We start from the raw sequence: 56,805 nt of genomic DNA on the forward strand, positions 1-56,805 counted from the left end.
AAAATCTATGTCTCATCTTCTCCCCTGCTGCCCACTCACTTCTCCTCTCAGCTATCTGCCATGCACACCATGCTTCAAGATAAGCTCCCAGTGTCCAGTGAAGCAGAACTGGGTGCTGTTCAGAAGAAAGAGAAGCAGGGTAATGCTTCCCAAACAACCTGCACCACCATACTGGCTGCACACATACACACAGAATCAATAAGCAGTTTTTCATACACAAGCTATGGTAAACCTCTAGCATGGCACCACTGCTAAGAGGGTACAAGGAAAGAACTAAAGAAGCAGCCCAAAACAGAAATGTCATCCAGGCTCTACATGACACTTCTCTTTCTTTGATAGTCTCCCTGGCATCTGCAAGCTGCTGCAAAAAAAAGTGACAGGAATATTAGTTAAAGCTCTGTCACACCTTGTCCATGTGCAGCAACTTAAATTTACCCAGGCATCATATATTCACTCTTCAATCACTGGCAGTATAAACCTGGGCACAGTGCTTGGGTTTGGGCTCTGAAACTCCCATTCCAACTCAGCTGGTAACATCTCAGAAAGCACGGCCCAGAGAACACAGTGCTGTTTCTCCTCATCCCTTGCACTACAAGGAAGAACTAGGAGGAGTTTAGGGTCAGAAGCACAGAGAATACATTTATTGTGCGTTTAAGCTGTGTTGCTGAAGATGCTTTGCTCTACTTTTCATGTCTGTTCTGGATCATTCCTTGTGTTAAAAAAAAAATGAAAAAAAAGGGCACACTTAAAGTCTACTTTACAAAATCTCAGCAAATTAACACTGATCTTTTCCAGACAATTCTTCAAATGAATGCTCTGCAAATGCCTCCTCACAGCATGCAAAGATACGCTGGAACTCACTCTGCAAAGGATGCTGTCCAACAAGAGGAATTTAAGAACTCATACCAGTTTAATAGTGGCTTTTTGATTTTAATATAAAAAGAAATATTTTCTGCAAAGAAAGATTCAGCTTTCATCACTAGAAACCTAGTGCAGACTTTGCAGGCTAAACCAATTCACAGATAAGTATGTAAACATATGTATTTCTTGGCTTACAGATTGTGCAGAATGAAAGAATAGGCTGTGCTGACATCTGGTGGTTTTTTTCTGCAGGCAAAGACAGTCCGTGACAAGAGGTAGCTCTTCACTGCTTTTTACATTCCTGATATAACTCCTTGCTTCCTTTCCAGATACAAATTATTATGGTAAAAACATTTTCGTTTCCACTGACCAGTGGACAGTGCTATCCTATGCAAGTCCTCCTGTAAATCAACAAAAGATCCTTTGTTGTGCACTACTAGGGTAGTATAGATCCCCTCTGTTTCAAAGCATACTTCTTCATGAATACAAAAAATAAAAATGTACATTCACCACCACTGGAAATGCTGCGATTGCATATCAGATGAGGTACAAACCTAACCATTAAAGCAGCACTGCAGATAGCAGAGGTGGCAGCAAGAAGGAAAGGGAAGTGGCTGGGAAAACATGCAAAAGTGTTTCTCTAACTCAATAGGAAAGTAAGTAGTAGGGAAAAGTCAATGCCCTGATAATATGAAAAGTAGCACAGTTGTCTACTGGGCGTCCTTGCTTGAGTTGTTAATCTTCTGCAAATCTGTGCCAACTAATGCTACAAAAAGAAAGCTGTGGAAGGAGGACTAGGTGCCAGCCAGGAAGACAGACCCCAGTTCAAACTGCTTAGTAAGCAAAAGTGTGCACTTGCATCAAGCATTCATAATGCCTCCAGCCAGCTGCCATTACTCTGAGGCCAGGATGCCACCAGTCATATGAGACCAAGCATGAGTGTTGCATGTTCTGGCTTTTCATTCTTGATCTCTGGACACTGAGGATTTCTGTGGCTATTAATTTCCAAGGACAGAACCCACAGGTGTCCTGTCATGGCTGTAGTAACTCTTGGAATGTTACTTGCTAAATTTTAAGTAAATGAACTGTCAAGGGATGTGCTGAATACTCCCAGAGTCTGAAAGAGAAACACAACAGCTTAGAGCACATCTCTGGATCACCTTTAAGACAGAATGTTTACATCAGATAAAGCAGTTCCCCAACAGTGGTGCATATCAGACCTTTGAGGACTTCTTTTTGCCATTGATAACTGTCAGCATTGAACTCTGCTATCCACATCAAGCAGTTTTCTTAGCTTTCTTCAAGAGCCAACACAACTACCTCTGGACAGAAAAATATACAAAATCTGTTTCAAGCAGAAAGTACAATGTGACAAGATCAGAAAAAAATACAAGATGCCTATTCCAACAGTTTAGGAGTTCAATGCCAAAAATCATTAAAACATACAATTTCCATACATTTAGTGCTGTACAAAGCAGTACTACTCCATTATTTCTGTGCCAAGAGCGTTCTTTTTTGTGTGCTTATTCAGTTACACTATTAGCTCTTCTTCAGAATTCCTTTCCTAATTTCCTGTCTTCTCCTTTAGTAGCTATTCTTTCATACCTCCAAAACTCCAGTCTCTCTGAAGTGATTTTTCTCCAAGAAACACCCAAGACCCACACGCCACTACCCCTACCCCCTCCCCACCTCCCAGCTTCCAGTTTGACTGCTTTTCCCTGCTACAGTGCTATAACCCAGGAGAAGTTATCTTATTAAATCTTAACCATTCTATGATTCTATGTTGTTCATGACCTCTGCCAGGATAACAAACCATGGTACCAACTCTGCAGGTGGTTTCCTTCAATAGAAAGAGGATTTTGTAACAACATGGGTGAAGACATCTCAGTCTTTAGTAATTTATTAGCCAGTGTTCACAGATTTCATTCAGTATTCAACAATCCTGGAATAAAACCTATTTTGACACAAGGTTATATACCATATCCCACCAAAAAATGTTGGAACAGCATCTATCTTAACAAATTCTTAGTTATTATCTATAGTTTTGTGGGGTTATTTGAAAGAAGCATTATTAAAAGCTAAATATAATTAAAACAAAACAAAAAACCAAAAACAAAACAAAAAAACCCCCCAAACCAGTAAAAAACACTTCAGGAAGAAAACAGTTTACAAGTATGGCCATTGAGAGCACTACAAAAGGCTCTACTGTGCTGCTGCAGAAAGGAGCCAACAAAGTGCCATTGCCAGGGTGAGCTGAGCTCACAAAGCAGTAGTTTAACTCTTCCCTTGGAAAGATAAGCTAATCTGGAGTCCAGGCACATAATTCTTGAATATTTGCATTAATACATTTACCATTTTGTTGATGCTGTAGAATTGCTCTTTCACTGTGACACGCTCGATGTGGCACTGAACATTTGTAGCTGTACTAGCCCAGAAAGGATAATTTTTAAAATTGGGTGACTCTTTCAAACACAAATGTCTTAGAGAAAAGGGATTGAAAAAACCAATCTAAATCTGTCTGAAAGGGCAGGAGACCAAATTCAAATCCCCAGAACAGGAGAAAAAGAATGACAGTGTTTGCTCAGTCTTAGAGCCTGAGTGTGCTCACAGATGTCACCTAGATGCCTTGACAGGACAATCTGAGACGTCGATCTCTCCAGTATGCCATCTACTTCTTACAAAGTTACCTTCATCATTGTAAATTCAGCAGAACAAGGCTGGTATACTCTGGAGCACAATGAATTAGCTTAAACTGAGTGAAAGCACCTGAGAAGACGAGTACAAACTTGTATTAGCCTAATCAATCTGAAAACATGACAGACTAAGAAGTTGAGTGAGACATGGGCCCATGTATGGGGGCAGGTACAGCAATAGAAAGGCAGCCTGGACAGAAAGAGGAGGCAAGTGGTAAGTTCTCCTCACAAATTCATCAGCGCATGCATAACAGCATCTAAATCCCAAGAGAACAGTGATACATGACTCCTATCACAAGACAGAGATACACTCATCCATTTAATTGCAGATGACAAAGTGGTACACTACTTTCACAACACAATAAAACTCTATTTGAAGCTGTTGTTGGTGAGTAACACTAGCTACCAAAACCAGCCTAAACCAGCAAGTTTTCAGGAAGGATGAAGAAAATTAGGTGGGAACAGTACATAGAGGTTTCTTTAGCCCTACATCTGACGTAAAGAGAACTTTTATGTAGATACCTTGGAAATCACATATCTGCTTTTGCTATCACATGTCAAAAAAAAATAAAGCTCTAGGAAACTGTAAGCTTACTTCTATGGAAAGTCTCTTGTGGAAATGGTGTTGTCAGCTGTCACCCACAGCTGAGTGTAGATGTGGGCATCTAAAGCAATTGTACCTGAGGTCTTGTTTGATCCAGCAGAGCCTATGCCCAAAAAGCCTGCTAAGGCAGAGAGCCAGCATCACTTCTGCTTTGGTGAAGAGAGCCTTAAGGTACAGTGTCCCATCCTGGTACCTTCTAAACCCCAGTTTTATAAGCAGTATCTATCCAAAGGTGCTTTACTGAATGCATGTTTGGTCTCTTTCTTTTTTTTTATTTGGTTAATGTAGTAGGAAAGCCTGGAATTACCAGGAACAGATTTTGGCTCATGGAAAGCAGAAAAGAATCAATTCCAGTCTTCAAGACATGTGGCTCACAGACTGTGCCTCTACTCACAACAGTGCATTCAGCTTCTATTCTTAAAACTGAAACCATGAGATTTCACTCCCTTTGGAAGAATGCCCAGTTCCTGCTTATGTACACTGATGGCTTGGCACTGCTCAGGTTGATACCTCTTACATGAAGGTGTCTCCATGAAGTAAAGTTAGAAACAGGCAAGCTGGTCCTTGAACACAAAAGCCTCCCAACAGTCATTTGTCCCTTTCAGCATGCTAAAGAGGACTGAAAGTATCAAAGAAAGCATTCACCAGTGAAGAGCATGGAACACTTGCCAGTCTGCACTATTTAAACAAAAGAGACCAAACATAAAATGTGAGGAGTAAAGCTCTGACTTGAAACAGGGAGAGTCTCTTCTCAAGCTCTCTAAAACACCCAGTGATTTGGTTGCAAAACGTTTCAATTTTCATTAGATGTCAGTACTGTGATGAAACCTTACTGTGTACTATATAAACTCCATATGTAGCTAACATCTGCTGTAGGATCACAGAAAGAACGTGTCACAGGTCAGAAATTGCACTGCCTGCATCCTGAGGCAAGCAAAGAAAAAAGAAATGTGAGAAAGAAAAAAAGTCCCCCAGTTTTCCTTTTCTCTCAGCATATTGGCAGAAATTAATTTCTATAGGAAGGGAATTGCACTGTTTGCAAAGCAATCCTCTAGGATTTATTGATCTTTAAGAAAAATCTCATTAAGCAGAATAAGGAAAATTTACAACAGGTATGGGAAAACAAAACAATCTCTCGGGATCTTCACCAGGCCAAAACAGGATTAGCTTTGTAGTTTCTGTAATCTTCCTCACAGAAGAATGCTAATTCAGTCTCATTTGCTAGAACAAATAAAAAATAAATATTTAGCACAGCAGTAAATGAATCATCCAGCAACCAGCTATTTAGAACTTTGGAAAACAACTAGAAAAAAAAATTCTAGTCCAAGCCAATTATAAATCACCACACATTTCACCCCCCTTATTTTTGCAAAAAAGATTCTAGTATTAAAGATGTCATTTAATGATGCTGCAAACCAAAGAAAAAAGCAAACAAAGAAAAAAAAACACACACACACCCCCCCCAGAACCTGAATATGTAGAAGTAAACATGTACATAAGCCTCCTCAAGATTTGTTTAACACAGCCTTCACAGAATTGTTTGTAGAAGCATTCAACAAATTAAGTGACTGCATTTCTAACACCTTCAAATGCTAGAAAAATAATGAAGCGTGATTTTATCTTTCTTTTGTGCATTTTTCTGTTAGGAAAGGGAGAAGGAAACTATTTTTTTCTAATAAATTAGCCTGTAGGTATAATAATTTAATACTTAGAGGATCAGTAGAATATTTTACAGATCACTTTACATTCTCCCTCATGACACATCAAAATATGTGTCTGAAGAAGTTAATTTTTTTGCCCTGATGATGATTAATTCATGAGGCTTCAACAATATGCAAAGTGAAAGACACAAATTGGCTTCTCCAGCAATACCTTCAAATACCTCTAATTATTCACCAGGGATATGGTAGAGCTAAAGGACCCACAAAGGTTCAGAGCAGTCACAATTCTTTCAACCCAGTAGGTCAAGGACTTCCTCTTCTAAAACAATAAGTCAGCAACATTACTAATTCAGAACAGAGACAAATCTGATGGAAAGCCTTCACAATTATTAAACATGGAATTCTTTAAGGTGCTGAGCCAATAAGTTCCACATTTGTTTTTTAAATTAAACCTGAAGTTAATGAAGTCTGCCCGTCTTGTAAAAAAAAGGAAAAAAAGAGCAGAAGGGGGTTCAGAATCTCAACTAGAAAACAGACAAGACTGTTTGCAATGAATACTGAACACCTGATTAACATACACCCTGCTTTAAAAAAAAAATAAATCAGGCAAGCATTAACTTTGCTGGCTAGATAATAACTGTAATAATAATCACTACCACAGAGGCTTTCCTGAGGATACTTATCTAATGTCCTCATAATTTATAACTCTCTAGCCCAACCCTTTAAAGTGCCAAGGGCAATCAACCACAGCTTAGAAAAAAATGTTCTCTGTGTCTCAGAATTTCCCAGGTTTTTTAACTGCAATTCTCTGCTTTAGTCTAGGAAATCTTGTCCAGATAAGATATTGGAAAAATGTAATATGTCAAGAGGAGATTTCAAATTTTCTTACTGATTTAAATGAAACCATATAAAATGCAGACTAGAGTAGTATCTGCTATCAGTCTTCATTTCCTTGGTTCCACACTTTTCCACTTCTTGTTGAAGAAAAGTAAAATCTTCAAGATTTTACTATAAAGAACCCAATCCTAACTAAGCTAATTCTTTTGTCAAGATACGCTGGGAAACATCAAAATTCAAAATGGCAAAATGGCACACTGCATTTTACAAAACAAGTGTTTTTCTTTTGTATTACAAATACCCAGTATATACTAATGACTAACTGCTGCTAGTTATTCTGAAAACAGCTTTACATTGTTTTCTGCCCTGAATAAGCCACCACTTTCTTTGTACAGAGACACAGAACAAGCTGGTCTACTCTGATTCCCTTTCACAGTAACATTTATTCTGATGTTTTGACATTTTTTTGAAGATCACATCCAACTGTTTCACTGCTATAGCTTCAAAGGTGGATATATAGACAAATATTTATCGCTACCTTTTTGAAATAAGGCAGCTTGTAGACAATGTAATTTCTAATTCAACATTTAGTACTGTCATCAGTCCCTCTCTTGAACTGCATTGCCCCTTATGCCTTTGGTAGATAAAAATCATGTTTAAATGAATCTTCTGCTAACTAAATTACAAATCTATAAGATTTGAATGCCAGTAATGTTCCTTCCTGAGGAACCTTTTCTATTTTTTCCCTCCAGATAAAAAGACCTAGTTTAGTACAGCCAGAGAATAACTATCATTCATATCATAGGAACACCTAAAGACTTTAGGAAAGGTATATTTAGGCCAGTTGCAGTGCTGCCCAGAATAAAACATTAGAGAGACATCCCAAGTCACTTAAAATCAGAAACTAAATGGGAGAAAACAAAAGAGCCAAGAAACCTATGAGAAAGAAATCCCATTCACTAGCTGGGGAACAATCAGAGGGCACTGGGAGCAGGACGGAACTCTCTCTGTGAAACCCCTGCACTTAGAGCACAGGCACTTATGTGTTCCAGCTAGGCAAATCAGATTCAAATGAGTGAATGTCCATATTGAGGTGGAATGGAACTACATCCCTTAAGTACCCTGCTGCCACAAAGTCATTCAGCCACATTTATTAGAAGCCCAAAGGACATCCAGGGACCATCAATTTTATCATGACAGACATGTCTTTACATTATTACCAAAAGACATGCCCTATATGTAGTCCCCTGTCAAAATGTGAGAAATCAGGTCAAGCTTCAAGTCTTTGCTATGTTCAGCACATTCTCTAAATGATACTGCTTGAGTTTTCCTGAGCAATCTGGCTATCAGGCACTGTATGCTGCACATTAAACAAATCTAATCTTATTTCATTATTCCATGCTGGTTCCACTACTTACATTTCTAACCAAAACATCAGTTTAAATGTTACTGATAAGACTAAGCAGACATGGTACTAATAACCTATCTGTCAATCATTTAAAATTACTCTCAGCAGAATTATAAGCATACCCTCTAAAAATCACAATTTGCATTCTGAACATTTAGAGTGCAGATACCTGCTGCCCTCAGTCCAATGATCTGAATGTACATTATCCCCCCTTCCTCCCTGAATAATTATCAAGTAGTGTAAAGAGCATCAGGAATAGCATTTACTTTTCAGCAGGCTATCCAAACATAATCAGCCAGTTATCAGTTTAATGACAACCACAATGAACAGCACCTTCAGTCAATACAAATGCACTCCTACCTATTCCAGCTGCTTTCAGCGTACTGTCTTCTTTCAAAATCAGTTTGTCATCATCTTCCAAACTCACTACAAGTTCACCAGTCTACAAATCAGAGAACCAGAATACAAAGATAAGAATAAGAATTTGCTGACTGTCTCTGCCCAGTCTTGTTTGACAGTGCAGAGATCTGCCTGCATTAAAGCATGTAAAAGGGGAAGAACACAGCTAATAATCATACCTTAGACTTGTGTGCTTGGTGAATAATCTTCATTGTATCTGAAAGAAAATACATATTCCTAAAATAAGGCTTAATAGGCAGGAAATACTGAAAGTTGTACTTGGGAAAACAGAGACAAACAAAAGGATAAGGTTTGAAATCTTTTATTACTACAGCTTTGTGTATTAAACCTAAAAGAAAACATCTTAATTTCCCAGTGCTGCAGCCAGTCTTAAACCAGTCAATCCAACATTACAGTACCACATCCTACTGGGCTTCTTTCTGCTGGGTGAATTACAACTAACTAATGACCATCCCAATTGCCAGTCAAAACACACCAATTTAAATGCCAGTTAGGGTGTTTTAACCTAACAGGTTTTACACATGCAACTGGGGCAGGACAAACAACATTTATGCACTGTCAACTACAACAGTTAATTTGATAAGGAGCAAGTGATTAAGATGCCGTAACCTGACCAGACCTTTCCTTAAAATTTTCCTCCTCATGAAAAAAGCACCCATGGTAGAAATTTTGTTAAGCAAGTCCATTTTCCATGAACATGTACAGCCTCTCCTCTTCTTAATGCTATACCCTCTTTAATAATATTTACCTCTAATATGTTTGTGCAGTGTGGCACTTTGAGAAATTATGCTGTACAAAAAAAATATATATATTGCTTTCTTCTGGGAATGTGAGCAGGGCTTTGTTAAGGGAAAACCAGGGGGAAATAATGTGGTCACTAAAGCAACCAGCTGAGCTCAAAAATACAGAGGAAATGGAAGTCAGAAGATGCCCATGTAGTGCTAAACAAAAAAAAACAAACAAAAAACCAAAACAAAACCCAAGCAAACAAGAACAACTCCAAACGGACAGACTCCAAAACATCTGTTTGAACAAATTCAGAGTAACACATCAACCCGTTCCCCAGCAATGAAGCAAAAACCTGTTCTGCTTGCCTGCTCATTTTCTGTTCTAGTTTATTAGCTCTGTTTCTAGTTTCTGTTCATTATCTGAACACTATGTGTTGAAATACTCTGGTAAGAAAAGGATTTAAGAAAGTTAAATATAGGCTTAAACAAATTTCAAACTAATGAGAGCTAGTGTTCAGATGTTCAGAACAACAGAGATCACATTCCCCATTCAGAAGTTTGCTTCCATACCACTCGGGCCCACTTTTAGTATTCTATTTAAAACATTAGACAAGGTAAAGATGACTCTGTATTCCCACTGCAGAGGTCACTAAGAAGGCAGGCTTAGCATAGGATCAGAGAATAATTAGAGTTGGAAAGGACCTTAAGATCATCAAGTTCCAATGCCCCCGCCATGGGCAGGAACACCTCACACTAAAACATGTCACCCAAGGCTTTGTCCAACCTGGCGTAATAATTGCAGTATTAGAAGCAAGACACATATTAAATCACAGTTACCAGGGTCAATGTTGCATAGAAGCACTGCAAAAAGACTAAGCAGTCACAGAAACAAAATACTGCAATCATGAAACCTTTCTACCACAGCAAATACAATTCAGCCTTTGCCTGTTAATTTTAAGCTTCTTCACTTACTTTGTCACATTCCCTTTTCTCTAATCTTTGCCCAGTCATTTTCTGAACTATTTTCTCAATTTTACTTGTTCACAAATGCAGCAGTTTACCATGTCTTCATCTGAGCTACTAAATGGCTTCTGTAACTCTGTTACAGAGATGAAGCTGCAGTCTCTTCTCATTCCTAGCTAAAGCCATATGTCCTGTAAACAGCCTTTGTTACTTCATCCCCATTTAGTTCCATTCAGTCATATTCCCAAATTTTCATCATTCCTTTCCTTGTAATAGATCTTCCATGACAACTGATTAAGAAATAGCTTTCTAAATCTGATTCTGTGAACTATCTATCATATTGATCCACATTCACAGAAGGAAAAAAAAATTAAGCAGCCTAGAAGACAAGTTGGCACCCAGGCTGCCACCATCAGTGAAAAGATAGTAATGACATTGTAGGAAGATGAGAAGATTGACTGAGAAGAGTTTGACCAAGGACAAGAATGATGTGTGTAAAGAAATTAAGAGAAATTAAGTCAGAAGCTTTGAGATGTGAGTTCGAACACCAAATAAAGAGGAAAACTGCAATAGTATTAACCATGATGCTGAGATAACAAAATTGTGCTGAATTCTGGAGAAAAGTAAGCTGAAACAGATAAAGTGGGACATAGCGAGGTCCAACTGAGATTTCTGCCACTGCCAAAGTGGAAAGAAAAATCTGATTCTCATTAGCACTATTCATGCAGAATTCTCACTGCCCTTTCATCACCAAAACACAAGATAGACAGTAGACAACAAAAGAGATGGCAAAGACATGAACCTGGATGATGCACAGACTGAAGGGACAGTGAGGAATTCGGCTGTGATTTTTTCCTGTAGGTAAATCTCCACACAGCTAACACTGTCACAGTAAAAGTAGGCCTGCACTAACTGGTGTAACAGGTTTTAAAGTTCTGTTTTTGACACACATTAGTCCTACACATGCAATCAGGTGCTAAGCCACAACATATGCCTTGGGAAAAACTAAACAGAGGCTCTAAGTGATGAAAGAACTAGCAGCAGGGTGAGGCAACAGCAGGAATACAACTGATAACTGCAGTCTAGATAGGATGCCCTCATTTAGCCAAAGCCACAGATACTAGATGGAGGAAGGGTACCTCCAAGTTCAAACTTACAGTTACCTAGATTTATATTTTCAGAACTTAATATATTAAAAGTAATAGTAATGTTCAAATCCTTGCCACTGATATATTATGAATCTTAATCACTAACTCTTTATCTGCCTTCATTTTGCACTGTTTCATCATCAGCAAGAACATAGAATGAAATGCTTGGCTTTTCTTGATTTTGCTTTTTTTTTTTTTAAAGGCAAATAGAGTCTATTACAATTCACAAGTATTAAGTAGTTTCCTCATTAAATTCTTTGAGTCACTGTAGAGGAATGAGTTTGTCAACTCCAAGAACATGGAAGATGGAGGATCACTTGCAGCAAAACTCCAAGGGAACTTTTAGAATTGCCAAGTTTAGGAAAATATAAGTTACTGACATCCAAATTAACAAATTCCCAGAAAGGAAGTAATTTAATCTATTTTGAAAGCATATTCTTTTCCCAAACAGATGAATTGCTTATGTTCATGCCAATCTTCACAGACAGCAAATATACACATAGCTTTACATTAGAGAATAATGTCAGCCTAAATTTCACACTAAGCTATTTCATTCCATCAGCTTGTATTTAAAAAGCTTTCATATCTACATTGAGGACAGTTCCCCTGCTTCTCCTAAATTGTGTAAACTATTTAAGTATACAAGTCCTAAGCATTTTCTATTTTCTGCCTTCGGTTCCTGCTTCACTATCCTTTCTGACTTCACAATTAGTAAATAGAGACTGAAATACATAAGCACATAAAGAACAATTTCAAAGCATCCAAGATCACAAGTTGCTTGCTAGAGTAAAAACAGAGTTAAAAGGCACTTATACATGTAGTTTAAAAGTAATACCAATACCCATTGGTATCAATTAGCAAATAATATACAACATGTAGCCTAATTATAAAATTAATACAGAACTTCAAAATAATAGTGAAGTTTTGTAGACATGATCCCAGTGGCATAATCCCAGCTACAAGAGCTGGACAGAGTTGCAAATGTAGGCAGACACTACCATTGACATGAGTATTCTACAGCAATTATCTTTTAAATTCTATAAACACTGGTACAAAATGTTACATCTGCATTTTACAGAAATCAAAACAAAGGGGGAGAGAAACAACACCTACCATACTTGTAATTTTTAAAAGGAGGAGGAAGACCTGTTCTTGAAGACACATCTGTTAAAATAAAAGCACAAAGTTAACACAAAGTTGTCTTTCTTATTTCCAAGATTTTGTTTCCCATTATTGTGCAATGTATGCATCCTGGACATCTTTTACATCAAAATAAATCTGCAATACATAAGACTTGTTTGAGAATCAAATACTAAAACACAACTTTTGGCTCAGATTCTTTAGTAACTCCATATCTGATTAACTTCACTTAAGCACAAAGTCCCTCTCAACGAAACAGCCCATGAGGACAGTGAGTCAATGCAATTAGGACATCATCACAGGAGTCTGATCCTTCAGAAATCTGCCAGGAACATCCTGTTAATGGTTTGCACAGCATCTCTCTCTACCTTATACAAACAGTGTACAACTGTCATATGTAACTGAACTGTTCAGTAAACACAGCCATTTGAAACAGCTAGGAAAAGAAAGACAAACTGTAGAAAATTAATTCTCTAGCTACATGCAGGACACAGCCCATAAGCAACTGTGAGAACATCAACTCCTTTCTGGGTGCCAGGGTTCCCAGTGACACCCAGGATTTAACCAGGACTTTGGAAGGTCCAGCCACCCATGGGGTGCTTGGCAACAAGGTGGGTGAAACCATAATTTTACCAGTAGTTTAACAATTTATCTTAAACTCTCCCTTCAAAACAGATTATAGTAAGGGAAAGAACATATCTTTTGGACCAGGAACAGCATTATCGATCTGTGGAATGAGGTTCCAAAAAGTCTTGTTCAAGACACTAGCTTTGTCTCAAATAACAGCTAATTGCAGTTCTGCACATATCAAAAGCAAGTTTCTTAGCATTGTTTTTTATTTTCTCCTTCATAACAACAGCTGTACCATATGTTCTGGAAATGCTTGTAGTTTTCTAAAAACACCCCTAGGATCTTGCCATGCCTATCCCTGTCTAGAAGTATGGAAGTGGCTAAAAACACAACACAGCCATGGGGCCCAAGAAAATGTCCTAGGGGTTGCTCAGATGTTACCAGCTATAATAATTCAAGACTTGTTTAATCTGACTTCATGCAAAAAATCAAATTATGTTATTTTGCACCTTCTGAATGTCTCCATTTAGGTGGGTAGTAATACACCTGCAAGACTAGGGCAACATCCTACCTACTGAGTCACTACATGGGCTGGTCTACATTAATCTTTAGATACACTCTCACATTCAACAAGGCTTCTAAAACATAAAGCCCACCGATTAGTAAATCTGCACCACAAAGTCCAAGATAGAAACAGAAACTTAGAGGCAAACATGCACAGTGAGACTTCACAGTGTCAAAAACAATTTTTCAAGATCCATTCTTTTCACAAATAGCAAACAGACTTGCATTCCCACATTCCACATATTGGTGTACTTCCTATGGATCAAAGACTCTCTATATTCTATTAATTTACTCCTGTTAATTTATGAATAGCTGCTTGACAGCACTACTCAAGAAGCCTGAGGCACTGAGCCAAATGCAGCAATGCTCTCCTCTCTTTTTGACTAAGCATGGGGATTTGGGCAGGAAGAGCAGTCTATCCAAATTTAGGCATGGTGCACTGACCATGGAAGCTGTTATTAACTCCAGACTTCTCATCCAAGGGAAGAGAGCACACAAATCTGGCATCTCTACCAATGCTACAGAATTCACATTCATTTGCTCCCCTCCACTTTCTTGTGCAGAGACAGCAACACATGGGACTGAAACGAACCGCCCATTACCATTCCGCACAAAAGTAATGAACTGCTTTACTGTCTGATCCAAGTTAACTCCATGATACACCACAGGTCTGAAATTCCGGTGTTCAAAAGAACGAACAAGACGAACTGTGATGGTTGAGCTTTCTGCTGACATCAGAATTATTTCTGAATAACCTGGAAAACATTAAAGAGAGGGATTATTGCCCTTCCTCTATGTATGACCACAGCTAGAAAACAAGGTGCAGGTGGGCCTCGTGCAAAGGTTAAAACACGGCAAGGAATTCAATAGCTTTATGCCTTTCACGACATCACTTCTATTATTTATACAGAAACAGTAACAGGCTCTCAAAACAAACAGGGTTACCTAAGACATTATTGATACTGCATACCAAATAGTCCTGTATTTGTACCTGTGCTGTGTAATATAGTACTAGACTTCCAATTAAACAACAAAAAACTTACAGTTAAATGCAAGTACATAGTTTGGGGTTTAAGTGACTGAAGACTCTGCTGGGCAAGTAATTTTGCACTATAAAAGAATGTACTAACATGAACAGAACTAAAACCTTTTTAATATGCTTATATTGTAGAGAACATAATACCCTGAAAAATGCCTAAGCTCTTACACAATGTTCATTTTAATTTCCCTACAGGAAGTGGAAAAACCTCCTCCATGTACACATGCAAATAACTCTCATATACTACTACATAGTTAAGGGATTTAATTTAATTTGTAATAGTAGTTCTCTAGAATGGCTCTACAGGGCTTATACTGCTTCAACAGAGAGCAGAATATGTAAGAGAATCCCCTTATCAACCCAAACCCCTCTTCAAACAAGCCAATGTGTGGCTCCATTGGGCTCTCTCTCTCTACAGGAAAACAAGCTATTTCTCATCTCTACAATCTTTTCTATTTTTGGTGCTTGGTATCCCTTAACAACCTCACTTTCTGGTCACAAGCTAAACTGCGGGGGCTGCTGCAGCAATCAGCAAGGACTGCAGGCTTAAGTGCTGCAAAATCAGCCAAGGGTACAGCATAGCCTCTGCATCTCTTATCCCTTAGCAGCCACTTCAGTCACCATTTCCAGTCCTGCAAGGGATTCTCTTACCTATTGATCCCAATATGTTCTTTGTGTGTGTGTGTCTTTCTGTCCCCACCCCACCCTTGTTGCTGTGAGGGGAGATTATTTAAGCTCCACACCATCATACAGGTATCCAAGTACGTTCCAGTCCCTGCTGTATTTATCCTAGCTGTATCCTGACAAAGCAAACCGGCAATACTTTCTTTAAATACTTTCTGCACTGTGGGGACACAGACCTTCCACATCACAGGGCAACTTGCTTTTACATTCCCTTGGTTAATAATTTCCCAAGGTCCAACTCCATTTTCATTGTAAATAAACTGTGATAAATACATAAAAGACACCAATAAAGAGAGGTATGGTTTGCACCTGAAAATAACTAATTAATATTAAACACCAAAGATGGGTATTTTCTTGATGCTATTCTACAAGGTCTTGAGATGTATCAGCATAAAGAGGACAGCATTCAATTCACTTCCTCCCGAACAGCATGCAAGATCGTTGCAAGAATGCAGATTTGTGAGCACAGACAACTGGTGTGGTGTCCCTGCCCATGGCAGGGGTGTTGGAACTAGATGATCCTAAGGTCCTTTCCAACCCCAACTATTCTATGATTCTATGATTTTCACATTTACTGTACAGACCCCACAGATGAGTCCGAATTAGGGCTGCGACGAGGCATGACCCTGCGTCTCCTTAGGGCGGACCCTCCTTGGGACACCGATGGCCTCCCCCCGCCTGCCCAGCTCCTGCCCGCCGTTAGCGGCACCAGGACCATGGCGGAACGCCGCCCGCCCCAGCACATCTACTCAAGGCCAAGCACCGTGCCCCCAGCCCTCACAACAACCTATCCCGCCCGCAACGCCCATCAGCGGCCCGCAGCCTTACTACCGACTTCCCGCCAGCACTTCCGGGTCTCTCCTCACCGCACTTCAAACAGTCCCACCAATCACATCCTTACACCACCACCCACCGCGCAGAGGGATTGGCTGCTAGGCACCCTGTCCTCGCCCTGTCCCCGCCCCGTCCCCACCCTCGCCGCGGAACCGCAGCAGAACCGCAGCAGATCCCCTCTCTCTCTCTCTCTCTCTCTCTCTCCCTTCCTCCTTCCTTCCTTCCCTCCCTCCCAAACCCACCCTTGAGCAGCACCCCTGCTCGCCACCCATGCCGCGCCGCCTCTGCATTGGCCCTTTGCCTGCCTTCTCCCCGCCCCCGCCGAGCGCCGATTGGCTCGTACCTCCGGTGGCTCTGGGATTGGCCAGCGGGTGCTCTGGCGAGGGGACTGAGCGGCGGGGGTGGAGTGTCTAGACGCTGGGGGGTCGGGATCGTGCTGGACTTGTCGCTATGTCTGAGGTGCGGTCCTGGGTCGGTGGGAATGAGGGGCGGTGGTGGGTGTTTCCTTTCCCCCTAAGTGTGATCGCAGCTGCAGCCTGCGGGTGCTCACCCCAGCCTCGCCTTGGGGCCTTTTCTCTCTCCAGGCTGCTTTTCAGAAGGCTGCCGAGGAGGTGAAGCAGCTCAAGTCCCAGCCCACGGACCAGGAGATGCTCGACGTCTACAGTCTCTATAAACAGGCTACGGTGGGCGACGTGAACACGGGTAGGTACCGGTTCGGTCCCCCACCGGGCGGGGTGGCGGCGGCCGGGCAGCGCCGCTCCGCGACACTTTTGGGCTCTGCGCCTGTGCTGGAGCCCCGGCTGGCGGGGGCGAGGCGGCTGTGGTCAGGGCCGAGCTGGAGGCACTCTGGGGAGCAAAACCTCTCCCCTATTGCGTGCCTCGCTTCCTGCAGTCCCACGGGTTAGCCAAAATGACTCCGTACCGACTTGGCATAGATTTATGTGCAGGCTGGCATAAGCTGACCCGATAAGGGTTTGTGCAACCTGTGGATTTTAGATTAACCCAGCTGCGGTCTTCTAAATCGTACAGCAACAGTCTGAGAATAGTTTCTGTTATTACTTTTGTATGAATATTAGGTTTGGGACTTTAGGAATCCTCTATCATTAAGTAGCTGCCTAGCTTAAGGAATGCTGCCTGAATACAAACTCTTAGAAGGTGTAAACAGCAAAGCAAACTATGTAAGTGCAGAACTGCAGTATGGGTCTGAGGGGGGCAGTTTGTTTAAACTGGATTGGCTGCTAAAAATAGTACTGGAAAGCCAAAACAGAAGAACAGGAAAAAGTTTTTATAGTAGCTGCAATTAAATATCATATCTTGGAAAAATTGTATCAGGAATATCCCTGCAGCTGCCTGTACAAAATCTCTCCTGCTACTTCTGTTACTACACTTCTGCCAGTGGCAGCTCAGCCTAGGAGTAGTATTTAGAATGAAGTCTGTCCCTATTGACCTTGTGTAATGCTTGAGTGACTAGAATTAGAAAGGGGAAAAAGTCGTTTGTTTGGAGTGCTGGCCTCCTGACCCAATTGCTGGTGAATTTATTGTGTGTTGCTTGGATTAAAAGCTGGCAGTGAAGTGTATGGGACCTTGCAGTCTCTTTCCCAAGATGGGCAGCATGGACCTTGGTTTTAAGGTATGATCCTTTTGGTGTGGCTGGACCTTGGTGGAGCTGTTAACATACCAACATTTCTGGAAGTTGCTGCATTCTTGTGAAGCAGTGGTTAACATGAATTGTTGGAAAATCAGTCTAAGAGTAAGCTAATAGGGTTCCTGTTGCAGAGAAGCAAAGCTGCCAACTGGCTCTGCAGGTCATATTGCCAAGGGTATTTTTGTGGCTAATGTCCAGTTCCATTTGTTAAGCCTAAGAACTGACTTTAAGGAATCAGTCAGGAAGGGAAAAGCCAGAGGGGATTTTACATAAAGGTAGTTAAAGTTCAAAGCTGGTACCCCTAAATGACAGAACAAAATAAGACCTATATGTTAGAAACATACCATTAGCTGGATGATAATGGGTTCTAAGCTGTATGCTACTAGCTTTTGGTTTCATGTCTCTGTCTAAGAGACCTTAGGGCATTTCTACTTTACTGTGGAGCTGATCTTTAATTGGATAACTGTCACACAACAGCAGTCTCTTCAGAAAGTAGAATAAAACCAAATCACGCCATTGCTGCTGTCTCAAGGCAACTGGAGAATATCTCAGTTGCCACCAGTAGTATTACAACAGGCTTCCTGGAGGTGATCTCCTGACTGCAGATTAGTAAGTAATAGCTGCAAAGACCAATTGTTGTATTTTGTCTTAGTTAAGAGCTAAATAGCCTTCAGGAAAGTAGTGGGTACAGTTGTGTAGTACCTACTACAGTACCTACACCCAGACCACACACACTAATTCTTATCTATTGCTTATCCTATCACTTTCAGACCGCCCTGGCATGCTGGACTTCAAAGGGAAAGCAAAGTGGGATGCCTGGAATGCATTGAAAGGTAAGTATCTGGTTAAAAAATGAAAAATAAGTAAATAAAGTCACAGGCAAACTAATCAGAAAAGGTATATGTGGTTCAGCAAGAAATAAAATAGCGTTGCCTTATAAGACAAGAGTTCGGGAAGTTCAGAATGCTGTGGTAATAAACTCTTCTGACTACCCTTACGAGGCAGGAGTAATCCTGAAAAGTGTAGCCTGTATGAAAGGCAATTAAGGTGTAAAATGCCCAGTTGGCCCAAGATGTTACACAAAGGAGAACTGCCACAGCAGCAGAAACCCAAATCTGTTTTCCAAGTCCCAACCTAGTACATCAGAGACCAAGCTATCCACCCAGATGTTTCTTTTAAAGCTTTTCTAACACAAAAGGTTTGCAGCCTCCTCATAGGAGATTGCAGCTGTGCTCTCCTGTAAATGAGGAGCCAAATAAGTGGTCTTATCTATGAAAATGGGATTTTTCTGGTGTTTTAAGGACTACATCTAAATGCAGCCAAAGCTGACTGAATAGCTGTCCTGTAATAATTGTGAATTGAGTTAATAAAACTAAACTGTTACTGTCTATACAAATATAACTTTGCTTTGAAACACTGTTTCTTCATGACTGCTGAATACATTTTTTTAAAACTCTAATACTAGATTTGCATTGAAGTGATCTTATTGGTTCCTTTGCACTCTGGTAGCATGTGGTTAGTGCTATAGCAAGGAATTGTGACTTGCAAGTAAAGGTATCTGACTGCTCCTGTCTTCTGTCCTTCAGGAATGTCCAAAGAAGATGCAATGAAAGCTTACATAGCAAAAGTGGAAGAGCTAAAGGGCAAATATGGCATCTGAGGACTGGATATAGCAGCAACTTGCACACCTGAAACATGCCTTATTTCTAATACTGTGGAAAAATGGTTTCTGAGAATAATGAATAATTTTAAATACCTAGTATACTGTAGTTGGTTACACTCGTGCCTGTAGTTCAGGGGAAGTTGTGTACCCACCTAATGTACTGACACTGTATAAATTCCTTCTGGGAACAAAATCTGGAACTCATTAAAGTGGATTTGGTACTTTAGCCGTTGTGATGGTCATCCCTCAATTGCCATGTTGCAGCTGCCGAAGGTCCTTTGCAAGGCGCAAGCCAGCCTCTCGAGTCGTTGTGCCACTAGAGGGGGCTCAGTAATCTGTTTCGTGCAACGCACAGCATCCAGACCAATCCGGTGATGCCTGATTCTGCTTCGGCTCATTTCTCGCATAGGTGAGTGGTGACAAACAAAACCTGGAGCACCACGAAAATTCTCGTGAAAAGGCTAGGTCTGGTGCTGTGTACTAATACAAGATGCTTGATATTGGTTGCCTGGGACTTTCAGAGATTGACTCAACAATTGCCAAATAATCTTTCATAAACACTTCTTAGAGATATTATTTCCCAACAACAATGTTAGGCTTCTGCAGAGAAGGCAAACACTTGGCAGCTCAACACAAAAACTCTGTAAAACAAGGCTCTACAGACAGCAGTGTTGATGCCCTTGATACTTTGCTGCCATAAATAGTACTGGAGTTGCCATATACTGAGGCTACAGTGAGGAGCGAATCAGCTGTATATAGGCTGGCTTAAACTAGCAAGGCTGTTCAAAGAGGAAGTCTTATACAGTCGCCATCCGCAAGTTTTACTACAAAGCCTGCAGATGAGACCACTTCTAGTAGGTGTTTACCTGTTTTGTTCTTCCTTGTATTGGTCTCTTGGAGCTGCTGATGCAGAAAAGGGAGACTTTGCTTTTAAAATGTGATGTTGAATTATTCCAGAATGGAGCATATGAGAATCGAGTCCCAGATTTTCACAGGAATAAGGCATTCTAATTCCAGCTGTACTGGTTAGCCTCTGAACAAGTGAGAGCTTCGAATGAAATAGTCTTCAGATAAGCACTTGATTTATAGAAATACATAGGGATGAAACCTATTGTTACATATCTGTTTAGATAAATACATAGTTCTGTACCAGGTTACACAGGATTTGCTGTGTGTAGTATCTAACTTGTAGTTTCTTATGCTACTGATAAGAAACAGAGAGATAACTTCATCTCACATGTTTTCAAAAATTATAAATCCCTCCCTTTGCTACTTTTAATGGGAAATGTTTTTGGAGTTACTTGCTCATCCTTAAAAATTTGTTCCAATAAAGAAGGGTTTGTTCCCTATTCTCGTAAGGAGAAAGGTGGTTTATTCGTGTTCTGGGTAAGTAATGTAAGTATTTGGTTGGGGCTTTTTTCCCTCTCCTTTTTTATATCTGCTAGTTATTTGAGATTGTGTTGATTACATTCACCTTGCAAAAGAGGGGTAAAAGCAGATGTTCAGTGTGAGAGATCATTTTAGCTCTTTGCCAGCCATAAATTCCACAGCCAGCTCCTTTTTCACAGCTGTGTTTTGTGAAGCTGTTTATCCTTGGAGGATTCTGCCAGCTTGTAGCGGACTATAGCTTATACTGGCAAATGCTTCCCCTTCTCTTGTTTGCTGGAAGCTGATGCACTGTGAGCGTGCTGTGCTTTGCTAAGATGCTTTCTGTCAAAACTGGCGTTTTCAGAATTTTTGATTGCTCAAACAGTGGAATTGGGTTCTGTTTAAAGAGTGGTCTGGGAGTAGCAAGTTCTATATCCTGGTCCTCATTTGGCTTTATTTCCCCTGTGAGACTTAAGTGTGCTGTTTTCTCATACCCATCTGGTGTTAGGAAAACATCACTATCTACCCAGTACTAATCTTAGAGAGGCCTTGGCCAGGCTGTTAGATGTTGTCTTGTACTTAAATAATGTTATAATTATTATCACTGCTATAATATGTCTGTAGCAGTGACTGAGAGGTCTACCTCACATGTCCTTATTCAGATACTTTATTTTTATTGTAGTAGCACCTTTCTCCTGCTTGCAGCTTCACCTTTCTTAGGAAAGTAACAGCAGTAGTTTCATTATTTAGCTTGCCCTTTGGCAATGAATCTACCCTTTAACTATCAACCAGGCATCTCAAGAGTAAGCTGAAAAATTCAAATTGTGGAAGTAAGAGCTATGCAGTAAGAGACTGTATAAAAGGCACTAAGGCAGAGACAAAGGTACTGATACCTGCACACAGTGTTCATGATGAGAAGCAGCAGCACGGAAATTGGCTGCAAAGCTATTAACTGTGGGTACTGCCACTGCAGGGGAAGTGTTGGAAAAGGCAGCTCAGGGGGGCTGATTGTGTAGCAGCAGGATGAATGTCCATAAGCAGATGGGATGTCAGACTGTCTGGAAATGTTGTTGACTTCCTGACCACGCAGTGCTTGCTAGTATGAGTGTGACTCCTGGATTGCATAAATAGCACTTTGGCTATTTAGTGATGCTAGGGGAATGGTGGTTTAAGGACATCTGCAAACGTGTTTGTAGGTAGAGGTAACTGCCTCCAATAAACTTTTTAATCACTTTATTAAAGTGGTAAAAATAGACAACCATTAATGTATATAGCCTTGGTATTTGAAACAGAAGTTACAAGCCTCAAACCAATATACAAATTCAGAACCATTGCCCTGTCTGCACTAAAGTCCTCTTAATTGAGGAACAGATGATTCTGATGACAGGGCAGTGCTGCAAAACAGGGGATTGTTCTGACACCCATTCAGGGAGTTGTTATTTCCTCTGTATTCTCAAAGAAAAACCAGCAACATCCTGATCCTTGCAGTTCTTGCGAAGGGGAAGAGACGTGTGCTGAAACAGGAGCAACACACAGGAGGTCAGAGGCCAGCTGGCATGTGTGCACTCAGGTCTGGTTTGCTGACTTAGCGGAGTGTGCAGGATGGAATCTGGACTTTGGATAAGGTAACAATAAATGTTAACTCACTTGTCTGATAAGATAGTGTTCCTTCTATCATGTTTCTGCTATTAGTTCTTGGACAGAGAAACTAGTTGGTTAGCACTCAGTGCAATTAGGGATAAGCTGTAAAGGGGATGTTGTTTTCCTTGGGTTTTGGTTGCTCTTAGCAAACATACGTGAAGGTGCAACACTTCCAGCACAGATTTAACAAATCACTACTGGTGTGCTCCTTAAGGCCCATAACTTAACAGAGTTGAAAAGTCTGTTTTTTGTGTTCAACTTAAAAAGCATTCCCTGGCTGACTGCAGTGAGTACCTCTTTCTGTCACAATTCTTCAGTCCTCATCTGAAGTGATCTTGTTTCACAATGCAAGTATTTTAACCTTTGAACTTATTTGACTGTGATGATACTGCTAAAAATAAATGACAATTGTATTTGCTACTGTTTAAAATATTTGCTCTGTTCCGTGAGTGTTCAGAGCAAACAGTATTGGGCAATAACACTTTGGGTCGACTAGCCATTTGAGCTTGGTGACTAGGCATCTGAGCCATCTTATGGGTTTGGTAAGATTAATTATAAACTGGGAGAGAAAAAATAAAGTATCTATTTTAGCTTGACTAAATTCCTGAATAGCACAGCTGGCACCTAAAACGGGTTATTCATTCTTATGAAGTGTCAAAGCTACTTCGTAAGATAAGTTGATATGACACAGACGTAACAAATTTGAGAGTTGCAATAATAAACTCAGAAGTGTAAAAGTTGATAGAATCAAACAAAAGTTAGAATCTGATCTTTTTTTTTCCTCCTGCTCACAAGTATGTAAGCTATCTTCAGGCTCACGTAATTGCTCTATAAATTAGCTGATCTTCAGCTGCTCATTTAATGTGCAAATACAACAGCAATCCATTCCAGGCATGAGTCTGTCATTTATAGAATGATCTTATATTTCCCCTAGAGCTAGTGCATCTGTGAAAGTTAAACACAGCTTACATTGCTTGGCTAATGCAGCCAGAGAGACACCTTGTTTGTCTCCACCACAGTGTGCAAGGCACTGACTCTTACCATGTTCCCCAAAAGGCCAAGACAGATGGATGTCACCTCCTCCTAACAAACGCCACTCATGAATGAGTTCTGAATCTGGAAAGTAACATACTTGGTATTTTTAAATCTGAGTAGTTAGCTGCATTGGTCTGATTTTTTTTACTGAGAGAACAAATGTATATCTGACAGCAGAGAAACTGAATAATGTGATTTCTCCCAGCTTGTACACTATTGAAATACTTATCCCAATCTTTCTAATAGTGCTAAAAAGGCTAGAGTTTTATTTTCTGTAGTGAATGTATATTTCAAAGCATCAATTTGTCGCAATGGACAGATGTAAATACTTTGAGGGATGTTCTAAGCCAGTGTGACTATTGCCAGAGGTCCCTGAACAGAGCTGAATCCAAACTGATCAGAAGTGAAGAAACAATTTTTCCAGTATACAAGTTGCATTCCTTTAAGCCTCTTCTGCTTAAAGTCTCTTCTTATTCTTTGCATTAGTTGGGGTAGGGCTTAAAGTCACTGTAATGGACCAGCATACTACTGGCATGTTTCTAACCCAGCTATGAGTGCTTTAACAGGTACTGCTTGATCTGGATGAAAAACAGGATCCCAGACCTTGGAGGTGTGTGTTCTCGCTGTATCAAGCAGCGAGTGGGAGAATCTGGGACTGCAGGGACATGTGATGGCCTCTGGCTGCTGCCAGTGGCACGGGAGAGGTGTGCAGGCAGGGGGCAAAATGAAACCATCTGGCCCAGGAGCTCTCTTCGTGTACTTAACTGCAGCTCTTTTATGTACTGAGAGGAGACAGCTGTCCACTTGGCTTCACTAACTTGCAACGGTGGGAGGAAAATCATGACCTAAAGTAGTTGTGATAGGGGGTTGGTCTGAGCTATACAGGCCCTGGGATTAACCCCAGCTCCCCTTGTTACACCTGCTGCCTCAGGCAATTGCTGAATTTTTGCCCCATTCCAGAAGCTTTGTTTGAGCTCAGCTAGGTTGAATCAAGCAGAGCTGAATGCTGTCTCTTCAGCTTGAATTTCTGCCAGGGAAAAAAAAAAAAAAAGGAAAATAAAAATCTGTAAAAGCACAGTGACATGAAGCAGCTCTTTACCTCTTCTTTGTAACATTTTCTACATGCTCTCTTTTTGACGAAGACACAAAGAAAACCGTTTTGTCCCTCATAGGTTTTGGGCATCTTCCAAAGTCTCAAGTCTGAGGTACTGAAGATCTATGTCTCCAAGATGTAGTCAATTTCTGTTTTGAAAGACATCTTGAAATAGGGATTTGACAACCATGAGGGCTTAAATGCCTAGCCAGATCAGTTGCTATGCCAAGAGTTGAAGAGATGATCAGAAAGAATTTTATTCAACAAAAAATGCATTTAGAGATGTAACCAGTTTAAAGACTAGATGAATCCAGTTCTGTGGTGTTTGGTCACTGGTGTTTGCTTTACCTTGAAGTGAAATACTCCTTTAGGTAACTGTTCCCTAAGCCCCTGGTGACACTTAGGCTTCAGTCCTGAACCTTATTCAGGCTTCTGCAGGAGAAAAGCTGGAACAAATTCTTCAGTGTTAAACTTCTCATACCTTTAAATGAACCAGATAAAACTGTCCCCATGTTTTACAACAGTCTCTGGTAATTTCCATTATTTATGAACACATTTCCCTGAAAACTTTCTGTCCAGGGATAGGATGTAAAATACCCACTTAAACAATGGAGAAATCGGACTTTCTAAACAAAATAATGAAACTGGCAATATACCAAGAACTCAACAGAGCTGAACCAAAAATACATTTGAAGTACTTTAAAGGTCACTTACTGTGTTGTTATGACGTAGGTAGTGTATTTTTCAGGGGAGGGGGGAAACCAAAACGAACTTTTTTTCTCTTAAATCACTGAGCTCTTTCGGTTGTAAAACACTGACTTTCACATATGATTTTCCAAAATAATGACCTTGAGGCATTTTCCCACAATTCATCTTTTCAAGCAACTTTATTGTTGGTTTGGTTTTTTTTTTTTTAATCTTGAAAAGACAGAGCTTGTCTTGTTTTGTTATAAGACAATGAAGATAAACTCCTTTCCCTTTGAAAAAAAGGGTGCACTGTTCTAAGCAGGCTTCATAAATCCAGACACCTTTACCAGAAGGTAAAGCAACAACAGAAACTAAGTGCTAATAAACTGTTACTGTTTGATTTACACAAGTGTTACAGTCATCCTGGGTGACTTCAGCAATGAATGAATCTGAAAGCACCAATTCAACACTGCTATTGATTACAGGTCAAGTTTAATTCTGGTGTATATTTTGTATTTGGGAAAAGTAAATTAAATACAAAATATTAAAGCAATTTTGTATTTGCAGCAAAAGTACCATCCCCAAACCACTCTTTTCCTCAATAACCCAGCTTAGCAGAAAACTCTCTATCTACTAAAGGATCCAAGTAGGACAGGGAGCAATTTTGTTTTCAAAAGTAACCACTTTAAGTTCCTCATTGGACAAAGCAAACCTATTTGCTCATCTGAGCCTTACCACTGGCTTTTACAGGAAAGAAACCATCTTGTTCAGTGGGAGATACCTCACTATTAAAAATGTTATTTTTTTCTTTAATTGCTGAAGTCATTGGTGTGACTCCTGTTTAAAGCAGATCTATACATAATCATTTTGCTAACTGGGGGCCTTGCCTAATGCATTGCAGGACTGAGCCTGTGTTACAGAAAGTGTATGTCATGTGAGGGTTTTGCCAGATAAGTGTCGATGTATTTTGTCTGGCCTGAGCCTGACAAAAAGTTCAGTATGGTTAAGTGCAAGCAGCATTTGTTCAGTTTGTGCAGCACATGAGACAAGACTTCCTTTGGATTTTGAGCAAAAAAAACCCAAACCATATATATCATTACATTTGGAAGTGGAATGGTTCAATAACAAATTGATGTGAACAGTCTGAACACTACAATATGGAAATGCTGTTTAACCTGTGGAGTCCCAGATGTCCATAAAGCTATTCTATCATCTGACGAACCTAAAATTAAAGTGATTTGGCAAAGCATCAAGTTTGCTAGCTTGGATAACATATTCAGGAAACAAAAAATGTTGCAGACCACAAACCCACAGAAGAAGTTTTAACAACAGACCTTGCAAAAATTCGCCATGTCTTGCAAAAGCAGAAAAACTCCAGTGTTTGATAAAAATATAATCTAATAAAGTATACAGCAAAGACCATCAACAATTGAACCAAAGATTTTGCACAAAGAGGGAAAGAAAAAGGTCAGAATGTATCATCATATGCACAGTATGAAAACTGAAGTAAACATGTTTTGCAGAGCTCTCACTCTTACTAGAAGTAGTGTTACAGAAAACACACCCAGTCAGATCATAGCAGACACATGTATTTTTAAAGGAAACACAGAAAGCCCTCATGAAACTGTGTAGAGATTAACGTAAGGAGCCAATCTGTATAGACAACTGATTTGTTCAGAAATGGAAGCTGGAAGAAAGGTGAAGTTACAATAACTTCTACCACCTCGTGCTGGAGAAGGAGATCCTTCCAGCTCTGTTCAGCTGGGGAGGGAATGGTCGAATTCTGATCCTGGCTATGTACAAGGGAGGCCCAGAACAACCTGTGTGTCTGTCCACTGGACCCTGTAGAGCTGCTACAGACCTCTCGCTGGAACTGAAATCAGAATTTGGCAGTAGAACATGAGTTTCTAATGACACAGCAAAACCCAGGTTCCTTGGGCTATCTTTTGTAAGCTGTTTCTGACAAAAAAAAAAAAAAAAAAAAAGGTAAAGCAATTAGTAATTCATTAGAGGATGGCAAAACACGAGCGAGAAAAAGATCAAGGACATAAAACTTTACAAGCAGAAACTTTTCTGCTGACGGTACATGTAGAGAGATACGTAAGGTTAAGTTCGCCAGTACCAGATAAGAGTGCGCGCACAGCCCAAGGTGAGCAGCTCACAGCTAGGACGGCATGTGTTCGAATGGTTTCGGCGGCACAACAGCGGGATCAAATCCTGCGGGGGAGCGGGAGGGGCAGAGCAGGATGGCGTGTTACTGTATCCACTGTAGCGCTTGCTACTGGGTATCCTTGCATCTCACCGCTCCGGAGAGGGGCAGCAGGTCTCCTTTGTGGCCCGCTTCTGCTGAAGTGCAGCACCCGCCCCCCGACAGGCTGTACACAAACACGGGCTGTCCACCCCGGGGGCGGGCAAGCAGGTCTAGGGCTTGTTCCCCGTCCCATGCCGGCCTGGCATCGGGCCGAGAAACAAATCTGGAGCTCTCCGGCAGCCGGTGACGTATGGGCAGGGGATGAGGCTGCTGCTCGGACACCTTCTCCCAGGGCAGCCGTGCTCTAGACCTGGCCTGGACTAGCCCGTGCCTCGGTCCAGGGCAGCGCTGCCCTCCCTGCTATGGGCCCGGCCCGGCTCCGCCCGTCGGGGCCGCGGTGCTGACTCAGCTGCGGAAGGGCCCGGAGGGTGCCGCGGCCCCGCGGGCGGGGCGGGAGGGGTGGCGGGCTGCCCACTGCCCTCCGGGGACATAAAAACCCGCGGCCGGAGCCCGCCCGCATCTGCCGGCGCTGGCGGCACCATGACTGCCATCGGGGCGCAGGTACGTCTGTCCCTGCTCCCGCTGCCGGGGCAGCGCCGGGGAAGGGGGGCTCGGGGAAAGCTCCTCGGGTACCGAGGCTGCCCATTGCGGGGCAGCTGCTGCCGCTCAGCCCTGAGCGGCTGGGTACGCCGCGACCCTTCCCGGAGCTGCGGGGCGCAGCCGGCTTGTCCATGGCTTTCCCCAGACGGGTAGCAGCTCCCTCGGTCCGTAGCTCTCTCCTCTCTGGCGCGGCTGCAGCCGTTCTCGCAGCCGCACCCGGCTCTCTGAGCACCACCGCCTGCCGTGCAGGGCTGGAGGGCGCTGCGGGGTGCTTGGCTCGGCTTTTAAGATCTCGGGTGCTCTTGGAGGAGTTCGGTGAGGAAGCCCCTTGCGTTGCCCTAGAGGGTCCGCGGTGGGTGCATGTGGACAACCCAGCCCCGGGGAAAGCCGAACCGTACGGCCGATGGGTGAGGAGGGTCCGGACCCCGGCTGCCGCTGGCAAGGGGAAAAGAAAGGAGAGCCTGGGTGGCTGCAGCCCGAAATGGCTGTGGGAAAAGAACGGCAGTTCTGGTAGCCGGGTGCTCCCTTCTTCTCCTCCGCCCCGCTTCTGTCTCCTCCGCCGTCCATCCGTCGGCTCCATTCTCCCAGAGGCCGGTGGTTTCCTCCAGTCTTGCCAGAGCTTGCTGTGCGGTGGGGGCCGCGGGGTTGGTATCCTGCTCAGCCCACAGCCTTTGTGATCCTGAGCCCGGGCCTTGATGTGGAAGCGTTCATTGTTCATGCAGCCAGGGAACCGGGAGAGCTTCACCCACCCTTCCTTTGTCCTAGGTACAGTCTGCAACTGCATCACCTTCCCCTGTGTGAAGGGGGTTGATGTGCACAAGCACATGATGAAGTCCCATAGCTTTGTGTCTCTGGTTTTGTTTCACCCTTAAGTAGTGCTATTAACCCAGGTTTTATTTTCCCCACTACCGTTTAAGGCACAGAGGCTGCTGGCACACCGGAGACCACAGAAATCCTTCTTTGAGACATTCATCAGGAGCCTGATCATCTTGTGTGTGGCAATAGCAGTGGTCTTGTCATCCATCTCTGTCTGTGATGGCCGCTGGCTCTTTGCAAGGGGGCAGCTCTTCGGACTGTGGCACTTCTGCACCATTAGCAATGACAGCATCCTGAAGTGTGTCACTGACCTCAGCCTGGCTGAGGTGGAGGGGCTGAGCATGGGGGTGATTCCTGTAAGGAGCATGGTGTCCTTTGCTGTTGTGGTTGCCATATTTGGCCTGGAGCTGCTGATGGTGTCCCAGGTCTGTGAGGATGCCAATGCAAGGCGGAAGTGGTCAATGGGCTCAGTTCTCATCCTTGCTTCGTTTTTGCTGTCAGCCACCGGTGTCCTGAGCTTCTCCATCCTTCTGAAGGATCACCTCACCTTCACGGGCTTCACACTGACGTACTGGTGCGAGTTCATTGCTGCCTTTCTCTTCTTCCTTAATGGGATCAGTGGACTTCACATCAACAGCCTCACACACCCCAGGAACAGGGTAGGCAAGATCTAAGTGCAAAGGGTGTACCTCCACCTTTGTGTAATCAGCTTTGCCAATTAGACTGGAAAAGAGTGTCTAATGAAGCTTGAAAAGGACACCATGTCTTAAATTGTGCTCAAGGTGGGGAAGCATGAGTCAGTCTTGATGGCTGTAGAAGACTTACCCACCCACTGGTCAGCATGAAGGACTGCACAACAGGAGCAAAGCAGACTGGGACTGGCTGTTGCAGTGCAGTTTTTGGAAGAGTGGATTAAAAGAGAGTGCTCTGTCAAACATGTGGAGGGGTAGCAGTCTGTGATCTACACACACAGGCTATTTTGAGGCTTACACGAAGCCTGTACTCTTATCAGTTTGGTCTTGTTATGATTTCCTCTGTACTCTAGAGCCTGTGAATAGTGACATAACTTTGGTGTGTGTGTTGCGGCTCTGCTCTGACTTGGGAACAGATGATTTGTGGCTGGTCATGCTCAGTGGCATGGAGTATTAAAAATCTCAACTGGATCTCACTCCTCCACTTCTGTTTCAAAAGAAGGCACACAGGTCTTGATCTGGTTACTCATTTTGTGTGTGTGCTGGCATGTTCCCTGTATCTGACCTGTTTTTCTGGGACACTTCTGACAGAGGGAGAGAGATGTAGCTGTATGGGGGCCAATGGCAGGCTCTGGGTGTGATGCAGGTGTAGAAGGAAGGATTTTGATACATTCCTTGGGCAGCAGTGTATGTTCCTGTGCTCACATCCTCTACTCACTGTCACAACTCCTCTGCCATGCTTGTAGGATGTGTGCCAATAGGTCACCCAGACTGACTCCCTCGGCCTTTGCAGAGTTCACTGTAATGGACTGCTGCTCTTCCTGGTTTCCTTTCTGTCTACTTGGGAGAAAAAAGACACTCTGTAGGGCTTTAGGTAGGGTTTGTGGCTGGGCAGACCACGCTGAGACCATCAAACCTTCTGGGCTGTGTTTTTGTTGTCAGGGCTCCCTGCTTGGGCAATAGGAAATCTCATCCTGGAGCTGAGCTTCCTGTAGCATTTATTCTGGGAGGTGAAAGCTCTAAATCCTCATGACCAACATCCCACTCTTCTCCTGAGTAACAGTGGGCCTGGGAGGAGAAGCAGCCCATGACAGCAGCTCTAATCTGTCACAGCTGGTGGAAATACAAAAAGCCTTGGTCAAATGACATTAAGGCTGCTTCTCCTACCAGTACCCAAATTGAGATCTCTGAAATTGCTGCAGCTTTGAAGTTCCCCATGGTGTCTGACATAAAAAGAGAGACTGCAGCAGGAGACCTCAGGGTCTGGTTACCCTATGTATGTCCTCCTGTCTTGCATACACCACTCTGTTGCCCACCAGTAATAATGTTTTCAGAGTATTTCAGGGTTTCTGGTTTAAGCTTGTATTATATACACTGGTAAAGCTGCTTGTATTTGTACTTTAGGATAAATGTTTCTACATGTTTCATTGCTGTAGCTTGTCTGATAGCTGTTGAGCAAGGTTTTCATTTCCTGTGCAGCAAGTCTGCCAGTTTTTCACCTGAACAAAAAAAAAAAGGCATCATAGCACCAAGGCCAAGCAAGCTGTGAAAGTGAGCCATGAGTAAACAGATTTGTCTTTGAAAGCTGAGGATCTGAAGTCCTGCCTAAGCATACATCCACACTTGCCGGATGGGCTCCTGTGAACTTGCTTGCCTTCATGAGGACAGTCTCCATTCCTTCTCAGATCTCCATAACTTTTAAGGACAATATTCCTTTGCCTGTTTTGTGATGCAGTTTCAGATCAGGCTTGCTCTGGACACTGTCACTTGTGCTTTTGCACATGAATCTGCCCCTCTTCCTGGTGAGATAATGCACAGAGCTGTGCTACCCAGCCAGCTTTTGAAGCTCTTGCAATGGCTGGGGCTTTGTCAGGCTTTCTTGACCTGCTTTTAAGGACAAGGACTTGTGCCCTTCACCTGCCTCTAGAAAACTGCACCGTGATTGCGTTTCTGTGAAGGTGGTTTTGATTTGTTGAATTGCGCTGTTCAAGATGTGCTAGTGGGCTGAACTTGTACATATTAGTATGAGCAGTGCTGCTGAATTTAGCAGAGCCACTCACCCTAGAGGGAGTCTGCAAATTCTGGTCCCAAACTGTTGCACTTTGGAGTTACTAGGTGGTGTAGAGTGCCTTAACTAATAACTCAGTTGTGGTGCCTAGGGGTGCCTATGCCAGGCAAGACAGTTCACCTACCAAAGCTTAAGGGTGTCCATGGCTTGTCTAGAAAAGTGTGTGTAACCTCAGAGTGCCTTCTTGCTGACATCCAAAACTGGAAATCAATTCTTCATGTGCTAGCAGGAGGCTGTGGCCCCAGCCCTTTCCCTGGGGGAAGGCAATAGCCAGATTCTATCCCAGTCTGGTGCCTCCGACTCCAGTTAGAAGGAAGCAGTGAAATTGGCCGTTGAGTTCAACCCAGGCCTGGTGCAATTATGCATGATTTTAGGATGCCCTCTGCTAGCTGAATGAGAGGCCTTTTGTTAGGGGTAGGGAATCCTCTAGGGAAAACAGAGTAACTTTTTTTCCAACTGTTTTTGTATAGTACTGCTTGACTTACTAATGCTGGGAGAAGATCTGTTTTGATAGCTAAATTCATTGTCTCAGATATATCCTTATATAAAGCAACCTAGGTAACTGTTTATTTTCTGAAGCCTGTGGGAGTGTCAAGCAATGTTCCTGAAGGTTGTTAAATAAATTTCTTTGTAATAAGAGAACTGTAATTCTTTCTTTTTACATTTAGATACTGGGGTGCAGATTAAAGGGGAGGAGTGGAGTTTACATAATCTCCTAGCTGCCATTCTGTGTGTCTACGCATATAGATGATGAAGAAATGACTGCATGGTGCTTTGCTGAGCTCTGATGAAGGGAGCTGTGGCTGTTGCACACTTCCCTCTCCCCTCCAGAGTGTACACACCAACCCAAGTAGCCAGGTCTGTTTTCTTGTCTTGCAAAACAGGCTGGGCAGTCAGCTGTGCTGCTCCATGGGAATTACAGATAACCTTGCAAGATCTTAATGATTTCCTGTTGTTGCATGTGCTCTGTTTACCAGCTAAAGAGCTCTGTCCTTCACCTCCCTTTTCCCACACCGCACCCTGTGTCTGAAGCATCCTTTCGTTTTTCCCCAGCTCTGCTTGTCTGGCCTGCATAAGTGGTATATAAGTAAAAAATGTATTTACACAGTTTTTTTTTTTCCAAGCTCATTGTACTAGGAGGTTTAGTTAAATGTCAGTAAAACATTTCCATTCTTCACCACTGAATTAGTTTATGTAATCTCAAGTAAGTTAATTAGCACCTGGTGTTCTCTTTCTGATGGCAGAGGTTGTTGGCCTGTCTCAGATGCTTTAATATCTTTTAAAAGCAGGATAATGTCACCTCTTGTTAATGAGCTGTTTAGATTTACTCAGTTGCTAACTTTAATTGGAAGTTTGTGCACAAACCATTGCTTGCAGATAAGAAGGAAATAATACAGGGCATGCTAGCTAGAGAAATATACTGGACTTCTACTGGCATGTTTATTTTTAAGTCTACAGTACTTTCATCAGCTATGCTTGGAAGGACATCTGGTCTGGGGGTTGAACCTTGCTTGCTTTTGTGAGTCAAGGAAAGGTGATGACCAGAGGATGACTGTCTTCACCTGCCTTCTCTTTCCCTCTGCTGGGGTTTATGTAAGCAGGTAATGGCCTTTCCTAATCTTTCATGTCAGCTTGCATCTGATCCTCATCTCTGGGTGAAAGAAAGGTCCTCCCCCGGGGGGATGTCCTGGAAGGGGTGTTGGCTGGATTCCTGGGGCCTCTCACCTTCTTGTGGCTCCAACCACTTTGAACTGCCACCATCCCTTTTTGAAAAGGCTAATTTCAGCTCCCCTGATACCCAGTGAAGCGTTGCACAATGTAGTAATTCACTGCACAACAATACTGCTTTTTGCTTCTGATAGTTTTGCAGGGAACTTCCTTGTTGCTGTGTTGGGAGAGAAAATCCATTAATCACTTCCTCTTAAACTTAGCCTTAGGTCTTGAACTGCTGGAGCTGCTGCCTGCACCACTGGCTTGCAGAGCTGCAACTGGCTTCTCAGGAGATCTGGAGTGACAAACCAGAGGCTGTCAGCAGTGATCCTGAATGATAACTATTTGTCTGAAATAATGCTAACTAGTTGTCTGAAAGATGGTCCTCACGTCCTGTTTACTGGCAACAAACGTCACTCGATTAACTCATTACACTGAATGAGCAAGTATTAGAAAAAGGGAAGTGGCTGGACTCTGAATATGGAGTTTGTATTCAGTTTGTGTCAGTAGTTTAAGGCCACTGATGCTGGAGTCTGCATGCCTTGCACCCGTTCATCTCCCACTTTTTGCATTGCTTGCAGAGATTAACTTCCCTGTTTCTTTTTATCTGCTTATAAACATTACAGCATTCCCAAAGCAAAGTTACTCTTCAATATTTTTCAGTACAGTTCATCAAAAGAGATGCCCAGTGGGGAAGGGTGCTTTTGCAGCCCTTGTGCAGAAGATGGGTGAGGTGAGACCCATCCCACTATGGTGGTGTTTGACAGCAGCTTTCTACATCCTGGTCACAGCATTGTAATGCCTGGGGGCACCTGCCTAAAGGACATGCTCTTTCCAAAATGATGAGGATTCCACGTTGCAGCTGACATCTAAGGGTTTTTATGGAGCCTCAGCTCTTCATACAAACCAGGCCGGTGCTCAATGCCTGAAGATTTCAGAATCTGGGAATGCTTCCTTTTTTTCCTTTTTCTTTTTATTTATTTATTTTTCGCTTCAGGCAAGTTAAATAAAACCAAAAAGGCTGTGTAAAACAGTGACTTATGCTAGAACTTTAAAATACAAAAAACAACATAATTTTATTTTGGGGCATGTGGTTTTCCCCTGTTTCAATGGGACTTCTCTACAAGTAAGTATCATCAGCCTTGGCTTTATCTTTTTGGAAGTATCTGACTTGCTAAATGCTCTGGGACTGTGAACCCCCAGGAATGTTGGAGGCTCTGCTTGGGTAAGTCAGCTGGAAGTGAGATTTTTCACCCCAACATGCATGGAGGGTCATTCACTTCTGGTCATGGGGCTGATCCTGCTTTTGCTCTTCCTTCCACTTGCTGTGCCTGAGTTTTAAAGGACAAAGTCAACTAAAAAACTTCAGTTTAAAATAAACTCCTGGAAACAGTTGTCAGTTTATATTTGATTTTTATTTTCTTAGTTTTAAAGAAGTTCAACTCTCCCACCACTACTGGGTGATCTGCATCAGTTGGCAAAGCCAATGGGGCAGAGGCAGCCGGAGCAAACACCAAACCCTCCCTTCTACTGATGTGTCCTCCCTTGTCTGACTGTCATCAGCGCTGCTGCCTGCAGTGCAGGCAGAGGAAAAAAAGATATTTTTCCTGAATCTCAGGGTTTGAAGCGGTTTTAATAGCACTCAAAACCCTGCTTCTGCACAGGTAATTTGACTTTGAAAGTATGCTTTGAATTTCTCTGTATGTTTGCCTTCTAGTAAAATAACAGGAGTCTACCACAATGGCTTGGTGTGAATAAATGCTGTCAGGGCAGTTTTGGCAGAATGGCTGGGGAATGCTGATTGTTCAGCATTTGACATACCATGCATGGTGAGGAGGGAGAAGCGTGATAAGCACCACTTGCTTTCTGTTTAGTCACCTTTGTCCTTGTAGAAAACCAGGCAAGAATTGCCTCAAATGGGGAAATGCAAACACAAAATCAGGTAGGAGACTTGATTGCATTTGCCAGATGGTTTCTTTTATCCTCTGCCATTCAAGCCAGAGAAATTCGCTTAACACTTTTATCCTTAAGAGCATCAAGCTGTAAGATAAGCTGATAACTTGTTATAGCATATTACAGTGCACAGTCTTACACCTTTCAGCATGCTGAGTGATTGTAGATTTTAAAGAGACTTTTGCCAAACACCCGGATGCAGTTCTTCACAAGATACCTTGTACTGTCCAGTTCAATCGAGTTTTAAATGTCTCAAGGGCTTTCACTTCAAAGGCTACCTGAACAAGTCTAAGAGGCACAGACACAATAGGAAAGAGCCATGTTACCGAAGTTTTCTTGTCAGCTCTTGGAATGTGCTACAATGGCTTTTTTTACCATTTCAACAAGCTACAAAGGTACAAATTTGGACACTATTATTTCTGGGGTCTCCACTGTTAGAACAGGCAAAGGAAGAAAACTGTCTGAACCTGTCACTGGAGCAATGGCTGTACAATCAGAGAGGAAACAGGAGCTCAACTGTGCTTTATGTTCTCAGTGTCCATCATCCATCAGCACAACAGAAAAATTTTGAATTTTAAGGATATAATTAACCTTATGTTTCAAGCCCATGGGCTGTGTTAAAGGGTGGCATGTAACCTTAATAATACAAAATTGAATGTCCTCCCAGCTTCAACAGCAGAAAAAATAGAGAACATCTAAGCCTGGCTTAGCCTGGAACATGGACAGCCTCGTGGAAAATGAAAAGTCACTTTAAAGTAGAAGTAGCCGAAAAATATTGGTGTGGAAAGAAACACAAATGACTGTGGCCAGAAGCCCAAGGAAGAGCATTAGGGTTTTGGCCTATTTTGCTTTGCAAAATAACTAATGTGCTACACAGGATATGAATGAACAGATGTGCTTCAAGAACCATTGATCTACAGCCAAGTCCCACTTTTGGATACATACACATACACAAGACTCCCAGCACAGTCCGTGGGACTTAGCCATGTGTATCTGAGCATGGAGGTATCCTCAAGGCATACAGTGTTAAATCATGCTTGAACTTTGGAGTGTTGCTCTTCTGTGCCCTGGTGGGCTTGACCTCACCATCTGCATCTCTCGAGTTAAGCCACTTCCTCCATTACTCACTGAGGTGCTGAGGTGCCGACGTAAGTGTTTGCTTAAATGCCACTGCCTCCATTTTCTCTGAACTTCCAGCTGAACCTAGGTAGAGAAGCCACAAAATACTTAGTTCAGCTAGTCTACCTTGGAGACCCACATTGCGGAGAGAAGGGTAACAGGAGGAGGAGAGTGGACTACCTTTGCCAAGGTTTGGACTTGTTTAACCCCCCTTTTAAGGGGTATTGATAGGGCCTGTTTCTTGTCACTTCTAGTGATACTGTTGTGGCAGCCACACAACTTTCTGTTAACCTGTTCTCCTGTTCACAGAGTCTAGCTGGCCTTAGCTAGTGTTTGGTTCAGACTTTTCCAAGATCTTTGTATTAATTATAAAATGGGACATTTTGGCACAAAAAAAAAAGTAAAAGAAAGAGAGCAGATTTTCCTCAAAACAACTTTTTCCTGCACTCTGCTGAAGAATCAGTCAGAGTATTTCAACCCCCTCCTCCCTTTCAAAGTTACTTTTCTTCCAACTTTAGTCACTGTTTTGGTTTTATTTACATCCAGTAACCTCAAGATCTCCCAGGTCTGGATAATGTTTCCCTCCACCTCTACCAGCAGCAGTATTTCAAAGTGCAAGTTCTAGTCCAGAAGCCTGGGAGTTATCATATGACTAAAAGAAAATGGTCCTTCTTTGAGAAGCTTTACCTTCTGAGAGTCCTAATAAACTTGGACTGGGTACAGCTTTTGATAAAGTCCCACCCAAATATCGAACACAAAAGCCAGCTGTGGGATCACAGCCAATAGCACAGTATGTCAGAATCAGTCGATTGTCAGTGTGCCCATGTTCAGGTCCTGCCCTCTGTTCCCAGACAGTAATAATGCTGTATCTGATTTATGAAAGAGCTGCAATAGTTGAGAGGTGAAGTTTGCATCTGGCATACAATTAGTTAAGCTTGTCAGGTCTAGGAGGTGTTTCATGAGTGACTTTAGGTAGCTTGGAAGAAAACCCTCAGACAAAACATGTAATTCATTGGAGGAAGTATCGTACTGATTAATGAGGCATGTTTGAGCAATAAAAAATAATGTTATATACACAAAACTCACCTCACCATTAAGAAAACAATAAAGTACAGCCACAGCAAAGCCCTGAAAGATAAAAGAACTATGGTCACAGAATTAGAACTGCAGTGTCAGATTTTGAATATGGATGAGGCAGCTCAAGGGCAATCAGACAGCTTGATTTTGTCATTGGGACTCTGCTCTGTGGCAGACTTACATGTTATACCTCTTTTATCTTATTTTAAAGAAATAAGAGCTCGTCAAATATTACCTGGAATGATCCAAGAGCCAATTCGAAAAACAGCTGAATTTCCATTGTGCCGCTGCTTGCATCTTCAGGGAAAAAGGCAAAGATTATGTAGTGGACCCCAAAGAGAGGGATGAGGAGGAGTGTTGATTTTGCAAGCCTCCTGAGAACAAAGACAGAGGGGAAAGCTGAAGTAGAAGGAGCAAGAATAGCTTAGGTGGGCTAATGTGCATGAAGTCATGATGTAAGCAACATACTTGTACTGGTTGTAATCACTGCTCTGTCCTTCAGGTGAGCTGAGCTTCCTCATCAAGATTCTTAAAATATTGACAAAAAGAATGAAATTAATCTGGAGGGAAAAAAAAAAAAAGAAAAGGGTGGGAAAAAAATCCTCCAAACCAAAGCAAAACCACAAAACAGCAAAACCATGTGCCCAGTAAACACTAATGGAACTGCCAGGTATCAGCAGAGTAATTGGGTGTTTAAGATGAACAGGGAAAATAGAGAGGCTGGCCAGTTCCCATCCCAGTTCCTGTCCCTGCCCCTCCAGCCTGTCCAGCCACCCCTGGGTTTGGGTGATGTTTGCTGCCAGTGTGCTGCAGCCTTAGTTATAGGGACAATTAGGGCATATTATCCAGACAAATGACCAAAGGGCAAGGAGACCAAGCACATCGGTAGGATACCTTATGTCTGGGGTTCAGTCAGCCTCTACACAGTCTGGCCCCACTTTGAATTCCAGCAAAAGGGCAGTGCTGGATCTACCACTTGCAAAGTGGGGCTGAAAATGCTGCTTGCTCTCTGCCAAAAGACACAGCATGGTTTGGGCTGATGGAGGCAAAGTAGTTAAAAGCGAGCATAGGAGAGAGTGGTTACTCAAGCTTTTCCTTTTGCATTTTTCCCCTTCTCCAAGGTCTGTTATCAGATGCTCAGTTTGGGTGAAGATGAAGCAATAGCTGAGTCTGCTCGTTTGACCCTCAGGCAGAGCAGGAGCCCCAGGGGAGGCAGAGAGCATGCCTCTTTCCCACAGCCAGCTTGTAGCACTGGGGATTGACTTGGATTTTATCTGCCCTTTGCACCAGGGCTCCCAGCATCATCCTGCACCCGCACAGCCTGCATACCTGAGCCCCTTTTGTAACACCCTGCACTGTAACTCTCCCCTGTGCCTGGAAACACCATTGCAGTGATGCATTCTCTTCAAGATGGCTTGGACGTGCCTGTGGGTGCTGGAGCAGGGCTCTGAGGTGGTGATTTTCGCTAAAAGGAGTGGGTCTACTGTAGATGGAACAGATCCAGGGTGTCCCTGTGTTCCTAAAATTATTGGATGAAGAGGGAGCAACTTTGTCTGCGTGGTCTGGGCAGCTGAGAGTGTCTGGAGAGGGCTGGGAAACATGGAAGGAAAGACTGGAATATTTTGGGGCTACTGTGGGGCAAGGAGGCTCAGGCCTGAGGATTCTGGGTATTTTGTTTCACTAGGCCAGTGTAGGCTGAGAAGGACTTTTTGCTGATGAAAAACTACTCTGGAAGGAGGAACAGCGGGATTCCTGCTGGGAGGAATTGCCCGTGAGCAGCACAGCAATGAATGTTAGCCTAGGAGTACAGAAGAGTTTATTGGTGTTGATTTTCTGGCCTTTAAAGACTGTGTGCTGTGAGGAATAAAGAGATTAGATCTGAATTCTGAAGGACTGGCTGCTTGTTTATCTGTGGCTATGGGCTTGAGAAAAGCCTCTCTTAGGTAAAGAGATAGTCATGCAGGAGGTTCCTGCTAAACTAGATGTGATCAGTATTTTGATGAAACTTGGAAGTGTGGGGTGGTGGCCTTCAGAGGGTAAATGAAGATTGTGCTTTTTGCCTTGCAGGGTGCCTGGACCTTGTTGGCATTTAACTATTGCTGAGTAGCTCCTGGAGCATCAGGGTTATAACATCAAGGAAAATAATGTTTCTGTGGCCTCATTAAGTTGATCCTGAATCATTTGTGTGGCTTTCAGCTTGTTCTTGTGGGGTGAAGGGTTGCTCACTGGTAAATGGGAGCAGAACTTTAGACCACCATCTCTGTTGCTTGGGTTTCCAAACAGCATGCAAGTGTTGCAGTTTGTGTTTTGCAAACATAATGGCTCCTACTGGCAACACAGAAACCTAGATCAACTCTTGGGTTCTTGCCTTGGAGTGTCAGCAGGTTGCTTGAGAGTAACTAGTACTTTGCATGTTTCTGTACGTGGGCTTTGGCTTCAGATAGATCATTGCAGAGTGGTCTACCCCAGAGCATCTCCATTGGACAGAACAACTACCTCCAAGAGGCAGCTTCTGCCCTATGGTACGTAAGGCTCTGAGTACCAGCAAATGCTCAAACCACAGGTGCTGAATATTACATGTACCAAACTGCTCTTGACATCTCTATCTTGTACTGGGCAGATTCACACCAAATTTGAATGTGCATGCTCATTTCAGTGAGCAATTCCATAATAGTGTAATTGCAGGCCACTAACATATGGTGTGGGCAGCATGTGAACTGTTTTCATGATTGAAAGCAAAAGTTAATGGTCATGTAAGGCACGTTGGTTTTGGCTTTGCTGAGAAGGGCATTGACCAGGAGACACAAAGGCGGTTGTACTGAAATGTACAGTACATTTGTTTCTCCTCCAGAGCCTTCCTTGAAACAGTCCAAAACAAGCTTCCACAAGCCAGCCAAGTTCATATGAAATCAACAGGATGTGGAAACCTGATCTTCTTCAGGCTCTTGCTTCTTGGGAGGACACTCTAGCTTTCCTTGTGAACTCAGCTTCGGGGCACTAGTTACTGACTAAATCCTGCTGAGCAGAAGTTGCTTAAGCGCTATGTGTCACACCAGTTCAAGCACATGTCTAAATTGGTTCATTAACACGCTTCTAAAGCACGTTAACTTCACAGTATTTGAAAATACAGTTTGAATCTGCATGTCCCAGAAAAGACTTACAAAAATAGACAAAACTACAGGGCCTCTAATGATCCACCAGGTATTGGCATTAGTGTTGATGTCCCAACACCTGTAAAAATAGAAGACAAGGTGCAGTCAGTTATCAAAACACTAGTGTCTTTTCAAAGAGTTTAGTGTGTTTTGCACTTCAGATAGGCCACTATTCCCTTCTACAAAATTAATTTCCTGTTCTCACTTAAAGTTACAACATTTCTAATGAAAAAATGTCCACTTGCACTGGATGAAAGTATACCCTGCCCTGTTCAAGATTCTAGAAGGCAGAAGAGAAAAGAACAAAGTTTCACTGCTCAGAAAGTCAAATACAGATGCTGAAAACACTGTGGACTGACTTTGTACTTGAAGGCCACCTCCTACCCCTGGAAATGCCCAGAGCAAATCTAAGGCTCTTCCTCAGGTTGCTCAGCTGGACCTCTGCTCCCACCCACAGGATCCAGGCTCACACCACAACAGGGTGGTAGTTGGTTTGCTTGGCTGCCAGTGCCTTGAAATGAGCAGGACCCTGTGGAGCAGCCTGTGCAGGGGCTGCATGCTCCCCATGGTGTGCCACCTTCCCCACATACACACAACTTACCCAATATTTTCATGGAGCTGCCTAGCAGTCGCCCATGCAGCCACAAATACAGATGGGGCACCTGCAATTGGAAAACCTAGTTACTGCTCCACAAGTCCATCCCAAATGCAAAACAAACCTACAGCTATTCTTACTGAAAGGAAAACCAGTACCCCATCCAAGAGCGATGAACCACCAGAGGAACTTCCTTTCTGAGAAGAAGGAAATAACCAGGAGAGTGTGGAGGTACAGTCCCTCCACGAGGAGCCAGCTGTAGTTAGACATGATGCAGTACTGAAAGAAGACCATGGTGAGCTTACACCCAGCCTGAAGAAAGAGAGGATAATTAGCTTCTGCCTGGGTTTGCATCTACCTTCTAACAGAGAGTTGTAAATAAATCTTGGCAAATAGAGATTTTATAGCAGTTAGGGGACTGAATGGGTGGCCATGAGACAGGTGATCACATGATAATAAAGCTAGGTTAGCATTCGTAAAAGCATTAATCAGCTGCCTCACTAGCAAGAATCAAAGGTGTCATAGGCATGGGTTTGGGTTACTGTCTCACTTAAAGGAGGTTTCACCTTAGTATCAGTAGCGCTAATACCATCTTAAAGAAGCGCGTGAACATGTTTGTCAGTATTTTTTCCTAAGAAAAAGGGTCAATAAAGAGAAATTCAAATTTGCTCAAACCATTCTTGGTCAGCAACAGAAATGCAGCAAGGCTGGGGGGAATGCGGGTAAAACAAAGAAAAAAAGCCCTTTTGTTATGTGGCATTTTTGTTTCTTTGTTCCCCCCCCCCCCCCCCCCCCCCGTTCTTATCTTTTGGTTTAAAGTATTGAACAACATTTTCAGTGAGCACTCGCACTCCCAATTTTCAAGATATTTTGCTGCCGATCAAGAGAAAAAGAAAAAATCAATTCAAAATTTGTGAGTTTCCTTTTCTTTTCCAGGCTTTCCCAATATATGAGTGCAAACTCATATCTTACTATCAGGTCTCACCCTGCAGTATAAGTCAGCAATACTTAATGTGTTCTCATACTTTTCCTGCCAGCCCCATCTACCAGGATCTAAAATCTGTGTAATAATCTCCACCCTGGTTGTGTATCCTGTGTTCAAAGCCTGAGACACCCATGTTTAGGCATTTCTGGGTCAACGTGCTGAACTCCTGGTGTCTTCTGCAGCCATCTAGTTAACACAGTCAAACTGATGTATTCACTAATCTACTTCAGACTGACCTAAGTACCTTCTGTTCCAGTATTTGTAAGGGTATCTATAGCCTATATGAAGAACCACACCTGGGTTTCTGTGTGTATGCTCCAGCCTGGGCTGCTTTTGCATCCTCATGCCTCCCTCAACCAGAACATTCCCAAACAGAGAAGCCTCAGCCAGGAACTACCAAGATGTGGCATCAATTGATGGACAAGGGAAAAGGCATACCTTTCTTCTTCCATAACCCCACACATTGAATAGAAAGCTGGGACAGAGATTTCCTTTCCTGCACCCTAACTACTGCTAGGATCCTCCAAGGACACTGAGGCATGAAGCAAGCTAGAAGGCAGAGGGTTACCGTGTATGCTCCGCAGTAATTTATGTCTTCAGAAGAAAACAGAACAGCATCCTTGATGAAGTTGGATGAGGCTCGCAAAATGAATGATGTGAAGAGGTGCATGTGAATGTAGTTCCTCGTACAGCGAAGTCTTCTGTTGCAAAAAAGAGAAAGAGGTCCCGTGAAGTTACATTCCTAACTAACACGAGTAACTTGTGGCTGTAAACAGCAGGTTTCAACCCTTATTAATGCTGAACTGACAAATGAAGAACACTGTTTTTCTGCCTGTGAAAAGAAGACTAATGCATTTCCCAAGGGGATATCCTGGAGAAGACCTTAAAAAGCTGAAGTCACATCTGCTCCACTCAGATACTTAAACAAGCTGAACATTGCCAGAAATATTATGGTTTCATACCGATATGCTTGTTCTAGCCTCCCTTCTTTCTGGAGTAACATGAACCAAAGCTGTTTATCCACACCTGGTTATTTGGTTTGCTTGCACAGTGTACTTGTGCATGCAATGTTTTCTGTATTAAATCTCCACATAATCTGGGTCCAGAGGCTTTGCAGGCAGAAGACAAGTTTGCAAAATAGTTGGTATTCCTTCTGCCCTTCTGACACTTACTGTAAGGGAATTTTTTTTTTCACTGAATAAGTAGCAAATTACAAAATCCAGGTTATAAGGCTGTGTGAAGATAAAGTGACAGATTGCTGCTATAAACTTCAATTTTTTACTTGCCCTGAAAGCCAACAGAAGGATCTTGTGTCAGCTGAGATGACCAGAAGTTCTGGCCAAATGCAAACCAGAGATGCTTCTCACCTAAAAGAGATCAGGACTGCTAAGGCTATCATCAGCGTCACGAGGGAGGTGCAGTATCCAATGGTGTACATGGTCTTCAGGGTCATGAAATAGGAGCGCTGCAGAGGAACATATATTCACATCTTTACCTTTGACTGTCTGGTAGAAATCAGCCCATACCAAAAGAAAGATGTCTGTTCCTATTTAATAAACACATTTGTTATAAAACCAGCTACTGAAGTTTTACCCTGAGCAACCCATTCTGATAATTTGGAGGAAGCATTTATGCTGAAAAACACTTTTAAGAATAAACCCAACGGAAATAAATCACAACCTCATTCAGTCTCTTCATAACATGTTCCCCCCTCAAGGCTCCAGAGCAGCAGATCTGTGGTCATAGACATTCATACTCACTCTTGCCTCATTCGTTGTGTCATTGACATTGTAGCCACAAGCGATATCAGGTCTTGGGTATGGGTCAGACCAACCTTCACTTGTACAGTTTCGGTAGACAAAACCTGTGTAGTGACAACAGAAAAAAAAAAGACAAAACGAGGTATGATCATTTCAAATTGTATCTTTGGTCTCCTTGGGGGTCAGTCACCAACCTATAGGGTTGCTCCAAGAGTAAAGAGAACATTTTCCCCCACTCTGCATAACTGAAAGTGAAATGCAGCTGAGCTAATTATGTTGATACTTGCCTAGTGTACTTGTACAGGTTATGATATTGTTTGCCCACTCAGGGATGACTGTGATGGATGTGTTTTTATTAATTGCAACATAAATAATGTTGTTCAGTACATCTGGTATTTCTTTGTCAGTATTCCAAGATCAGCAAACACATCACTTGCTCAATCACAGATTCATACTCTGCAAAACTGGTACTTTCCTGAATGCTCCCACCTCCTCACTGTGGTTTGTCATGGTCCAAAGAGAACACAAGACTTTAGATGGTCACAGCTTTTTGGTGAGATTTCAATGAAAAAATGAAAGCTTTGTCCCCATATACAAGTCTTGGCATCATCTTAACACTGTTGATTTCCTTGCTTACTTGTAAATTAAAGGCTAGGATGGGATTCCCCTCACTTAAGTTAGATTTCTGGAAACTGAATGTTTGAGTCCAACTGTGTCCCTCGTGGCTGTCTTTCTATTCAGTGGAATTCACCTCATTTTCAGACAGACATCTGCAGAGAACAGTCTGTCTGACCCACTTCTGCTGGGATGTCTGACTTGTAGGCTCTTAAGGCTGAGATGGATCCCCAGCAAGTTGCACATAGTTGAATAGGACAGGTTTGAACATGTCCATGTTCATGTTTGGGACTAAAGTGGAAGTGGGAAGTCCTGCCCTACACACCTTACAATCTCATTGGAATCAAATGACCCTAGTGGGCATGTAGGTTATGTGCTGAAGAGAAACTTTTTATAAAGAAGTAAAACCAGTACCTGCTATCCTGCTCACATTTGTCTGTCAAGTAGGAACCACACTTTAGAAACATGGAGTGAACTCCTGGCTTTGCTGCATCAGTGTCAATACTAGCAAGGACTTAGAGAGGACCTGAAATCAGCAGTCCTTCTTGGTAGAAGCCTTGCTAGAAGGCATCATAAAAGTCAACTTTTTTCCCCACACATTTGGCCCTGAAGACTCTAAGGTCATCCAGTTCCTGCAAAACATCCCCACAGTGTTGAGGGAATGGAGGTAGATGCCTGTGCAGCAGTGTTTGGCACTGGTTTATGCTCTTTGAAGCCCTGCTGAGACTGTCAGGACAGTCAGGGCTTCTGCTACCTCTGGGCTAATTCTGGTGACCTGACAGCATGTCTGCACTTGATTTGAGCTCACCTCTGTAAAACTGCAAGGCACAGCAAACATGCTGAGACTTCCAAATGGAAAGAGCTCTGGGTGTGTCAGCAACAGACCATTATTCTGACTCTTTTATGAACATCTTGTTCCAGCTTAGCATCTTTCAAAGGGCCAGGCTTGCTTTTTAAGCCAGGTTTTCTATGTCCTGCTGCAGTGTAGCAACAACAGGAGAGAAACAGCTCTCCCGAACAGTTCTCCCCAACCTGTCTTGGCACTCAGCAAGAGAGTCGTAAGGTGGTAAATCCTTTGCTTCAGCTTCAATTATTAAGACACACGTACTTAACTCAGAGCAAAGTGTTGTGCTTGTAAACATGTCAGTAACTGGTTTTTGTCTGAGGATGTCAAAGTATATCAGACAGAAGACATGAAGTTCTGTGTTGGTGTGTGCATGTGATTGTGTTATATGCAAAGGATGGAAGATTATGAGCAAAATTTTAACAATGGTACTTGCTTATGGGTGGCACACACACTGGGGAAGCTGCAGCATGCCCCACTCAGAGTGGGCTTGGGGTCTGCAGTCCATCTAACGATCAGTTCTTGGTGTTTACTGGTGACTTCAAGTCTTCTGGAGTTGCCTAGGCAAGGGGGAACACTGGCAAAAGGTATGGGTGTGGAACTGGGGACATCTGATGTGGACTTCTTTGACTCTGAATCCCCACAGTCATTGCACCTTGCCACATTTCTTGCCTGAGACATAATGTGCAGGTCTGCATGTGAACCTTGGTTATGTTACTGTTAGGTTACAGATAATTTTGTTTCTTTGGTCTGTTGTATGGGAAGGGGACAGACAGTCTGGGCTGCAGATGCAAGTCCACATGTCAGCACAAAGCACAGAGACCAGGGTTTGGTCAGAGCTCAGAGCTATCTGTGTCCGTTAACATAAGGCTCTTTGGTATTTGTGGCTGCCTGTTTGCTTTGTCAGTGGTGAGGAGGGAAAACTTTTGCCTTCTTTTCCAAGCAAACAGATCTGTTTTTCTTTTGCAAAATTGCTTCAAACAGGGCAATGACTTTAACAGTAATTAAACTCAGGAGTCACAAGCCAACCGCAGTATAAAATCAGAGGAGAATGTGGCTAGGAGAATGAGAATGAACTATTGCTGACTTTGACCCAAAATGCCAGATGTAGACACTGAAGTAAGATGCAAATTCCAATGAACCATGTCTTGGGTTTCTCTTTTGAACACTGTCACTCTGATTATTACTTATCAGAAGCTGTTCAGCTCCTAGCCTCTTGATAAAGAGGGCAACTAAAGCTTAAAGCTGTTAGACAATCTCCAAGATAACACAGTGCACACTTGACATGTAATTATGACCTTTGGATGTACAAATTCCTGTTTTCTCCACCGTAGGAAGGCTAGAGAGGGGGTGAAGTTCCCTCTAGTGGCTGTACCCGCAGGGTTTTCATTCAATGCTTTTAAGAGCTGGTATCATTACTCAAAGATTTGTGAGCACATGACAGATGGATGATTTCTTCAGCAGTGATCTGTGTCTTTGTGTAGTTTATCCTCTGTCTTTAAACCAGATTATAGGACCTGATGGGCAGCTACTGTTTGTGTGTACAGAAAGTAGCACAGTATTTATTTTAATCTGAATGTCTCATGTCTGCCTTTATTTAAAGAGCACTAAGTGCTTCTCTTCTGTCTTCTCTGATTTTTATTAGACAGTCTAATACTTTGTCTCCCATTCCTCCCTCCATAAAATGAATGTCTGCTTTTCTGTAAGTACTAGACCTTATTAATCTGTGTCCTGTAACTGAAGAATGCAAAACCCTATTTCAATTTGGATCATTAACTCGCTGAAGAAAAATCTAACATTTCTTGGGCATTGCTGAAAAGTAGAAATGAACAGAAAGCAGACAGAAACTCCTACTTAATGGCTCATGATTACTGCAGCACACTGAGAATAAATTTCACTTCAGTTCTATCTTAAAAATCCCAGAAAAAGGACAACAAGTGTTGCTTGAGCTCATCTCTTTCTGAGCAAGTTCTTTGGTAAGCCACAACATCTGAGTTTCCACGAATTTGTGCCACTTTTGTGGAGCCTGTCACAGTCAAGGGATTAACACTCTGATACAGATTTCCTCTTGATGGAAGCAAAAAAGGGATCTTTTACCCCCACCTGGGTGGCTGTTTTGCCAAAACTTGCGTGAACTTAATTCTGTGTGAATTTTTGTCTATGTCAAGCTCAGCTGAGATCAGCCACTGGCTCTGGGAGTTATTAAAAGGGAAAGACAGAAATACATAAACGCAGAGGCTGAGTGGTGAAAACATTTTCCCTTAGGAAATCATGCTAAAAACTGCTTTTTAGGACAACATTTACTTCCTGCGCTTTTTTCCACCTGGTTAAGAAAAGCACACACTTAAAACACTTTGCTACTTTAATTCCAGACTTTCTCACATTTGGTTTAGTGCTGGAAATGGAGCTGCTAAGTGGACATTGCTCTTTAGAAGAAGCAAGGACACAATTTCACTTCAAGTTCAGAACTGACAGTGGCATCTTTGTAAATAACATATCTAATAAATCATGCCTGGGCAATAAAGGCATATCTTTAGTATTACCCTTTTTCCCAGTCAGCATCTGGAAGAATTCAGGGCACTGAGCATTGACAATTTGTCCCACGGCGGATGAAGGCCAGCAGCTCATGTTATCCCACATTCCAGCACATCTGCCTGAGAGGACAAGAGCAGAACACCATGCAGCACCTCCAAGTGATGAAACACCATGAAACTTCTCCCATCAACAAAGCACAATGAAACAAGCAGCAAAGCACCAGACAGCATCTCTCAGGGACCAAGGCAGCTACAGGAACAAAAATGCTCAGTACTCTGAACAGTAGAATATCTGGATGAGACAGAGCAAGACCTGTTGAAACCTGTTGACACCTGGATAGTGCAGAACAGGTCCTGCTTGCTTCAATTACCCCCCAGCAAGCTGTAGGCCTGTTCCATTCTGGTCCTTGAGTCCACTGACATATACTAGCCAGACAAAGAACAACTTGGGGCATTGTGATCTTTTTATCAGGCCCTTGACTATCCGTCTGTCTTCTAGTAACTATTGAATGGCCCTAGAAAGATGAAAGAAACCAGATGTGAACTTTTTAGTTCATTTTTCAGTCTATCTAAAGCTTCCACATCTTCTTTCACATGAAGCTTTCTAAAGCTTCCACGTATGTTTTCTTTACATAATCCTTCTGTAAACAGAAAAAGATATAACTTCACTAAGAGTTTAAACAGCTTCAGAATGATACTGGAGAAAGGGCAGAGAGGAACAGTCCTGATGTCATCCTTTTATCACCATAAATACCACTCTGCTTGTTCATCTCTTTCATTATGCCAAGATTGTGTTGAAATGAATAATGCCAACAGTCTGGGTTGGCTGTGGGGCTCAATGGCTTTCTACTGCAGGAGAGCAAAGCTTTGCCAAACTTTGTCAGTCCTTGGGACTCTAAAGGGAAGGAATTCACATTTGCAGGCCAAGGCAAAGCACAGATACACTCCAATATTCTGGCAAAATCTGCCCATACTGTTTTTCTGTCCAAGGCCAGGCCTCTGATAATGTGACACAGCTGCTGGAGGACCCATCTCAGAGTAGCCATTGAATTTAGAGCCCTTCTGGGCTCTGCAGACACAATCCTGTGGCTCCCCTGCCCTCCCTGCACTTTCTGCCAGCTGAGGCCTCTAGCAGCTGCAGGCACTGGCTGACACTGCTCAGATTCTATTTTCCGATCCAAGGCTGGCCTTGTTGTGGTCCCTCTCCTACAGTCAGGGTGTGAGGGAGGCTTTGTGTGCCCTTGGCTTGGCTGTGTTGCCTTTTAGCAGGACTGGTAGAGATGCATCAGGCAGCTGGTGGTCAATGGAGCACAACATGATGGTGATCTCAACTTTGACATCTTGCTTAGGTGCTACAAGCTGGCATAGGTAAATTTTGGTTTGTGGTGCAGAGTGTTAATAGAGAAGACCTACAGTTGATGTCTTTTGTGCTACAAACTGCAATCATGGCCTTTCTTATTTTGTTCTTTTCCAGACATAGTCTGAAATCTAGACTAGGTCCCTGTTGCCTCTGCTCATTGTCATTGGTTTTAGCAAAGCCTTCTTGTGGGGTTTGTAACATGACAGGGAAAAGAGAGACCACTGAAGCATACAAGGACCACCCTATGCCTGGCAGGTCCTGTTGTGTGCCAAATACCCTGTACGCTTGCTGAAAGCAGAGGGGAGAAAGTGCAGAACGCTGTCCTCAAACATTTCATGCTTTACAAGGCCAGCCTCCATTATCCCAACAAAGATATTTACATTTCTAGAAGTGTATTGATATCCTCCTGCACAACAGTCCTGATGCCTGAAAATACAGAGCTTTTCACAGCCAGGGCACTTCAGCTCTGGTGTCCTCCCTGTGACAAAGTTTATGGAACTTGGTAACCATTTACATCAAAGCAACAGTTTAACAGCAAATGAAACATCACATTGGACAATATTTATACCTAGCCATGCAGCATTGTTTGGGTTATCGAACCTTTGTGCCAGTGTCACTGGCATAAAGTCCCCAAATCAGACTCAGTGCACAGAAATACCTGGAAAAATTACAATGTTGGGATGGTCTCCTCCCAGAAAGAGGTATTTTCAGATGTATTATTTCCCAGAATTACTTAATAATTCACCAAGGTAACAAATCCTTCTTGAGCAAAGACCAGCAAAAGGAAATTCATAGGCTCTTTCTTTGAGAACCATTACTTGGGTAAAGATGTACATCTTACCCTTGTTTATTCCTCTGGGGTTTCACTGCCAGGAAGTGTGTTTGCAGAGTTACAGAGAAGGGCACTGTCATTCTGGCCACTTTCAGCTTAAAGTCTTCTGCCATGTGGGTCTCCCTGAGCTCATGGCAGTATGCCTTCTTTAATCTGCCTTATAATGTTAAAAGAGAAATTTTGACAGCCACTGGAAATGCTTTCTCAAAGATTTAACAAATCTGATAGTTTTAACTTCTCTTTCTCTAGATTTCAGGAGAGTGGGCACAGAAGGTAGAATTATTTGACTGAACTAAAACAACACCATCTGTAAACCAGTACTGCCTGCTAATTTATGCTAGTGCTGGTCCACACCTGCACAGTCCTGTGAAGTTTAGTTTGTTTGCATCCTTGTCCCAGGTGAGAAGAATTGAAAATCCTCTGCAGTATGCAAGATTTTGCTGCTGATGTGCTCCCTAGCTGTGAGGACTGCAGCTGAACAGCTGAGTTAGCTCCTGCATCTATTGCTGTCACAGTAAGGTCAAAATCCCACTCTTGGAGACTTCTAATAGATCATACCCATTTTTCTGCTCCTAAATGAGAGATGTATACAAGGTGCATGCCTCCTATGGGAAGGAGTGTGGGGTTATCTGATTTTGAGGCCATCTAGCTCATCTGAAAGCACTTTTTGCCATGCACATGCATTCAGCCTTTACCTGAGCTCAGGAGCAGATTATTTTCTGTTGTTCTGTTCTTTGCCTCCAGGGAGAGAGTCTCAGCACAGTTTTCTTCCTCTCTTTTCAGGACACTCAGGAGGTCACAGACAGGTGGGACAGCTCTGATCTGCAAATTTTAAAAGTATTGGAATGACTTTTTTTCTCTTAAAACTTACATCCCTTCAGCAGGGTTTGCTGTTCTTATGCTCATGCTCCCCATGCAACCCTATCAACTGATTCTGGACAGTATTTCTGGGCAACTGAAATACAGTCAGTTTTCCTAAGTCTGCTTTTTTTATAGTAGCAGCAGGCAAGCACAGACTGAGTTTCTGCCTTGTCTCTTTTGCTGACATTACTGTTATTGAGAAAGATGTGTTATTCTGCTAAATTAAACACATGATCAGGATGCTCTTCCAAAAGACTGGAGAGACATCCAAGGCACTGTTGCATTCTCCTAGAGCAACAAAGAATTAATTACTTGCCCCTGGCAGCATTAAACAGTAGACCTGGCGGGTCATTTTCCCAGGCACAAGTGATCCAAATATGTCCACGGGTTGCAGACCACCAAAGCCTGTTTCACTGCTAATGATCAGGAAGCTGCAGAAGCCAACGGGAAAACAAAATCTCACCCAGACTTTTGTGAGGACCTAGGTAGTAGTTAGTCCTAAGGTAATTTTTTCACCTTCCTGTCTTGCCTCACCCTCCTTTCTCACAAACTAGTGTGGGAAATGTTAATCTTAATCCTGATGTAGTAATTAAATGTGCAGTTTATACTATATGTAGCTGGACCAAAATGAATGTAAAAACCAGCTACCAACCATTAAAATGCCATATATTAAAAAATCATTTGCAGGACAATCTCCCTGTTGTTACGTCTTGCAGTAAAAACGTACTTTCACCATTTCTATTATGTTACTAGTTTCTGTTATTTGTGACAATAAAAATACTGAATATAAGCAGGTTCCCATTAGAACAAGTGAGATAATTCCTCCCTCATGAGCAAACCCAAAAATCTTTATAAATTCCCACTATAGAACTTACATGTACACACACATATATATCCATATGTGTATATGCACACATACTTAAAACATTAAAAACAAGTCACCAGGATGTATTATTTGAAAAGTATCAAATAGAATTTTTTAATGTACTTTGTGTGGAAAAGTCAGTCTGGCAGCACCATATTACTACTCAACATACTCAATATTGTAGCATCGCTAATCACTTCCAGATTAGATTTAAGAGACAGAATGATCACTGAAAACCGTGTAATGAGAACTATTGCTTTTCTAAAATTACATTTTTGCCCAACAGACATTTTGGCTGGAATTATTTTGAGTATTGTATTTCTGAACAAGGTCTGATCTTGTCAGATCAGCAATGTATCATGCATCATCTCCTCAGTTGGTTGTATTTTACTTGATGATCTTTCTTCCTCATCTTTGTATGTCATGAAATAACTAAACTAGAAAATGTTTAGTAATGATAATGTATTATCATTAATGTAATAAATTTTCTGGAATCAACATGCAAAGAATTCAGCAGAAATAAACTATCTTCCAATACCAGGATTTAAATGTTTTAATGTTTTAAATGTATTATTTGAAGAAATTAGATTTTAAAAATCCATTTAATCTTAATAAAAATAGAAATATCTGACTGGAGCAACATGTCTAAAGAAATTTAATTGCATTTAGTAGTTCCAGTTGTTAGCTGAAGGCTGAATTTGATAATTTCTAAAAATTGACAGATTTTTTAAATGTGCATTGTCACTCTCTATTTTTATGTATTTTATTACCAATAGTAAAGCAATTTGGTACATTTTCAGAGTTCACAAGTACAAATGTGCCAGTTAAGACCTACAAGATGTTTCTGTGGTGTCTCTGCCCAAAAGTTACCTTGAAAATACATTAAAAAACAGTATTAGTGCTGAGCATTTGAAGTGGCCAACAGAACTGATCTGGTTTGTACACAGGTCATTCAAGATGATACTAACATATGTAAAAATAAATGCTAGCAATCACATTAGTAACACTCTCAGAAACAGGAAAAATCTTCATCTTAAATAAGCCTATGCATCTTGTAGCTGTTTTCTTTTAAGGATTGTAGGTCCTAAGAAAGCTTTCATTCTAGAAAGAGATTTAAAGCCTATGTTATTTCTCTACAACTAGAATGAGGCTACTGGCTTTTAGCACATTCATCTGGGAAGACCACACTGCTGATCTGATACAGCATTATTTTCTTACATAAAGTGTTTTGTTCAAGCAGGAATATGGTATAGTTAATGTCTTACAATTACTGTTTTACCCTGCCAAGTGACGGACATGCTATTTTCCTGATCAGATAAATACTACTGTCAGTTAAAAGATGTGTGGGTAACAGGATTTAAAACCCAAAGAAAGCAGTTAGCCCCCACGTGCTGATTTAAAGACCTTGTTTTCCACAAGCATGATCCCTCAGTTGGTTTTTGCCAGTGTTGGCATCTGATGGGGCAGGCTGCGTATGAGCAGGGACATTGCAGGTCCAGCATGGCTGTTTTCTGAGTGATGCAGAATCCCACTTCCTACACCACGGGCAAATAACCCCATTCTGCTACTGACTATATTCAGTGTTGCTCCTGTTATTGTCCATAACTGGAAGCAAACAGCCTGTCCCTGAACCTTGAAATCAAGGAGGTAAATGAGCTCCTTTACATGCAGCTTCTTGATCTCTGCCTAAACAGTTCACTGAAAGAACTCCCAGCTCACAGGCTGTCAGATTTTGATGAGCGGGTAAGACAACCTCCTGTTTTGTTTAAACACAATATAAGATACCAGAACCATTTCACACAGAAATAGCTGTGATTACTAGCTGTCTAGATAACTAGAATGGTCGGAAAGCTGAAGTGTATGATATTGATAGCAACAGTCAACTACAGCTTTTAACCTGTGAAATTAATAGACTAATTGATATAAATAATATTTACAGCCACAGAATTCACAGATATTTAATTTGAATGTAAGTGGGTTTAGTTTAATGAAAGGATTTAAAGGAGAGTAACAGATGCCTGACAAAATCAAAATACATATATTTAAGGATTAGAAAAGAACAAGTGGAAGGAGATGCTTTCAGTGGCACCCTGAACAATCGTATCTCTTTATAGAGTCCTTTAGGTAGTACCTAATTATAAGAAAGCAAAATGACAAGAAAACCATAAAAGTAATGATTCTTATTGAGGAGGACAATCACAAAGCAAAAATGTTTGCAGATTGCATTTACTGTGTAATTAAAATGTCTAGACAGAGCTCAGTTTTTCTCAGAGTGTGAACCAAATCACCTGCTGGGAAAAACAGAATGATTTTTACAGTAGTTGTAATGAAAGAGTAATTTTTTTGCACTTGATGAGAGTTTGATCCTTTCCCAACATCTCACACCCAAGCTGGATGTATTTCAGTTTTGGTTTTGTATGCTTTCAAAATCTGAATAAGCTGAGCAGCTCCTGGAGATCACAGCCCAGGTTCTGCTGTCCCTGTGGACGAGTCAGAGCTCAGCAGTGACAATTTGCCGGTAAACATCCCAATAAAGCGATAAAGCTGAAAGGAAGAAACCAAACTTTGTGGGTCAAACATTGTTTTGCATTCCTTCATTCTGAGCCAACTTAGGCATTGGTAGTGGTACATTCCCCTTTAGGGGATTGCTTGCTGGTGTAAATCAGCAAAGTTTTTCTAATTAACATAAAATCTCTTCTTTATCACAGAACTTGCTATGTTTACCAAAACATATTAGTAATACTGCTGTTTAAATAGGTCGGGAAACTGAGGTATCCAGCATCCAGCCATCTGGTCTCTGTCAGTTTGTGCAGGAAGCAGTGGAAGTGAGAATAAAATAAAAAATATTCCAGCTTCTACACAGACCTTTCTAAACAAAGACAACACAACTTCACGGAGTAGAGGTGCACTTACTCATATGACAGGTGATTCCATGCAATTGAGAGTAAATAGCTCTGAACACTTACCAGGACAGCTGAAATCCAGAAGACGATCACCCAGATGGTCCACATTGTCAATCACAGTCTGTTTCCTTCATTCCTCACACAGCAGAGGACACTGGGCTGTCTGTATGCTCTGCAGTGTGGCTCCTAGCTTCTTTCACTTCATCCCTTTCCCTCCTTCCTTTTTTTCTGTCCCAGCTTTGACCATCCTTAGCCAATATTTCTCGCCAGCTGCTGAGCCCTAGAGAACATCAGCAATGACAGCACCCTTCCTCGTTCACCTCCCAAACTCTCCTCCTCTGCAGAAGCCTCCCGTCCCAAGAATAACAGCACCTCTGTTGAGCATGTTCCTACTATCGCCTTCCTCCCTTCCTGGCTATTATTCACTGTTATTGACGGGTGTTGCTGGGGAATGGCCATTCCTCATGCTCCCATGATAAGGGTCCAAGCAGGACTCCCATGTAAGATGTCAGCCCCACAATGGCAGAGGTAATCAATCAAGAGGAAATACAGCCCTGGAATAAGTGCCCTGCTGAGAAACAGAGTTGGAAGAATGTGATTAAGGCTGTCTGCACTGCTTCTGCTCTCGACAGCGCTGCACATGCCTCCCACAGTGAGCACACATCCCTGAGAGCCACAAATGAGGAGGCTGGCAGAGTCTGCTGCAGGTGAGCTGGCTACCTGCTCCTTTCACAAAGCCCAGGAAAGCAGAGCTGTTGGAGCTGAAGACAACCTTAACTGTGGGCTAAGCACCAGGGAAAGGGCAAATGGAGGGTCTGCTTTTCCCACACATGCCAAAGAGGACTATAAGTGTTCCCTGGACTTCAGCCTCTCATACAACATCCAGAGAAACAGCAAGTCTGCATTTTGTCCTGATGCTATAGGTTGCAAGCTGTCATCATGTTTAGATCTCTGTGTTACCTTGTTGGTGAGAGGGAGATTTCAGCTATCCTGGGTTCCCCTTTAGGCAGTTCCTCAGCAGCTCTTTTCCCTGGCATCACAGAACTCTTTGTTTTTCCAGATTTTGTTTCTGGGGCAAAACTACTATAAAGGGACTGTGTGCTTACCCTGGTTGTGGGGTCCCAGCTTGTTAGGTTCAGCTGTGGCACAATGAGTATGGCTTCAATAAAGAGTCAAAGTTTACACATGCAGTAGTACTCTTTCTCAAAGCACGGCTGTTCTTTGCTAGCCTTGAAACATCTTCTGGCACCTATTCCAATTTACCAGTGCCATCATCCCAGACAGGTCGGATAAGATGAGGAGCTGTCCAGAATGCAGGTGTGCTCCAGATCTACCAGTGAAGTCAATGACTATGGCCATAAAACATATGGCCATAAAACATCCATCCTTGTCAAGAATGCAAACACAGCTTGCTACCCATGCACTGAAAATCCAGCCATTGGATTAAGGAAGTTACCCACTGAAGAGCACAATGAAGGAATCCAGTTTCTTTTTTCATGCCCACTCTGACCACAGTAACTCTAGCTCATCTCTATACATGCTCCTTAGGACTACCAAATTGCAATGCTCCCCATTTCCCCACACACCACCCTCACCTCTCTCCTGTTGTAGTTTAACCAGGACATCCCCACATCCCTAGAGCAGGAATAATTGGCAGCATTTGCTCTAACTCCACACTATGTCTGTCCTGATTTGCCCTTTCGCATGTGCTAGCTGTCTAGCTGCCATGCTCACACAGCATCGTTTCCCCTGAAAAGGGCAAATGTTTCAGTCTTCCTTGCCCCTGTCCACACTAAACTTGTAGTAACTTTCATTTCTTGAAGAGCAATGCTTTTCCACAAACTTTGGTTGAAATTGGTTGAAGGGTTAAACAAATTGTTAAAAGGGGGTCTGAGAGGCAGCCAGACCATGCCATTACAGTAGTCTG

The 56,805-nt window shown here is 42.4% G+C and overlaps 4 protein-coding genes across 10 annotated transcripts; 2 read left to right on the forward strand and 2 right to left on the reverse strand.

Annotated features, from left to right (window-relative positions):
* Positions 1 to 2,745: 2,745 nt before the first annotated feature.
* C4H2orf76 (chromosome 4 C2orf76 homolog) lies at positions 2,746 to 16,415 on the reverse strand. 7 transcript variants are annotated; one of them, XM_034061727.1, is made up of 6 exons: positions 16,397 to 16,415; positions 14,200 to 14,352; positions 12,437 to 12,487; positions 8,643 to 8,680; positions 8,425 to 8,506; positions 2,746 to 5,379 (listed from the first exon to the last, which is right to left on the reverse strand). In XM_034061727.1, the coding sequence occupies exons 2-6, from the start codon at positions 14,330 to 14,332 to the stop codon at positions 5,303 to 5,305; spliced, it is 381 nt and encodes a 126-aa protein (XP_033917618.1). In that variant the 5' UTR covers positions 14,333 to 14,352; positions 16,397 to 16,415; the 3' UTR covers positions 2,746 to 5,302. The 7 variants fall into 7 exon arrangements, with proteins under 7 accessions (XP_033917618.1, XP_030909092.1, XP_030909088.1 ...); XM_031053232.2 differs by lacking the exon at positions 16,397 to 16,415 and adding an exon at positions 16,294 to 16,312; XM_031053228.2 differs by lacking the exon at positions 16,397 to 16,415 and adding an exon at positions 16,152 to 16,208.
* Positions 16,416 to 16,440: 25 nt separating this feature from the next.
* Positions 16,441 to 19,688, forward strand: DBI (diazepam binding inhibitor, acyl-CoA binding protein). Its single transcript, XM_005153781.3, has 4 exons — positions 16,441 to 16,613; positions 16,739 to 16,856; positions 18,570 to 18,632; positions 19,386 to 19,688. The coding sequence occupies exons 1-4, from the start codon at positions 16,605 to 16,607 to the stop codon at positions 19,457 to 19,459; spliced, it is 264 nt and encodes an 87-aa protein (XP_005153838.1). The 5' UTR covers positions 16,441 to 16,604; the 3' UTR covers positions 19,460 to 19,688.
* Positions 19,689 to 27,800: 8,112 nt separating this feature from the next.
* TMEM37 (transmembrane protein 37) lies at positions 27,801 to 32,352 on the forward strand. The gene is made up of 2 exons (XM_005153782.3): positions 27,801 to 28,098; positions 29,055 to 32,352. The coding sequence occupies exons 1-2, from the start codon at positions 28,078 to 28,080 to the stop codon at positions 29,625 to 29,627; spliced, it is 594 nt and encodes a 197-aa protein (XP_005153839.1). The 5' UTR covers positions 27,801 to 28,077; the 3' UTR covers positions 29,628 to 32,352.
* Positions 32,353 to 36,397: 4,045 nt separating this feature from the next.
* SCTR (secretin receptor) lies at positions 36,398 to 54,986 on the reverse strand. Its single transcript, XM_005153783.1, has 13 exons — positions 54,942 to 54,986; positions 50,945 to 51,071; positions 48,067 to 48,177; positions 44,065 to 44,168; positions 43,672 to 43,769; positions 42,873 to 43,005; positions 41,478 to 41,631; positions 41,326 to 41,386; positions 40,734 to 40,803; positions 38,041 to 38,132; positions 37,808 to 37,946; positions 37,582 to 37,623; positions 36,398 to 36,579 (listed from the first exon to the last, which is right to left on the reverse strand). The coding sequence occupies exons 1-13, from the start codon at positions 54,984 to 54,986 to the stop codon at positions 36,403 to 36,405; spliced, it is 1,353 nt and encodes a 450-aa protein (XP_005153840.1). The 3' UTR covers positions 36,398 to 36,402.
* Between the last annotated feature and the right edge of the window lie 1,819 nt (positions 54,987 to 56,805).

Source organism: Melopsittacus undulatus, chromosome 4 (genome assembly GCF_012275295.1).
Source record: "Melopsittacus undulatus isolate bMelUnd1 chromosome 4, bMelUnd1.mat.Z, whole genome shotgun sequence".
In the NCBI taxonomy this organism is placed as follows: Eukaryota; Metazoa; Chordata; class Aves; order Psittaciformes; family Psittaculidae; genus Melopsittacus; species Melopsittacus undulatus.

What these genes read in the sequence shown, in the direction of transcription:
- C4H2orf76 (XM_031053233.2), bottom strand. Translation starts at nt 15,034, where the DNA reads ATGGAGCCACACATTGGCTTGTTTGAAGAGGGGTTTGGGTTGATAAGG. An exon ending in CATTACTTTTGTGCGGAATG is followed by an intron (nt 12,488 to 14,199) that starts GTAATGGGCGGT and finishes TTATTTTAACAG; the next exon opens with ATGTGTCTTCAAGAACAGGT. An exon ending in ACCAAGCACACAAGTCTAAG is followed by an intron (nt 8,507 to 8,642) that starts GTATGATTATTA and finishes TCTGATTTGTAG; the next exon opens with ACTGGTGAACTTGTAGTGAG.
- DBI (XM_005153781.3), top strand. An exon ending in GGTGGGCGACGTGAACACGG is followed by an intron (nt 16,857 to 18,569) that starts GTAGGTACCGGT and finishes TATCACTTTCAG; the next exon opens with ACCGCCCTGGCATGCTGGAC. An exon ending in TGCCTGGAATGCATTGAAAG is followed by an intron (nt 18,633 to 19,385) that starts GTAAGTATCTGG and finishes TCTGTCCTTCAG; the next exon opens with GAATGTCCAAAGAAGATGCA.
- TMEM37 (XM_005153782.3), top strand. Translation starts at nt 28,078, where the DNA reads ATGACTGCCATCGGGGCGCAG. An exon ending in TGACTGCCATCGGGGCGCAG is followed by an intron (nt 28,099 to 29,054) that starts GTACGTCTGTCC and finishes CTACCGTTTAAG; the next exon opens with GCACAGAGGCTGCTGGCACA.
- SCTR (XM_005153783.1), bottom strand. Translation starts at nt 54,986, where the DNA reads ATGTGGACCATCTGGGTGATCGTCTTCTGGATTTCAGCTGTCCTG. An exon ending in CAGCTCCATGAAAATATTGG is followed by an intron (nt 40,804 to 41,325) that starts GTAAGTTGTGTG and finishes CTATTTTTACAG; the next exon opens with GTGTTGGGACATCAACACTA. An exon ending in CTGTAGTTTTGTCTATTTTT is followed by an intron (nt 38,133 to 40,733) that starts GTAAGTCTTTTC and finishes TTTTCCCTCCAG; the next exon opens with ATTAATTTCATTCTTTTTGT.